Source organism: Pinus tabuliformis, chromosome Q (genome assembly GCF_031772625.1).
Source record: "Pinus tabuliformis cultivar Carrire ecotype Pingquan chromosome Q, CPIR1, whole genome shotgun sequence".
Taxonomy (NCBI): domain Eukaryota; kingdom Viridiplantae; phylum Streptophyta; class Pinopsida; order Pinales; family Pinaceae; genus Pinus; species Pinus tabuliformis.
In genome coordinates this window covers 18,102,142-18,174,230 of record NC_142296.1, presented here as the reverse complement: position 1 = coordinate 18,174,230, position 72,089 = coordinate 18,102,142, and the positions used below count along the sequence as shown (strand labels likewise).

Sequence of the window (72,089 nt, the reverse complement as noted above, 5' to 3'; positions counted from 1 at the left end):
GCAACCAAAAAGACTGTATAGAGAAACACTAATGAAGTACATGGTCAGCAGCGAAGAAAAACCTCAAAATTTTCCTATATATGCTGTCCATTCAGACATAGACTCATACATTCTCTTCAATGATACAACCACTCCCTCAAAAGGTGAAGTTGAAACCAAGATATTCATACAGGAGGAAGATGCAAATGAGAGTAGTATCACTCATGAAACAACAGTCAATCAAACATTTGATAGTGCTGCTGCCTTAATTGTCAAGAACATCCAATTAAATGATGAGACTGTCCTAGAAGACAAGCTAGAGAAAAAACCACAATTGCTACTTACATTACCAGCCCATGAACAGATCATAAAACCTCCTCCCCAACAAGATATTCTATGGTTCCTTGAATTTGATGGCTCGGTCAACAAATTAGGGGCAGGAGCTGGAGTTTGGGTACACAATAAAGAAAATAGTCATGCAGAAGGCAGAGCCTATAGATTGAATTTCAGATGTACTAATAACATGGCAGAATATGAAGCTCTTTTACTAGGACTCAAGTTGGCAAAATTCTTACAAGCTGCCAGGGTTTCAATCATGGGAGATTCAGATTTAGTTATCCAACAAGTGAAAGGAAACTTTATCACCAATGACAAAAGACTAAGGACTTATAGGTCTGCTGTTGCTGAGATACTAAACTTTTTCTCTGAATTCCAAATTACGAAAATTCCCAGAACCCAAAATCTACATGCTCATAGTTTAGCCACCTTTGCAAGTACCTGCAAGTTGCCCTTTGAGCCCCACCATTGTTTCACAGCTGAAGTAAAACACAGACCCTCTATTCCAAACAACATCAATGATTGGCAAGTATTTGAGGATGACAAGCAAATAAACCAGTTTTTAACTCTGCAGCAAGAATTTGCAGGATTAAATATTGACAATGAGACAGCAAGTCAATCACAAATACTTGAGACAGCAAGTCAATCACAAATACTTGAGACAGCAAGTCAATCACAAATACTTGATGGAGCAAGTCCATCACAAATACAGTTTCAACAGACTGCTCAGCCAATATCACCTAGGACTGCAAAGCAAATGCTGAATCCAACTATTTTCAATATAGAAAACATCCAGCAAATTCAACAAGTTGACTGGGAAGAGGGAGTGTCCAATGCTGAAACTGAAATCATTGAGCTAAAAGACAATTTTTTACCAACAAGCCTAACCCCACTAGAAGACATTTTTGATTCAAATGATATTCCCAGAAAACCAAAAATGCAGCCCCTGAATGCAGCCATTGAAGAGTGCAACATAGGTACAATTGACAAACCCAAGATAATTAAATTATCTGCTTCCTTACCTCCTGACCAAAAGCCAAAATACATTGACCTCTTCAAAGAGTTCCAGGATGTTTTTGCATGGAGCTATGAGGACCTAAAGTCCTATGACACCTCTGTAATCCAACACACCATCCCTCTCAAACCTGATCAAAAGCCCTTTAAACAAAAACTGAGGAGAATCAATCCTATGCTTCTCCCAGCAATGGAACAAGAGGTACATAAAATGTTCAAAGCAGGCATCATAGCACCAATCAGATTCTCTGAATGGATTTCCAACTTAGTCCCTACAAGAAAGAAGACTGGTGAGATCAGGCTGTGTGTGGACTTAAGGAATCTAAACCAAGTATCCTTAAAGGACAACTACCCCTTACCCAAGATGGATCACATTCTTCAAAGGGTGGTGGGAGCCTCAAGGATCTCATTACTGGATGGATTTTCAGGTTTTAACCAGATCTTAGTTCACCCTGATGATCAAGACAAAACAGCATTTACAACCCCATGGGGAACTTTCAAATATGTAAAGATGCCTTTTGGATTGAAGAATGCAGGGGCAACATTTCAAAGAGCAATGGATATTGCCTTTGCCAATTCATGACTTTTTAGTCATTTATCTAGATGACCTAACGCCTTTCTCAAAATCAGACCAAGAACACATAAAACATTTGAGACAGATCTTCCTAAAATGCAGAAAATATGGAATCTCCTTGAATCCTAAGAAGTCCCTCTTTGGTTTAAAAGAAGGCAAGATCTTAGGACACATCATCTCAAAAGATGGCATTAGAATTGACCCAGATAGGATACAAGCTATCCTGCAAATGCCTCACCCAAGGAATGTCAAAGAATTACAAGGATTCTTGGGAAAAATCAATTTCTTGAGAAGGTTTATCCCAAACCTAGCAGAGCTAACCAGGTTATTAAATAACATGCTGAAAAAGGATTCAAAAGTGAAGTGGACTGTTGAAGCCAATCAAGCATTTGAAGGTATAAAATTGGCCCTTACCCAGACCCCAGTCTTGACCAATCCTAAGTTTGACAGAGAATTTATCATTTTCTCTTTTGCTTCCCAACATACTATTGCTGTTGTCTTATTACAAAAGGATGACCAAGGAAATGAGAAGTCAATTGCTTTCTTTAGCAAAGCTCTCAGAGATGCACCTTTGAAGTATCAAATCATGGAAAAACAAGCTTATGCTTTAGTCAAAGCAATCAAAGACTTTAGGATTTATATCCTTTATTCCCATGTCAAAGCATATGTGCCAAGTCCTATTGTCAAAGACATTCTCACCCAAGAAAATTTAGAAGGCAGAAGAGGAAAATGGATTGCCAGCATCTTGGAATTTGACATTGAGATAAAACCTACAAAACTAATAAAAGGGCAAGGCTTGGCCAAATTAATGACAGAAACAAATTTTCAAGCCTTAGACATCAATCAGCTGGACAGTGAAACAGAGCTGGCGACTCCAAAGATCAATGTAGCCTTTGAACAATCCCCCTGGTACTCTGATATCTGTTATGTGTTACAAAACCTGTGTGCTCCCCCAGGACTGTCCAAAACTAAGTGTAGGTTCCTAAAAATGAAAACATCAAGATTTTGTGTGATGGATGGCAATTTACTTTGGAAAAACCATGAAGGGATATTGCTGCACTGTTTAATTGAAAATGAAACTAACAATATCATGCAAGAGTTTCATGCAGGAGACTGTGGTGGACACTTGTACTGGAAGTCCACTGTGGATAAAATACTAAGGGCTGGATACTACTGGCCCACCATGTTCTCTGATGTCAAGAAATTTATCACATCATGTCATAAATGCCAAGTGTTTGAGGGAAAGAGACAACTGCTGCCACTTCCTTTAAGGCCTATTGCAACAGAGAGACCTTTTCAACAATGGGGATTGGACTTCATTGGAGAAATTCATCCCTCATCTTCAGGCCAACATAGATGGATCTTAACAGCCACAGACTACTTCACTAAGTGGATTGAAGCTGCCCCATGCAGACAAGCAAATGATTCAGTAATCATTCAGTTCTTGGAGAACAACATACTGGCTAGATTTGGCTGTCCTGACAAAATTATAACAGACAATGCTGCTGCTTTCAGATCCAAGAAAATGGTGAATTTTTGTCACAAATTTCATATTACTTTGGGCCATTCTACTGCATACTATCCCCAAGGAAATGGCCTTGCTGAATCATCAAACAAAAGCCTTGTAAACATTATAAAGAAGGTACTTGAAGAGAACAAAAAGAACTGGCACAAGAAACTAGTCAATGCCTTATGGGCAGATAGACTAACAACCAAGAGATCAATTGGGACCAGCCCATATGAATTGGTTTATGGATTAGAGGCCAAATTCCCCTCATCACTAGGAGTGCCTGTTATGAAGCTTCTTCAAGAAAGCCAAGCTGAACCAAATAATATGCAAAGAAGGATAAATCAAATCATATGTCTGCATCAAACCAGAGATCAAGTTTTCAGCAGAGTTCAGGTATTACAAGAAAAACTAAAGAAAGCCTTTGACAGAAGAACCAAAGCAGAAGATTTTAATGTTGGTGATAAAGTCCTCAAGTGGGATGCAAGGAGAGAAGACAAAGGAAAACATGGAAAGTTTGATTCCTTATGGAGAGGACCATTTGCTGTCCAAGCAGTGCAAGGAAACAATACTTACTTCCTCAAAAGTCTTAGTGAAACTGACTTGGATGAAGGTCCTGTGAATGGCAGGATGCTGAAGCACTATTTTGAATACCACCCCTAAGTGCAGCATGAGCTTCCATTGTACATACCCAAATGTATATATTACTTTCTGTTTAAAATTGTAAAATGCAGTTTCTCAAGTGTTATTAGTTGGTCAGCAAAAGGAGAAAAGAATCAGAGGTTTACCAAGAAGAAAAGCACACAATTTGGGCACTTCAAGGCAGCAAAACTACAAGATGGATAAGCAGTAAAAGGCCAAGGCATTCTGACCTGCTGTTCTTGGTATTTCAAATGAAAAACCATCCCCATGTGGAGCCACTGTTAGCTACCTATACCAATAGGTTTCATATTTCATGATTGGCTATGAAAGGACCAAATATGCTTTGCTTTGATAACTCAAAGATCACATATTTCCAAGAGAATCCAATCTATGTATATAGCTTGGTATGGACTTAAGATTTTGATGGATGGTCCAACAGTCTAATCTGGATCATTCCATGGTTTAAATTTGCAGTTGTAGATTAGAGAAGAAAGTCTGTCCAAACTGTTTAATCTTGGCAGACAAGTAGTTCAGGTAGAGAAGAAAAGGCTCCCAACAGCTTAATCTGGGACCTTGGAAGAGATAAGGGTAGAAGTAGATAGAAATAACAAAGGAAAAGCCAAAGAAAAGAAAAGGCAAGTAAGGGTCTGCAAGTCCAAGTGCACCCTCCAAGAAGAAATAAAAAATGTTAGGCAAATACTGGGGTAAGTAGTTGGGGGTTGCAGAAAGGTTATCTTTACCATTACAGATGTGTGAACTGTGTTTTCCAAGGCAAAATCTATCAATGGACAAGGTGTTCATCTTCATCAAGTTACAGCAAGGAGCATGACTAACCTCCCTCTCCCCCTTCATTTCATTGCTAACATCCCCTCTTCAGCTAAGATCCATGGAAGAAGATCATGGTTTCATGGTGGTTCTTGTTCATTCAAAAGCCACATTTCTTGTGTAAAAATCTTTTCATTTTGATCTACTCTTTAAACCAAGTGTTTTGCAAACAAATTCAGTGTTTTCCCCCTTCATTTACCCCCATCCATATTAACTTTAACTTTACTATGTAAATCCCTATATCACCTTTCCCCTACTAGTATTAAACACCATGGTGTATAAACCCCAAAATTTGTATAAATATCCCTCCTTTTGGCATTATAGCCAATAAGTTCTCTATCAGGGATCAAAGTGACATCTGGCCACTTGGATGAACCTACACCTCATCTACCCTCCCTTTCCTCAAGTCATTCCACTCACTAAACTGCTATTTGCCAAGAAAAACCTTATAAAACCCCTTTACCCATGAAAACCCTTTGAAACTACCAAAAATCCCGAAAAAACCCACTTTCTGTTGCCTAACCAAAGTTTGCGCATATATTCGATTTTCGAAATATATTGAAAAAACATTAAAAATATGTATTTATGCCTCCGCCCGCTGCCTTATCCACCTATCACGTCATCGCCCCGACAGCCGCCCGATCTGATTCAGAGCATCCAACGGCTCTTATCACATCGGAGCGGCTCCGACGTCCGTTGTTTACCCGCCGTATATACCGGTCACGTGACTTCCCCAATGGCCGTTGGATCGAGCCCTCCAGATCCGACGGTCAGCATCGATATCGGAGCGGGCCTCACGTCCGACGGATATCGTCCGATATCCATAAAATGGTTACGTCACTCGGCTGCCACGCGTCCTCGCCACAGCTCGTCGGAGGTACGTCTGACAGATTCCCCCCCGTACCATAAGCGGTGCGATATGAAACCGCTGGCTGTTTCCGGTTTCGGCTTTTTTCCGCCTATGCTACGTCACCTCCGCGTCATCCCACGTCACTGCCACCATGCCGACACGTCAACCCTTGCGCCCGACCACCTGCCGACCTGGCATGCCACTTCACCATCCCCGTGGACCAATCAGAGCCCGCCACCTCACCTATGACGTCAGCCGGCCCTGACCCCACCAATGACGTCATGCTGACGTCATCACAGAAAAGGCGCCAAATTGTCAAAAAGTCTATATTATGGCCGAAAAACATGTTTTTACGTTCTTTTCGCTCATTTTTATTCTCTCTGCTGCATGCTGTTCACGTCCGACTTACCGCCAACCTGCTAAATCAACCAGGAGACCTCCAGAGCACCAATCCTGCCTGCTCACACAACCTCTGCTCGTTGTTTTACCAGGTATTTTTCATCATTTATCCTCCGTACGCCTGGAATTCTCTATAAATCACTCAAAAAGCTTAAAAGACGGTAAAACTTATAAATTCACCGGTGAATTCCTCTACAGAGCCTCTAATTTTCAACTACCACCTCGAAAACTACTAGCCAAGCCTTGTTTTACCTACACTTTATTGAAAAACTAAGTTCTGTCTGCGCAATCGCGGTAGACTCATTCAAACCAAATTTAACCACTGAGAGAGACAAGGAAAGGTCAAACATTGGTCCTAGTTGCACTATAAATAGTATTTCAACTGCTATTTCCTAGAACCACTCTCTGTTCCTGATAATCTCACCTCCCTGGTACAGAGGCATTCCTCTGTACTTTCCTGCTCAATCAAAATCACTTTGCACTTGACTCAAAATCCTCCCGTGCAATGGAGACACCTGTAGTACTAAATGTTCAACCTCTGAATGCCCCTCAAAAGAACTTGAAATGGCAAACCTTGGCAGATATGGATTACCAAATTACAGAAGAGAAGCTTATGAGCAGCAAATTCCACATTCATCTGTTGAATGAGTTGAAAGCCAAGCATGAAAATGGGACAGATATATTGGGCTTATGGGACTCTTTCCTCCCTATTTTTAAGCTCCCTCAGGTCAACCAGTTCCCTGAACTAATCCACCTCTGTGCTGAACAATATGATGTTTTTCAGAGAGCTGTTGTTGACCCATCTGGTTCAGTACTTTTCTATGTTACCCCTCAAGCTATCAGAGACATGCTTTGCTTCAACCCTCAGAAGAAGTTGGTTCCTTTATCACTGGTAAACCTGATAAAACAAGGGGATAAACTCACAGATGCTCAAATTGTCAAATTTAATCAATTATACATCAAAACTAACATTGTGATGGGCCCTCCAATTCTTCATGTACACCTCAATGAGCTGGGCAGAGACCTTGCAGATATGATTTCTCCCATCTTGGGATATAGTTCAATTGAGCATATTGATGCAACTGTGTTGGTAATGATGCTTATGTTTGCTCCTGGCAAGTCACCAATCTGCTATGACTATGCCACCTACATATCAGACAAGATTCATGAGCAATTGATGAATTTAAGGAGAGATAGGATGTTCAGATACACCTCCTACATTTACCATTTGATCTTGTACCATCAACATGAGAAGTTTCACTTTTCAATCAAAAGAATGGATGCCCAAGGCAATCCCAGATCAGTGGTCTACTGGTCATCTGTCTTCCACATCAGACCTGAGTCTCCATACACTTACTGTGAATTCATGGATCTGTTCATCCATCCAACTATGGCAATGCTGATGAGCTCACCTCCTCCGAGACTCACTGATGACATGCAGAGAATTCTTCAGCTGTCCAAAGCTTATAGCATTGGGGATTGGTACTTCTACCAAAACCACACTGTCATCAGGATATATGGGTGTGATCGACCTCCTTTCAAATTACCCAAGTATGTGCCTATGAGGCTATTTGCCCTAGAGTACTTTAGGCAATTTGGCAGAGTTGATGTGCTTCATTTTTCAGGAAAAGGCAAAAAGGCACAGTTGAAGGTCAAAAGCCAACTTGGCCATTTTATCTATAATGAGAGGGAGCAAGGATGGAGGGAAGCAGAGAGAATGCTTGAGGCCCTTGGCCTGCAAACCAGTTTCATATGGGTACCCTATGACCCTAATCATTTCATATCCATGAGGAGGCTCAAATATAAGTTATCTGCCTATGATCACCATAGCATCCCTCACATTGAAAAATATGCAAACCAAGACAAATGGAGGAGAGGGACCTTAGAAGAGCCCTTGTCACAAGAAGAGCTGAACAAGAGGGCACTAAGGAATCTAAAGAAGTTGGCTGACCTTGAGCTTTGTTCACAGGTATTCACACTTCCAAGCACACAAACGGGAGCAGCTGAATCCTCCTCAACTGCCAAGCAGCAAACTACCAAGGCCACTGAGAATATATCCAGCAGAGGCAAAGAAAAGGAAATGGAGACAGAGCAGACACATCAAGAGAAGGAGCAGTCACCTCCAGTGACTCAAGAGCAGACAGATAAAGAAGAGCAGCAGCAGGCAGAGCAACAACAGCAACAAGATCTACAGCAAGAAGAAGGGCAACATGACAGATAGCAGCCCTTAGAGCAGGAGAGAGTAATTGATACTCCAACTTCCACTGAGCAACAGGCTCAGAACATAGTGCCTCCTAGGCCAGAAGTCACCACCGATGCCTCGGTCCTCCAAACTCCTCAAAAGGAGGACTTAAGCAGAAAAAGGGATAGAGAAACTCCCCTCACTTCATCTATCAACCAGGGAGAAAAGAGACAAAGATTAAATGATTTTTCAGAGGAGGACATAGCAATAAGACAGGCATTGGGCATGGGCCCACCCAGCAGAGAAGCTTCAGCAAGTTCCTTCCAGCAGGAACAGGACAGGACTATGGGAGGGGAGGTCAGCTCCTCCAGCCAGCAAAAAGAAGGACAAGTAAGCATCAAACAGCAATTCATAGACATCAAAAGGAGGAATGAGCCTATCAAAATACAGCTGTACAATCATCTGCTAAACATGGCTCCTACTAATCAGCAGAGACTTATGTCTGCCTTTGATGTAGGTGAAGGCAAAATGATTATGAGCCATTTTTTGCCCACAGCACTGCAGCCCCAATCTGCCTCAGATTACCTCAGGACCAACCTGGAGGTCATGGCCAAAGACATACACCCAATGGACAAAATTGAACTGCACAAACAAACTGGTGAGATGGTGTATGCCTCCTTAGCAGATGAAACATTGGAAAATTATAAGCTAAAGAGCAGCCTCAATGCCACAGCCTCTCAACTGGAATTGGAGAAGGCATCATCCCAGGCAAAGGACAACAGAATAAGGTCCCTGGAAGACATAATCATTGAAATTGGGCATGATCCCAAAGATATTTCAGGGATACAGGAAATCTTGAAGTTGAGGGATGCTGACATGGCTGCCATGAGAAAGAAAATCAAGATCCCAGCTACCATTCACCCTCAGACAGATGAGGTAGCCCAACAAAGGCATGAGAAGGACACCACAGATTTGTTGATCTCCATTTATAAACAGCTGGTTCAAGCACAAGAGAAGTTGGGAGAATCAGAGGCTGCAAAGGCAGCATTACAGGCATCTCTGAAACAAAGAGAAGAAGGGCAGACTTCTCAGCCTCCTCCTCAGATCATCAATCTTGAGGAAACTGCTCCTATCACTGCCCCTCCTCCTCAACAGACCGAACAAACAGCAACATCTACTTCAGCAGCGCCAACAACTACAGAGCAGGCCCAAAGCCTAGATATGCAAAAGCTGAAGAACGAAATCCAAGTCCTGGAAGCTCAAATGTTGGAGCTCAATTCAGCCAAAGAATCTTTGGTTAAAATCAATGATAGATATGATAAATCCAAACAAACTGTGGCAGAGAAGGACAGGGAGGTGAAAGCCCTCAAAAACAAAATAAAAGAGCTAGAGAATGAGCTCAAGTTAGATAAAGTGGTGGCCGAACTGAAAATAGTGCTATGGGCTAACATTGGTCAATCTATCAATGAGCAGTGGCCATATATTGAAACTATCCATGAGCAACTAGAGCTCATCCCAAAGGCACAGAGGGAGATTCACAGATCAAGAGCTCAATTGAGCAATATGCCTGAAGTGGCCACTAGAATGATCAATGTACTTAACCACAGAACAAGTTCTCAGTTAGCTACCATGGGAATTACAAACAGAACTGACACTATCCAAATGGTCAAAAGGGTTCTCACACTGAGAAACTTTGTGCAGACCTTGGAGAGAAGAACCCAGGATATGCAGACTGAGGTGAACAAATTTTTAGAAAAGTTTCAAGTGTTAGAAAGCAGAGGACTCCCTGGCTTACTGAACAGCGCAGGGAGATTGTTCACACATGACCAGTATGCTAAAAGGGTCAATACATTTGCCACTAGCCAGATCAGTGATAAGCCCAGCACCTCAGAGGAAACAGGGCCAGCCACAGGACAGTCTCTTTACAACAGAGTCGAGAATCTGTTTTTTATAATGAATGAGATCAATCACCTGTTTGGGGTGGCTCCCAATTTCTTCAAGTACACAGAGGCAGAGGAGACAATGGATGCTATTCTCAGGCATCAACTCCCTACGCAAGAATGGTGGACAAACGCAATACAGAAGATTTTGTAAACAGGGAGTCACTTAACAATTTTGTTTCTTAAAAATATCAGTTGTCATGCAAAGCAAAGTTTAACAAAATCAGCATGCACGGCGGATTAAAGCTGAGCCAACTCAGCAGATGGATCGGCCAACAAAGCAGAAATAGAAGACTACAGGTGGCAGGGCCGAGAGAATACAGCACAGCAAGAAATAAAGACGCATTATTCAGCGTTAAAGCAAAACGGCTCAACCGACTCAATGACCTCCAAAGGTCAAATTACCCTCTGACAGACATAAAGAGCATTTATGCTGCATTCAAAGTTGCAATAACTTCTTTTCCTACTTTCTGTACGCATTTATGAAGATATTTTCTCTCTCAGATGACTCAATACCTGAGATATTTTGTATAAGCATTGCTATAAAGTCCCCTTCACCTGAGCTTGCAAGTTTTGTTGTTGATTTCTCCTAAAGAAATTCTTATGCTGTAATCCTTTCAGAAGTTTAATAAAGAAAGTGATGGAATTTCTCGGATTTCTGAAGTGTTGAATGCGTTCTGGTGTCTGTTGATAACTGCTGGATTCCTGTGTATTTCACCATACAATAAGTCTCTGTAACTCTCTCTGTCAATTAGTTGTTTTGTTAAAATCCATATATGTTATCTGATTTTCAATACTAAGCAACAAGGAAAAAGAATAACTTTCAGGATTTATTCACTGAGTACCCTGAGTTCAATCTGTGTTGTTTATGAATGTTTTCTTCAGCTGTAATCTAGATAAGTGTAATTCTTAATTGCTGCACTTTCAGAATACACCTTTCACAGTGGCCTTTGTCACAGGAATTCAAGTTTTGCTCCTGTGCAGTGTGTTCACCTTCACCTCACCAACTTAATAGAAAATTCTTAATTGCTTTCTGTTGGTTGACATACATCACCATTTAAGCTAATTTTGTTTGTCTAAAATACACAATAGGCCCTGCAGTTTGAACACCACCAATCCAGCGTATCAAATCATTTCACAACTCCAGACTCCATTGCCCAATGGTATTTCACTATCCAAACACTATATCATAAGACCTGAAAGAAATCCTTCAACCAAAACATAAACCAAAACCTGAGCATAATAGCTAGCCTAAAAACACCATCATAACATAGACAAATCATAAAGAGAGAGCCCTCTCTGATCACAGTTTGGCTAGAAACTGTGATCCAAAGATTGGTTAGTGGTTACCCCGGCCATATTCCCTTGGGAGTCATAGGGAACAACCTGGGTGTTAACACTATCGTACCCAAAGATTGTAGCCATTGGACTCCTAGTACAACATCAACACCACCCATTGGAATGGAATCATTGGACTATTCAACACATATTCTCCCATGGATAGTTTGATATTATGGCACTTTCCTGAGAAATTTATGGTTCTTCCATTTTCAACCATCACTTGACACTCTGGTGTTGTAGTCCTTGGATAGATCTTTCCAACGAGGTATCATACGCATCAAACGGAGATAATATGACCATGTTATGACCTCGGGAAGTTGACTGCCCAACTAACCCTAACGGGCCCCATAAACTCTTTGTGTTACATCTCGTCGAGTTAGAGTTTTGGTTGTTTAGGGTTTTCTCTCATTGTTCAATATTAAAAATTCCCTTGAGCCTCATTGTAACTCAATTCAAAGGCATGTAGCCACCACATCTCTTCTCAGAGATAAGCTACCATCACCTGAGCTAGTCTTATTTCCATTTTGTTTGTAAGCATACTTAATAATTTTTCTATTAATGAAATGAAGTGTTATTTCTGTTGCATCTTTGTATTTATGGTTATATCTGTGATTTGTTGCGTTCCTGTTTAAATCTGGATTAGTGGTATCAGAGCGGTCTGCTCTTTCTCTATTTTTCTTTGCATGTCCCCAATGAGGTCGGGATATAAGGAGTTAGGGCTCGATCTGGTTGAACCTTTGCAAGATCAGCCTTGCAAATCCCAATTACCTCCCATGGCGGATGAAAAGAAAGATGAAGGGGCAGGAGATCCTATCAAAATCTTGCTCGAAGAAGCCCTCGAGCGACAAAGGAACGCGATGATGGACAACTTTCCTCAAAGCCTTTAGTGGCTACCCAGGGGCAATGCATCTACTTCCAGCGTCTACTCTTGAAGCGCCACACCATTTAAGGTACAAGTTAATTTAGACATTTCCATATTTGAGGGTCAAATAGATGTGGATGTCGTAGATAAATGGTTAAATCTGCTAGAAGGATATTTTTATGTTCATGATTTTTCCAGCTGGGAAAATATCACTTTTACACTTCTCAAAACCACCCCCCACGTCAAGGTCTAGTGGGAAACCTACTGCAAGGAAAATGATGAAAGTACGACTGCACCCACTTGGAATTCATTATGGGATGCCATCAAGGAGCAGTACCACCCTGTCGGAAGCTATGAGGATAAAGACATAAAGTGGACCATGCTGCGGCAAGGAAGGGACCAAGACATGTCAGAGTTTACCAATATTTTTCATACCCTTTGCACAAAGTTGGGTATCAAGAATTCTGAGTGGCATTTGGTACTCAAATAACGCAGGTGCATACACATGTACATCCAGGACGAGATGGTGTTCCTAGACATCTCCTCGCTTGAAACGTTGTGCGGATACGCTGTAAAGATCGACCAAGAGTTTAAACAAAAGAAGCGAGACTTTGGATCTGCGAATCCGAAGAACAAAGGACAAAGCCAAGGCAGGGTGACCCAAGACAACCCGTTGAAGATACAAGAAAATAACACCACCACGAAGTCAAAGAAGGACACAAGAAAGTGGCGTGAGTTGCATAAGAGCCCCACTCAAAACACAAGTGAGTGTCAGACCAAGCAATCGCTCGTGGCCGAGTTGAAGGCTTCAGAATCAGATGCATGTTCCGACCCTGAGTCAGAACCCAACAAGAGGAATGAGAAAGGGAAGCAGATTATTGATGCAGAACCTAGCACCATTGTTGCCACCGCCAAGATCCAGAAGAATGAGCCCGAAGATCTAGAGGAGGGGGGGCGTCTTTTCCATTCACAAATGTGGGTGAAGGGTTCAGCACTGTAATTCATTGTCGACAGTGGCCGCCAAAAGAGCCTCATTTCAACAGAGGTCGTGAAGCAGTTGGGCCTACTGACCATACCACACCCACAACCGTACATCATCGGGTGGCTTCATCAAGGATGAGATCTCCAAATCAACTAGTAGTGTCGCCTTCCCTACAACATCAAGCCTTTCACAGATGAGGTATTGTCTGATGTTTCTCCTCTCGATGTTTGTGATGTATTATTAGGACAACCATACTTGTGGAAGTGACATGCTATATATGAGTCTAGACCTCGCTCTGTGATGATTTCTTTGGGTAATACGTTATACAAGATACCAGAGGTAGCCCCACCTACCGCCACTTCTTTGATCTTTGCCAAGAAATGCAGTAAGATCATCTCCCAGACTAGGAAATTTATTTTCTTTCTCGTTTTCTCTCAAAGTAAAGGGAAGATCGTAGCCACATCCATGGTCCCCAGAAAGGGTTCCTCCACGAAGCAGAAGTAGGTGGATACAGTCATGAAAGAATAGAGGGACATCTTTTCCTCACCCACAGGGGTACTGCTGCACTGTCAGGTCAAGCATTCATTTGATTTGACTCTCGAAGCACCTCTATGCAACGGATCAATATATCACTGCTAAATTGTGGAAAATTCCAAGTACAAGTAGCGACATGATCAACTCAACGCAATGGAAACCATTGATTCCTAAGGGGGGAGGAATGATCTAGGTGGATGTTGGTGGCCACCCACCTATTCCACTTAGACCCCCACCATTGCCTCTTTCAGTTTTTCATTTTCCTTAATTGTAGCACAATTTACTATTTTTTGCAGTTTTTCGGGTCCTGAACTTGCGAAGCCGTTTTGAGGCCATAAACGACGTTTTTTTGGCAAAATTATTTGATGATTGTTAAAGAAATCACAAGTTTGGTTGTAGTCCTCGAAGAGATATTTCCAACGAGGTATCATACATGTCAAATGAAGATAATATGACCATGTTACGACCTCGGGAAGTTGGTTGCCCAACTAATCGTAACGGGACCCATAAACTCTTGGTGTTACATCTCCTCGGGTTAGGGTTTGTACTTGTCATAATAGGTCAATTTTATACTTGTTTTTCACGGTTTTTCGAAGGGATCCTAATAGTGGAATCAGATTTGACATCTGAGCAACGATTTTCAACTCATCCCTGAAACAAAATCTTTGAGGAATCCCAAGGGAATCTAAAATATTCTTTGAGCTCCGAATTTTCAAATTCTCAGAATTCGGATTTTGGACAGTGGTTTCAGCACTACTCAACGCCACAAATCTATTGGTGTATTCAGATTTGTCTTTCTCTCATTCCTTCTTTCAGTAACTTTTCTAAGTGCCAGTGCAGATGTTCATCTTCATGTGCGAACAGTGTTCTTCTTGCGATCGATGATGTGAGATCGATGTTTCAGTGAGATTCAACACTTTGACAGCCTTTACTTCAGATGGCCTTTGGTTGTGAGGTATATGATTCATCATGTTCATGTAATTCTTCTTTTTGCATTATGTTGTACAGATCCATGATTGATGATTGATGCAGGATCTTGTTATTTCATGTTGTCATGATTCTTTGTTTTATGTTATGCGGAATCTTTCTATGTGATGTACTTTCTGTCATAACTATTTATGTTATGCTTTGAGATCCCTTGTTGTATGTTTTTGGGATACTCTTGTTGTCATCATGCATGTGTTTTGCTTTGACATCCCTTTTGTGCCATGTTGGCGGGATGCGCACCATGCTTGTTTTTGTGTCATACTGGTAGGAGTTTGATTAAGAGTTATAGCTGTGGAGCATCTCTTAGAGCCACTCCTGCGTGAGGGCATTCTTCCTTGTATGATCAAGACATCATCTATGTGTACGTCATCTATGCGACAAAGGAACGCGATGATGGACAACTTTGCTCAAAGCCTTTAGTGGCTACCCAGGGGTAATGCATCTACTTCCAGCGTCTACTCTTGAAGCGCCACACCATTTAAGGTACAAGTTAATTTTGACATTTCCATATTTGAGGGTCAAATAGATGTGGATGTCGTAGATAAATGGTTAAATCTGTTAGAAGGATATTTTTATGTTCATGATTTTTCCAACTAGGAAAATATCACTTTTACACTTCTCAAAACCACCCCCCACGTCAAGGTCTAGTGGGAAACCTACTGCAAGCAAAACGATGAAAGTACGACTGCACCCACTTGGAATTCATTATGGGATGCCATCAAGGAGGAGTACTACCCTATCGGAAGCTATGAGGATAAAGACATAAAGTGGACCATGCTGCGGCAAGGAAGGGACCAAGACATGTCAGAGTTTACCAATATTTTTCATACTCTTTGCACAAATTTGGGTATCAAGGATTCTGAGAGGCATTTGGTACTCAAATAACACAGGTGCATACACATGTAAATCCAAGATGAGATGGTGTTCCTGAACATCTCCTCGCTTGACACGGTGTGCCGATACGTTGTAAAGATTGACCAAGAGTTTAAACAAAAGAAGCGAGACTTTGGATCTGCGAATCCGAAGAACAAAGGACAAAGCCAAGGCGGGGTGACCCAAGACAACCCGTCGAAGATATAAGAAAATAACACCACCACGAAGTCAAAGAAGGACACAAGAAAGTGGTGTGAGTTCCATAAGAGCCCCACTCAAAACACAAGTGAGTGTTAGACCAATCAATCACTCGTGGTCGAGTTGAAGGCTTCAGAATCAGATGCATGTTCTGACCCTGAGTCGGAACCCGACAAGAGGAATGAGAAAGGGAAGCAGATTATTGATGCAGAACCTAACACCATTGTTGCCACTGCCAAGATCCAGAAGAATGAGCCCGAAGATCCAGAGGAGGGGGAGCGTCTTTTCCATTCACAAATATGGGTGAAGGGTTCACCACTGCAATTCATTGTCGACAGTGGCAGCCAAAAGAGCCTCATTTCAGCAGAGGTCATGAAGCAGTTGGGCCTACTGACCATACCACACCCACATCCATACATCATCGGGTGGCTTCAACAAGGATGAGATCTCCAAATCAACTAGTAGTGTCAACTTCCCTACAACATCAAGCCTTTCACAGATGAGGTATTGTCTGTTGTTTCTCCTCTCGATGTTTGTGATGTATTATTAGGACAACCATACTTGTCAAAGCGACATGCTATATATGAGTCTAGACCTTGCTCTGTGATTATTTCTTTCGGTAATATGTTATACATGATACCAGAGGTAGCCCCACCTACCGCCACCTCTTTGATCTTTGCCAAGAAATGCAGTAAGATCATCTCCCAGACTAGGAAATTTATTTTATTTCTCGTTTTCTCTCAAAGTAAAGGCAAGATCGTAGCCACATCCATGGCCCCTAAAATGGATTCCTCCATGAAGTAGAAGCAGGTGGATACAGTCATGAAAGAATATAGGGACATCTTCTCCTCACCCACAGGGGTACTGTTGCACTATCAGGTCAAGCATTCATTCGATTTGACTCTTGAAGCACCTCTACCCAACGGGTCAATATATCACCGCTAAATTGTGGAAAATTCCAAGTACAAGTAGCAACATGATCAAATTGCTTCCTAAGGGGGGAGGAATGATCCAGGTGGATGTTGGTGGCCACCCGCCTATTCCACTTGGACCCCCACCATTGCCTCTTTCAATTTTTCAGTTTCCTTAATTGTAGCACAATTTACTATTTTTTGTAGTTTTTTGGGTCGTGAACTTGCGGAGCCATTTTGAGGCAATAAACGACATTTTTTTTGGCAAAATTATTTGATTATTGCTAAAGAAATCATAATTTTGGTTGTAGTCCTCGAAGAGATATTTCCAACGAGGTATCATACGTGTCAAACAAAGATAATATGACCATGTTACGACCTCGAGAAGTTAGCTGCCCAACTAACTGTAACGGGGCCCATAAACTCTTGGTGTTACATCTCCTCGAGTTAGGGTTTTGGTTGTTTAGGGTTTTCTCTTATTGTTCAATAATAAAAAGGCCCTTGAGCCTCATTATAACTAAGTTCAGAGGCATGTATCCACCACATCTCTTCTTAGAATTCAAAATGGAAAAAAGGAAAAGTTGTTGGCATCAGTTAAGAGGGCTCGTCTTCCGAATCGCAATGGTGCGAACGGTTTATCAATCCGAGCTAGTATGCAAAAGATAAAGCTCTTCAAATATTGGTATGGCAGAGGAAAAGTGGGGCCCAGAATGCGCCACATGGCATCCCAGTGAGCACATAAGACCCACATGGCAGTCCATCAAACACTGACACATGACAGCCCTTTATTAACCTCCTAAACCTGCACGAGAGACATTTTGGTTATAACTACTAACTATATCAAAAAATCAAATCAAAAAAATATATAATAATCAAAACAATATCATAATATAGTAAACGTTATAACCATAAATCAAAATATGGGAAAACAATATAGATATATTGAGCCAACGTAACCAATACTTGGCATATATATATAAATTAGGGTGGTTGTAACAACAAAGTTATAACATATACCATATAAAAAGGGAGTAGTCTACGGAGGCGGTAGAATGGCCCCTTTTCCGGCACCGGCCGGAAAATCGTCCGGCTCCGGCTGCCGGAAATCTCTCCTTCCTCCGCTACCCTCTCTCCGCCTCTCCGCCCGTTCTCCGCCACCCTCCCGCTCCGCCCTGACATTCCTTCCTGACCGATCGCCTGACATTCCCTGACATTCCTTCCTGACCGATCGCCTGCGGGGAGTAATGAGCTGGATGCTGGATGAGCTGGCGAAGTAATTCCCTCCATTCGAATTCAACACTCGCGCCCATTCACTCCGTTTCGCTGTGCTCCCCTACCATTACTCTGGTTTCGCTCTCACCTCTGCGAACTCTTTCCGCACTGCAACTCGGAGGCCTGTGCTCTGATACTCGCTACCTCTGCGAACTCCTTCCGCACTGCAGCTCGGAGGCCAGGTACTCTCATCCTTCCAAATTTCGATCGGGGTTTGTTGCTCCACCGCTCTCTTCTCCGCCAAATTACAAATTATAGCTCGATCCAAACGCTGTTAATTCGTTTCGCTTACAAATTATAGCTCGATTCAGGGAATGTTAATCACAATAGCTACGGAAATTTGTATTAGATATTGTGCCAGAAATACACTGTACAATTGAGCAATCCTTTATCTCATTGGTGTGATCTCGCGATGAATGCTCAATCACTGGTTTATTGCTAAGTTTGGATACACAGTTAAGTTGGTCTTATTGTCTTGCTTAATTGTCTAAGCAACTCGATATCAGCACACTCTGTTTCACGATGTTTACTCTGCAATTGTAAAATACACTCCTCACCTCGATAACAATAAGCTTATTTATTGTCTTGCTTAATTGTCCAAGCAACTCGATATCAGCACACTCTGTTTCACGATGTTTACTCTGCAATTGTAAAATACACTCCTCACCTCGATAACAATAAGCTTATCCGGATATGAATACCACATCCACATCGACTCCGGAAGAGACCCCATCAGAAAATCCAACCGAGAACTTGTCCTTCAAGTCTAAAAACGAAACTGACCGGAAATGAGACCTAGAAGACCAGAGAGCAATCTCCAAGAAATAAGAATGTCAGGTCACCTGCCCTAAAAACGAATATGTTGCCTTTCGTCTGTGCCTAATATCACAGCATTTGGATGGAACTTCCCGGTATAGTAAGTTTGAACGAATCTTTAAAGATATTGAGGGAAATTAAGCAAATTTGAGTCAATGTCTATTGATTTGCTTGCTTATGCTTAAATGTATGGTTTTAAAGCCCTAACTTGGGGCAAGAAAATGAGTAATTCGCGGAAGCGTTAATGATAAAACCTTTCTGAGAGTGACAATATAATTTGACAGTTTACCTAAATGAACCGTATTCTTTAAATTTGCAAGGAAAAGTGAGTCGCTTCAGTGTATGCCAAATTTGATAGCATTCTGCTGAAATTTACAGTAAATCTGACGAAACCCCCAAAAAGAGAGCAAGTTAAGCAAAGTTTGAACGTTAATGCATATTAATGTGGTTGCTTCAACTTACGTAAGCAAAATGAGCGATCACATTTGCAAGGAAAAGTGAGTCACTTCAGTGTATGCCAAATTTGATAGCATTCTGCTGAAATTTACAGTACACACAATGAAAACTTTAACAGCAAACAAAACTTGCTCACATTTCAGCATAAACAATATGGCACCAAAGCAGGAGTATTTTATTGTTTTAGTTGAACAAATTGGTTAAGGTCCTGAAAGGTCTTCCCACCCTGTAAGGGTTGGTCCCAACCGAAAGGTTATACCTGAGCATAGCTCACTTCAGCTTCTAACATGGAACAGGGACATGATCTTAACTTAGGTAGAAAATTATCGCAGCCCTTCCAAATTCCATGGAAGCCAATCAAATTCATATACAAAAATTAATTTCAAGAAAGTAACTCTGCTCAGTATAGTCTCAAGATTTGCAGCCTTTGGCAAGTTAGACCTGTGCGTTCAGTGCATCTACCAATCACATAAGAGAAATCACAAGGAGTTTTGAGAAAACCACCACAAGAGAGGAGTCTATAGGATGAGAACTCGTTTAACCATATGGTTGCACAGCCAACCAATTTGGCAATCAAAGTTAATGACACCAATGAGGGAAATGCAACTAATTAGTTCTGCCAGAGTGAACACACTCTCAAGTGCCCTGATTTCCAGAGATGAGACAATGATCATCCAATTTGCACAAAGGTAACCATTCAGGACCACCTCCATTGATATTTGATCTTGTATAAATATGTATATTTGTACTTGTAGATCATCTTCAGCATCATCGAGAGATCAGATTGTTGTCTTGTGGGATCTAGCTGCACAATTGTTTCCTTCAAATGACTCAAGCCATATTGCTGCAAAAATGGACTTCATCGTCCTTAATATATATGACTATGATTTGGCTTGACACAAGCAACAGCTCTATCATCCGTATACTACTCCTTAGCAATTTCACTCCATACAAACATCTGTAATGAAATCAAACAGTCACTAGCTTCCTTTTACTGAAGAAGCCTTTTACAAGCATTGAGCAGTTTCTAAATGTTGAACTTCAGAAAAAGAAAGATTCAGTGAATTGCACCTGTTTTCCTTCAAAGTGTACCAGAAAGACTCCTTCAAACTTGCAGGTAAATTAAAACAGCATCCATCAACATAACTTCACTTCTCATAAAAAGTACATTTATCCCAATGACTAGTGATAGGGACTTTCTTACGTTCACAGAGCATTCAACAAGATCAGAGGTGCCATAGCTGCTGGAAGTCAAGTGATTTCATTGATATTCAAAGCAGAGAAGAAAGTGATGAACAAAAACATTGACTTGCAAAAGAATCGGGACCTTCCAGTAAATTCATATATAAATGATATGCAAGAGAAATGCACCAACACACATATGCCTGATTTCCAGTAAACTATTTTCAATATTATATAGCTCCATATCCCCGGTCTCAAGAGCTGAAGCCACCTTTGAATTAATAACAGCAGCATCTGTTACCCATATTCTAATATCTTCATATGTAATCTTATTTTTGCTATAATATTCTTTTCCAAAATTCTCCTTGATTTTAATAACCTCATTATTAAAGTCATTACTACTTCGTAACTTCCCTTCATGCATCAGCACTGGGCCGTCCAGATTTTGGACACTCTCATCAAGCTTGGATACCAAACCAAACCCTGTTTTGTTCTAATTTATTACAATCAGTTACTAATTGAATCAGTAATCTGATTCTGTAGCTCCAACCTCTTCGAATCTCAATCAATTGAATATCATTAGGCCACTGTTCGGCCTCTCTGATAGTATAATCAACTTTTGCCACTGCATTCAAATAGGGCCTAACGCAATGTTCTTCAAAAGCATTATCATTTTGCAGCTCCAATTCCAGTTGTCCTCTTATCACTGATATACTTATGTTCAATAATTGGGCCCTGTTGGCCAATTCCCATGCATTTTTCAACAATCTTTCTTTATTGGCTAAGTTATCTACAATGACCTTTCTCATGCTCCTAAGAGCTGTTTTTGCTAGTTCGGTTTTGTTGTCAATCTCAGTTTCTGGTGACAGGGTAGCAGGCTCTACAGGAGACCTGGTTGTTGGAGGACCTGCATATAAAGGTTCAGCACACAAAGCATTTTTGTATTCCTTTATTTCTGCATCCTTTTCATCAATTTGTCTCCTCATTCTCTCAAGAAGAGTTGTTTGCTCGTCAACCTTAGCTTGTATAACTTGTGATGTTGCTCGATTTAATTTGACAGCATCAGAGGCTGCCATATCAGACATATCGAATGTGGCTGAATGAAATTCCATCTTTTTTTTCTCCCTACCTGTATATTTTTCTGACTCCATTACCAAAGTTATATTTTTATCAGCATATTTGAAGTCGTGAGGCACAAGCCATCAGCCTCCGTAGACTACTCCAACATGTAATTGATAATTCAAATTAAACCACTAGTGCGTCTTTCTATTGTTTGTGTGGTGATTGCTTTTTCAGCGAGCTCTGCTTCTTTTGTGTAGTGATACAGCGGCTGCTAAATAAATAATTGTATCCACTGCACTGCTGCTCTGGTTGCTTACTTTTATGAGTTGCAGCTTACTTTATGTTGCAGTTGATGTATAGCAGATACCTATGCCCCCTCACTTATACCTTAGCCAAGAGGAGAGTATAATTATATGTAAATGAACTTTTAATGAAAATTGAAGTTTCATTCTATTCATTCTATTATATTGTCTCTGTAATGGAGTAATTGTTGAATTACAGACAGATTGTGTGTATGCCTGGAATTATTGATTGATTAGATGAATCTGCAATATGAGGAAGGTTTAAGACAATTCGAAACAAATATGAAATTGGTTGAAAAAGACAAATAGAAAGGGAATGTTTGTTTGAGGCAGAGTAGATGGCAAATTCATAATTGGGAATTCAAAAGGATCATTGAATGCTAAATCCCCAATCTAGTATTAGTTACAGGTAATGGTAAACTCAATTTATTTCTGGATAGTGTGGCAATTGTGATCCAACGTTGACAGATTTGAAATTGTGATGGTATCATTTAGTATGGCTCTGTGTTTAGCCAGATAATTGAAATCTTTGTTTCAGCCAATTGTATGTGTTTAATATACTAAATACATGAGTTGGATCTGTGTCTTGTGTAAGATCTGGGCCTATTTTTTTTGGGAATGGATGGAAAACAATTGCTGAAGTGTAGCATATAATCCAGTTGGGATTGATGGCAATGAAATCGTGGTTGTAATATGAATCATATCTAAACTTTTAAATTAGTTTGATTTCAAAAAGGAATTACGCTTCAAAATGTGTAGTTTTTCCTTCATAAACTTGCTGTCCATTGCCAAGATTTTAAGTCGATGGAAATTCAAATTTTAAGTCGATGGAAATTCAAATTCATTGAAGATATGTTGAAACATATGTAGGAAAAGTCATGAAAAGAAGAGATATACTGAGTGGGTTATATTTTATTTTATATATTTGATTTAGCTTCATAAATTTGCTTTGTATGGTATAAATGAGTGAAGCCATTCATTATGATATTTAGGAAAAGTCTTGACCTTTTGGAACCTTGGTGCTCTTCATCTCCACCATCGTCACCAGTACCTCCACAGGATTGCATTGTTGACTTTAAGGGAAATTCTATTGTTAGTACACCTTTCCCTGTAGAAGTGGTTGAAGTAGTTCCAGCTTTACTATTCTCTATAGATCTAACAAAATGGACGAATGTTTTGCATCCTTTCGTGCTATTTATTTTTGTCATTATTGAGTGATTGATATTTTAGACCTCAAAAAAAGCATAAAAGAGGTTTTATATTTAAATATATGTTGAATAACTTGCTAAGATCAAAATTTTGGTTTTGATGTCCTTGCATGTTGTTTGACCAGATTAGTTCAAAATGGGCAAGCGAAAGAAATGGCAATATATCATGGATCTTGAGGTGCAAGACCTCAAAGACAAAATTACTTTCTCTAATAAAGACTTGGTTTGGACAGAAATAAATACAAAAAACAATGGTATTGATCGTGTTGCTGTAATCCCGTTACGACGAGTTGCTGACTTTATAAAAGGAGAGGAAGAAAATCCTATTGCTCCATGTAAATTCGTACGAAAAACAAAGGGTAAACCAAAAGAAAGATCTACTGCTGCATTGCAATATGATATGTGAGTATTTAAAATATATATTGTTTAGATCTTTTGAAACCACGGTTATCTTTCTTTGTATGTACTAACAATTTAAATTTTTGGTTTAGCTATTATTGTTCATTTGGCCCAGAGGACAAAAGAGGAAATCTTTCAGCTAAACGAAGGACTTCATTTGTGCAGAAGAGGGGTTGCCAATGCCACTTTATTGTGAAAGTTATGCATGAAATTCCTGATAGAGCAATAATAACTTTCAATATGTATGAACATGTAGATGGGGAAGGTTGGGCTTGTCATGGTCAATGTGACACTTCAGGTGAGACCAGGGCCTTGCTTAGGCCAAGGCTTTCGAGGGACATTGTTGCATATGTAGAGAGTTGTTTCTTTTTGGGAGTGCCTATTGATGTAGTGTATAGAACCCACGTTAAGAGACATGTTGACATCGATGTGGCAACTCGAGATAGAGATTTCTTCTTATGCAGGAAAGATATTGTAAACATTTATAATAGGTTGGCGAAGGGAAATTATCAACTTCACAAAAAGGATGAAATGAGTGTAAACCTTTGGTATCAAAAGCATCGGGAAGATTTTTTCTTTTACCAAAAGCCCAATGGTGTGGAGGTCCCTTTTATAATAGGGATTCAAACAAAGTGGATGTTGGAGACAATGGTCAAGCTATCGCACAATAGCTTAATAGCCATGGATTCAACATTTAACACAAACAAATATGGGGTAAGTCAGATGCCAATGATTTATTGAATATATTTATTTAAGTTGTATCCATTCAAAATGACTAATAACTTGTATTTGAATTTATGTAATGTTGAAAATGACAGTATCAGTTGTATACACTCGTGGCATTTGATGAACAACAAAGCGGGGTGCCTGTTGCATGGGTCGTGGCATCACGAAACACATCAGATGATATTGCAATATGGCTGGAGCAGCTCATGCGCAAGTGTTTCCAAACCCGTCCTGATTGGAAAGTCAATGCTTTCATGGTTGATGATGCACTGGCTGAAATCAATGCCTTGAGGTAACTTTAACATTGTCATGATATAACCAAACTTGCATTTTTTCTAAAAATATCACACTAAAATGCATTGAATATGGCAGGAGGATCACAGGTTGTGATGTGATCTTATGCGTTTGGCATGTACGGAGGGCTTGGTTGAAAAATGTCAATCGATTGGCCACTAGTTCCATAAAAGCCAAAGAGATGTTCAGTGAGTTAGGTTTCATCATGAAACACACTCTCAATTATGAAGTGGAAGATGCAATCAATCAATTTTTTATCAAGTTTGCAGCTGAAGAGAAGTTCTTAGACTATTTCAACAAGAATTGGGTCACTGGAGATAAGATTCGTAAGTAAACATTTTTTTCATATTATATGTATTTTTTCTTTTATAAAGGTGATAGAGTGAGACTGACATCGTTCTATTTGCAATTAGGTATGTGGGTGAAAGGTTGTCGGGAGTTTCCTCATGCAAATCAGGAGACCAATAATGCTGTTGAGTCATACCATTGTTACCTAAAAACAACATTTCTATCTGATAGAAGGAAAAAATGTGCCCGGAGGATGGATTGGTTATTGCATATGCTACTAACAACAGTTGAACCTTGTTATCGGTTCAAGGAAATCTTAAAAGAAGAAGGATTCCTAAACAACTACAAGAGAGAAAAGCAGCTAGAATCATTAGTGGAACGAGCTAGAAAAATTATGGATACTGATTGTTGTCCTCATGAGAACATAACACGTGCTTATTGGGTGAGAAGTCAGACAGATCGAGATAAAAAATACCTTGTCACCTGGTATCGTAAGGATTTTATAACGTGTGAATGTCCATGGTCTATCCGTGGAAACATTTGCAAGCATGCCATAAAGGTTAATTGGTTGTATTTCCAATCGGATAATTCAAATCCATTGCTTCATCAGCATGCAGAGGATAACATATGCAATGACCCACCTGAGATCAATATAGAGCCTCAAAACCATGATGAAGATGTCGATGCTACTCTTATGGCCACAAATGTTGTTGACGCAGATGCCGAGGCACTTCATTTGGCAAGGGAGGAGTTGTTTAGCTATATCCATCTCATTTTAGATAACCCTCCTACTACTTTGGCAAAGACAATCCAATGGACTGATATGCTTAAAAAAATGTTGGATGAAGCCAATAATGTGCACGTTACTGATTTTGACTTCACACCTGGATTGGAATCTCTTGATCCATCTTTGAAGAGGAAGAAGAGTTTCCTTAGCCCCACAAAGAAAAGAAGAAGCAGCAGAAAAAACAATGGTTTGGAAATTGATTTAAATGTTGATCCATCAGAATATGAACCATTTGAGTTTCGATACCTCAATAAGCGAGGACGTCATCGATCAAATAATGCCGTCTCTATGGTTCCAGGTTAGTTTCATGTGTTGAATAGAGTCATGATTTTAGATTTAAGTATTTAATCATCACTATTCTTTAACATGTGGTATGTTTATTTTTACAGCAATGCAACAATCCCCAACCATGGTGATAACCCAAGACCAAAGGGAGATGCAAGACCATCCAACCTTACTTTCCATGCCAGGTACATTTGACACTCTTTCATTGTGTGTGCACATATACCTTGATGCTCTAGAAAATTTCTTTGCGATAACGTTTGACATTTTTCTAGGTAACTATAGAATAAGTGGAGAAGCATCATCTTCAACCATGACTGATCATCTACAGAAGGACTTCAACTCTAGTGGGAATCAATGAGGTATGCACAAATAATAGATAAGCTAGGTTATTATGGCGTCGCCAGGTGGCCCTTTATCATATGATAAGTATATTTATGTTTTTCCATTGTTATGTTGTTATAAAAATACCTTTTTCATAATCTGTTCTCTGAAAGTTCATGAAACTTTGTGTTTTGACATGGAATGTTGTGTTGTTTCAGAAGGCTCTAGGTACATTGAGAACATGGGTGCCTGCAAAATTTGAGGAAAGTTTGAGCCTTTATCAGTGCAATATTAAAAATATGGGTGCCTGATGAGCACCGAGGAATGTTTGAGCTCTCATCAACGCAATGAGCAGGTTCTCTATTTTATTTTCAGCCATGTTTACAGAGAGCACAACATGCAGGTGGGCAGGCTTTCAAAGCAAGGAATTGAAGCTCCTGAAGAAGTCCTGGTGCTGGTGCAAAATGGAGGGATCATCCTCAACATACCAGACCTTTCCTCATCTAGTCCTTATTTCCTTGTTTTCTGATGTGATTTCTGATTATAGGCACTCTGTGTTTCCACGTGATGGTCTGGGTTATATTCCAGATGTAATAGACAGTTTCCTCTTAATGGTTCTAAGGTTTTTTTGAACTTATGGACTTCTACAGAGCCTCTTGTTAGGCATTTAGTTTTTGATGTCATGAAGTTATATGCTCTTTGACAGTAGACAGCGCAGTGATGACAGTTATGATAGGCCTTCTTCACTGTTTATGTTCCTGCAGGCACTAGGAAAATGTAACTTCCTTTCTTCTTATAATATAATGTTACAATTTTTTCCATGGAAAAAAAATAATAGCAATCATACAAGTAGGCAGAAAAATCAAAAGTAAAACACAAACTGGTTACTGAACCATCAAAAGGATTTAGATCAGGCTCTTATATTGGCAGAACTAAACAGTGAAAACAATTGCTTTAGCACAACCATAAGATGCAATAGTACCATTCAATTACATACGGAGCTATTTTGTTTTGAGTCTTTGATCATGTATGACAGTTGACTATGTATTGCCATTGGGTACCATTTATCAACAACTATGATCACCAAACTTTCCTTGAACAAAGGACAATTGACTTACTTACTGATGTAGCGCTCCACAATTCTTTCAGTGCATGCACCTTGAACACACCTGGGGGTTACTTTACCTTCCCTTCTGCTGATCACTGCAACTTCTGCCGCTTCAGAAAGCTTGCATCTCCAGCTCAACAAAAACTTCTATCAATCACTCTTTGCTGCTCCAAGATGACTAAACATAGGCTAACTTCTAGCACTACTTTGCCACTTCAAAGCTTGCATCTCCAGCTCAACAAAATCTTCTATCAATCACTCTTTGCTGCTCCAAGATGACTAAACATAGGCTAACTTCTAGCACTACTTTGCCACTTCAAAGAACGCTGCTCATAAGGTCTTCTTCCCTCTAGATGTCATTTGCTCCTCAAAGACACCAGTACATAGGGTCTGCACTGCTACCCTCTTATCACTGAAGTCTACCCACCTGCAACTCACTGAACTAGGGCACACAGACAACCCTCAAGACTGCTCTTTTGCTCCTCCAAAAGTCAATCCTTAGGGCACTAAAATTCTGCCTTCACACTGTCATTATGCTACTCCAATAATGAAAAACTTAGTGCCTCTAAGACTGCCCTCTTAACTGTCACAGGCCTGCTCCTTGTTGATAGTACTAGGGCTTCACAAAACTGCTGTTCAAACACACTAGAACAGCCCTACCATACCTAGCAATCAGCCAACATGAAAGACAAATACATACTTCTAAAAGACAGCTCCAACAGTCCTGTAATTCTTGGTTCTGTGCACAGGATTCACTGAAGTTTTCAGCCCTCTTTAGGGCTTCTGTCACATCCACAGAACAGCCTAACTCGGCCTACAAACATACGTCCAAATCAGCAACAAATCTCACCATAAGACCCTGAACTCCTGCACTATTACTCAAGGAAACTCGACCCTTTTTATCACTGTTATTCCTTTTAGATCAGGCTCTTATATTGGCAGAACTAAACAGTGAAAACAATTGCTTTAGCACAACCATAAGATGCAATAGTACCATTCAATTACATACGGAGCTATTTTGTTTTGAGTCTTTGATCATGTATGACAGTTGACTATGCATTGCCATTGGGTACCATTTATCAACAACTATGATCACCAAACTTTCCTTGAACAAAGGACAATTGACTTACTTACTGATGTAGCGCTCCACAATTCTTTCAGTGCATGCACCTTGAACACACCTGGGGGGTACTTTACCTTCCCTTCTGCTGATCACTGCAACTTCTGCCGCTTCAGAAAGCTTGCATCTCTAGCTCAACAAAAACTTCTATCAATCACTCTTTGCTGCTCCAAGATGACTAAACATAGGCTAACTTCTAGCACTACTTTGCCACTTCAAAGCTTGCATCTCCAGCTCAACAAAAACTTCTATCAATCACTCTTTGCTGCTCCAAGATGACTAAACATTGGCTAACTTCTAGCACTACTTTGCCACTTCAAAGAACGCTGCTCATAAGGTCTTCTTCCCTCTAGATGTCATTTGCTCCTCAAAGACACCAGTACATAGGGTCTGCACTGCTACCCTCTTATCACTGAAGTCTACCCACCTGCAACTCACTGAACTAGGGCACACAGACAACCCTCAAGACTGCTCTTTTGCTCCTCCAAAAGTCAATCCTTAGGGCACTAAAATTCTGCATTCACACTGTCATTATGCTACTCCAATAATGACAAACTTAGTGCCTCTAAGACTGCCCTCTTAACTGTCACAGGCCTGCTCCTTGTTGATAGTACTAGGGCTTCACAAAACTGCTGTTCAAACACACTAGGACAGCCCTACCATCCCTAGCAATCAGCCAACATGAAAGACAAATACATACTTCTAAAAGACAGCTCCAACAGTCCTGTAATTCTTGGTTCTGTGCACAGGATTCACTGAAGTTTTCAGCCCTCTTTAGGGCTTCTGTCACATCCACAGAACAGCCTAACTCGGCCTACAAACATACGTCCAAATCAGCAACAAATCTCACCATAAGACCCTAAACTCCTGCACTATTACTCAAGGAAACTCGACCCTTTTTATCACTGTTTTTCCAGGGTTATACTATGGTTTGATATAATGGATTGGTTCATGAGCCTACTTTGATCATATGTTGTCTTCCATCTATATTATAATGCTATGTGTTTGGAAACATGAATGAAAATCTTTAAAATTATGTTTAAAATATTTAAAATTATGTTTTTTTATAAAAAAAATAAATATTTAATGTATTTTTTACAACGACCGAGTCATTGAAATCGACTAGGCCGAGTCATTACCGAATCCTGGTCGAAGTCGGAGTCGATCCTCGGCCTGGTCAGAGTCCTGGTCCTGGTTGTAAAACACTGCCCAAGAGCTCAAGTGTTCATTCCTCCAACAACCATTTCAATTGGGAAGGGTTTCTTTAAATAAGAGAAGAGCCAATCTCTGATGAAATAAAATAACAATATTTTTTCTAACTAAAGATAAATTAATAAAATGTTGATGGCGGTGGCACAGAGATAACAGCTAATTTCTAAAAGCTAGATGAGTGGATTGAATGGCTCAAGAGATGCCTAAGAGATTTGATGATTATACAAGTTGGCATACTTGCTTAAGGGTGATGTACCCTAAATGAAGTAAGACTCCTAAATGATGTACCCTAAATTGCACAACGTATATAATTTCAAGGTAAAACTCCAGCAATAACAAACATTTATCCATGCACAAATCTGTCTCTTACAAGTTGTTCCAGAAAGGTTGGTGTAACAGATTTATACATCAATATGTAGTCTGGCATATTTGATCTCAAATGAGGCATGTCCGACTGTAAAATTTGTGTGAATTCTGCAAGTGATTGGCAAGGTGGTTGGAGATGACTGAGAAGCAATGCCCAGGATTTACCATGCCAATTTGTTTCTTTTCCTATTAACCTTGTAACCCAAACTGCTCATGAGTTTATCCAAACACTTGATTTTTAGCATGCATATTGTATTGAAGAACATGTTATATATGATGGTCACTTCATACTAGTTATGTCTCAGCCATTGCAGGGAATATTGGCCCTACCTGCTGTCGAGGAACAACCCACAATCCAATCATTGGATCAACTCCCAAAGATGATTACATTACCAGTAGAGGATGGAAATGTATTGCAGCCATTGCAAGGAATATTGGCCCTACCTGCTGTCGAGGGACAACCCAGTATCAAATCATTGGATGAACTCCCAGAGATGATTACATTACCAGTAGAGGATGGAACTGTATTACAGATTAACAAAGCTATGTATGCAGAAATTTATCACAAGAAATCTATGCCTTGTGAAGTGTTGTAGCTAGGAAATTGATATTTTTGACATATTTGTTTATATACCCATGGTAGCCTACATGTTTTATAGTAGAGATTGCTATCCAATGGTACTTTTACATATTCACTGCAATGGTCATCATTTGACATTTAAAACTCCATATGTATATGCGTATATATATAATGGATGCTTGGTTTTTTCAATTATGTTTACAGTTTCAAGTGATGTAAAGAGGCCAATAATCACTGAATCAAATAATATTATTTAAAATATAAACCTGAGGGAAAAGTGCACACTTGTGAGTCGAGACCTTAGTCAGCCCAGGGACCCCAAATTTGGCCTTATGTGTTCTCAAGTATTTGCTTTAAAAATATTAAAATTAAAATATTCTACAAATTAAGTCTTGAAACTAGACCAGAACATAGAAAAGAGTTGCTGGCCACCATAAGCAAGTAACCAGAAGGGTAATGCATCACACAAGCACAACAAACCTCTAAGCAATCAACTAGATACTCATTACAGTGAAAAATAAATCAGTATGTTGATGTAAGGTTTAGTTTCATTAAGTTATTGATTCAAATCTTATGAAAAGAAGTAGAGCCTTAAGTATGTAAATTGTTTATTTGTGGATATGTTAATTGGGGTATCTCTAGCTGTTGGATGGAATGACCACTGTCTTTCTAACTCAGGATTTATTTTCCCTACCCAAGTTCAAATCTGAGCTAGTGACATCATAATGAACTATAATATCTTGCTAAATATTCTTGTATTAGCTTCTAGCTTTGACATAACTTGATCCTGCAACTTCACTCTAATCTTTCCAGTGGAAAAAACTGATCTTCCCCCCTCATTCAAGCAAATTGGAAGTAAATCCCTTTTACGCATTTGGCTTAGTAAATCCCTAATTCACTTCTAGAAAAGTGCGCCCAAGGTGCTTTCAGAAGTTTCCTAGAATAGAGAGCCTCACTCCTAGACTAATGCACACTAGTCTAAAACTGGTTACCTCATTTACCATGCACTTTTCCTATAAATTGATAACAACAATTAAAGGATAGAAACAGTGCCTAAAACAAGGATGTCTATATTTTCACTATAAGAGATGAGACAAATTGAAGAGGGGGCATGCATAAACCTCATTGACATACCATTCAAGATTTCCCAACCCAAGTAGACAACTATCTATTATCTATTGGATGAGGAGGACACATACGTAAAGAAACCTTTCATCACTGATCAACAACCAACTAACAAATCACATAGCATATCAATATCTCTCCAGAAACAAAGATCTGAGAAGGTGTTTGGGAGGATCAGACAACATCATAATGTATTGATGATAATCAGAAAATCATGAACCAGTTACTTTTCTCAAAATACATTTGTCCATGTACATGGAATATATTACATTTGTCCATAAATTTGTCTCCCATACAAAAAACTGTAATGATTGCATGTTGGGGAAAAATAAAATATTAATAGGTTCTTCTTTAGTGAAAGAACCATGCGATGATAGACCCCAGAAAAATGATAACAACAACCCATTCACACAATGGGGATTTATATTGATGGTGATCAATGATTTCTGTTGCAGTGGATGGTGATCCTATGTCATATTTGGCATCTACATATGTGCTTAAAAATGCTCTGGACATTATATCAGTGGACATCTTTTCAATATCTGCAGAGTGATTGATGGTAAAATGTTGAAATTGACAACTCCAATTTATTGCTTCCTTATGAAGAGGTTTTAAATTGTCCTTCCGAACCCGATAGATGCCTTTCATCTGATTACATATCAACTCCGAGTTGGTGAAGACTTCAATATCATTGACATCATGTTGTTTTGCCTCTTTTAACCCTTCAACAAGGGCAATGTAATATGCCTCATTGTTTGTCGTCATTCCAGGCACTTCTCTCTTTCCATGAAATAAATGATTTGTTGCCATATTGTAAAGGACGAATTTAATAACTGCTCGACCTGGATTTGGAAAGCAAGACACTTCAATGCATAAATGCCACTTTTGCACCATTTTTTACACTTCAAAAACCTGAAAAACAAATAACAATAAATTCATGTTAAACAAGTAGACAATTATCTTTTTCCTAATACTCAACATGTTTTTCAATCATATATAATTAAAAAAAGCAGATAACTTAGCCAATAAAGAAAGATTGTTGAAAAAAGCATGGGAATTGGCCAACAGGGCCCAATTATTGAACATAAGTATATCAGTGATAAGAGGACAACTGGAATTGGAGCTGCAAAATGATAATGCTTTTGAAGAACATTGCGTTAGGCCCTATTTGAATGCAGTGGCAAAAGTTGATTATACTATCAGAGAGGCCGAACAGTGGCCTAATGATATTCAATTGATTGAGATTCGAAGAGGTTGGAGCTACAGAATCAGATTACTGATTCAATTAGTAACTGATTGTAATAAATTAGAACAAAACAGGGTTTGGTTTGGTATCCAAGCTTGATGAGAGTGTCCAAAATCTGGACGGCCCAGTGCTGATGCATGAAGGGAAGTTACGAAGTAGTAATGACTTTAATAATGAGGTTATTAAAATCAAGGAGAATTTTGGAAAAGAATATTATAGCAAAAATAAGATTACATATGAAGATATTAGAATATGGGTAACAGATGCTGCTGTTATTAATTCAAAGGTGGCTTCAGCTCTTGAGACCGGGGATATGGAGCTATATAATATTGAAAATAGTTTACTGGAAATCAGGCATATGTGTGTTGGTGCATTTCTCTTGCATATCATTTATATATGAATTTACTGGAAGGTCCCGATTCTTTTGCAAGTCAATGTTTTTGTTCATCACTTTCTTCTCTGCTTTGAATATCAATGAAATCACTTGACTTCCAGCAGCTATGGCACCTCTGATCTTGTTGAATGCTCTGTGAACGTAAGAAAGTCCCTATCACTAGTCATTGGGATAAATGTACTTTTTATGAGAAGTGAAGTTATGTTGATGGATGCTGTTTTAATTTACCTGCAAGTTTGAAGGAGTCTTTCTGGTACACTTTGAAGGAAAACAGGTGCAATTCACTGAATCTTTCTTTTTCTGAAGTTCAACATTTAGAAACTGCTCAATGCTTGTAAAAGGCTTCTTCAGTAAAAGGAAGCTAGTGACTGTTTGATTTCATTACAGATGTTTGTATGGAGTGAAATTGCTAAGGAGTAGTATACGGATGATAGAGCTGTTGCTTGTGTCAAGCCAAATCATAGTCATATATATTAAGGACGATAAAGTCCATTTTTGCAGCAATATGGCTTGAGTCATTTGAAGGAAACAATTGTGCAGCTAGATCCCACAAGACAACAATCTGATCTCTCGATGATGTTGAAGATGATCTACAAGTACAAATATACATATTTATACAAGATCAAATATCAATGGAGGTGGTCCTGAATGGTTACCTTTGTGCAAATTGGATGATCATTGTCTCATCTCTGGAAATCAAGGCACTTGAGAGTGTGTTCACTCTGGCAGAACTAATTAGTTGCATTTCCCTCATTGGTGTCATTAACTTTGATTGCCAAATTGGTTGGCTGTGCAACCATATGGTTAAACGAGTTCTCATCCTATAGACTCCTCTCTTGTGGTGGTTTTCTCAAAACTCCTTGTGATTTCTCTTATGTGATTGGTAGATGCACTGAACGCACAGGTCTAACTTGCCAAAGGCTGCAAATCTTGAGACTATACTGAGCAGAGTTACTTTCTTGAAATTAATTTTTGTATATGAATTTGATTGGCTTCCATGGAATTTGGAAGGGCTGCAATAATTTTCTACCTAAGTTAAGATCATGTCCCTGTTCCATGTTAGAAGCTGAAGTGAGCTATGCTCAGGTATAACCTTTCGGTTGGGACCAACCCTTACAGGGTGGGAAGACCTTTCAGGACCTTAACCAATTTGTTCAACTAAAACAATAAAATACTCCTGCTTTGGTGCCATATTGTTTATGCTGAAATGTGAGCAAGTTTTGTTTGCTGTTAAAGTTTTCATTGTGTGTACTGTAAATTTCAGCAGAATGCTATCAAATTTGGCATACACTGAAGTGACTCACTTTTCCTTGCAAATGTGATCGCTCATTTTGCTTACGTAAGTTGAAGCAACCACATTAATATGCATTAACGTTCAAACTTTGCTTAACTTGCTCTCTTTTTGGGGGTTTCGTCAGATTTACTGTAAATTTCAGCAGAATGCTATCAAATTTGGCATACACTGAAGCGACTCACTTTTCCTTGCAAATTTAAAGAATACGGTTCATTTAGGTAAACTGTCAAATTATATTGTCACTCTCAGAAAGGTTTTATCATTAACGCTTCCGCGAATTACTCATTTTCTTGCCCCAAGTTAGGGCTTTAAAACCATACATTTAAGCATAAGCAAGCAAATCAATAGACATTGACTCAAATTTTCTTAATTTCCCTCAATATCTTTAAAGATTCGTTCAAACTTACTATACCGGGAAGTTCCATCCAAATGCTGTGATATTAGGCACAGACGAAAGGCAACATATTCGTTTTTAGGGCAGGTGACCTGACATTCTTATTTCTTGGAGATTGCTCTCTGGTCTTCTAGGTCTCATTTCCGGTCAGTTTCGTTTTTAGACTTGAAGGACAAGTTCTCGGTTGGATTTTCTGATGGGGTCTCTTCCGGAGTCGATGTGGATGTGGTATTCATATCCGGATAAGCTTATTGTTATCGAGGTGAGGAGTGTATTTTACAATTGCAGAGTAAACATCGTGAAACAGAGTGTGCTGATATCGAGTTGCTTGGACAATTAAGCAAGACAATAAATAAGCTTATTGTTATCGAGGTGAGGAGTGTATTTTACAATTGCAGAGTAAACATCGTGAAACAGAGTGTGCTGATATCGAGTTGCTTAGACAATTAAGCAAGACAATAAGACCAACTTAACTGTGTATCCAAACTTAGCAATAAACCAGTGATTGAGCATTCATCGCGAGATCACACCAATGAGATAAAGGATTGCTCAATTGTACAGTGTATTTCTGGCACAATATCTAATACAAATTTCCGTAGCTATTGTGATTAACATTCCCTGAATCGAGCTATAATTTGTAAGCGAAACGAATTAACAGCGTTTGGATCGAGCTATAATTTGTAATTTGGCGGAGAAGAGAGCGGTGGAGCAACAAACCCCGATCGAAATTTGGAAGGATGAGAGTACCTGGCCTCCGAGCTGCAGTGCAGAAGGAGTTCGCAGAGGTAGCGAGTATCAGAGCACAGGCCTCCGAGTTGCAGTGCGGAAAGAGTTCGCAGAGGTGAGAGCGAAACCAGAGTAATGGTAGGGGAGCACAGCGAAACGGAGTGAATGGGCGCGAGTGTTGAATTCGAATGGAGGGAATTACTTTGCCAGCTCATCCAGCATCCAGCTCATTACTCCCCGCAGGCGATCGGTCAGGAAGGAATGTCAGGGAATGTCAGGCGATCGGTCAGGAAGGAATGTCAGGGCGGAGCGGGAGGGTGGCGGAGAACGGGCGGAGAGGCGGAGAGAGGGTAGCGGAGGAAGGAGAGATTTCCGGCAGCCGGAGCCGGACGATTTTCCGGCCGGTGCCGGAAAAGGGGCCATTCTACCGCCTCCGTAGACTACTCCTATAAAAAGGTTATATATGAACCATGTTAAACCAACCCACGTGGCACACTCCAAACAAAAGTCAACATAACGTTGTATCCACTCCAAACGAAAACGTATGTTCCAAGCAAAGGTTAATTCAGCGTGTAAATATGTTGTATCCACTCCAAACGAAAACGTATGTTCCAAGCAAAGGTTAATTCAGCGTGTAAATATGGTCGTTGTCAGTTCAATGCATGCACAAACAGTCCAAAGGTTAATGTAACGGTCCAAAGGTTAATAACAAATAACGAAGGTTCCAAAAAATTTCAACCACCGAGTTTCAGATGCCATCAAACTGCAACGTACAGCAGGTTCCACGGATTTTGGGGATTTGTGAGTATGGTTCCCGTGAAGTACGGGCCCACTCCCCAATTAACAGTTAAAAAAAAATGTTCTTATATATATCCATGGAATGCAGTTTTTAATATGGTTATGTAAATATGGGTGGGGTAAAAATAAAACATAACCTCTTCATGAAATAATCCGCCTATGTTTATTTAAACTCATTTTTTTACCATTTTATGGGAGAGAGATGAACGGGCACGGATTTCGAAGCAGAAGGCTGCAGTCATGTTTTTCAAGGCATGTTTAATAATTTTTTAATGTAGGGATCATGAATTTTTGTAGGAAGGCAAAATTTTCAACTTCTTAGAAGTTGACAAATTTTATATGGTTTAGACACTTCTCGTCGCCACGAACACAATGGCGCTATTCGTTTCTTCATGAGAGGTCTGTGTCTTCCAGTGATTTCTAGAATGCACGCGGAACCATGATTTCAGCAAAAACAGAGAGTGGAACCATGAGCCATGAAATTTTCCCACGGAGGTAAAATTTCACTTTGTTAGAATATGGTCAAGTTTATACTTGTTTTTCATGGTTTTTCGCAGGGATCCTAATAGTAGAATCAGATTTGACATATGAGCAATGATTTTCAACTCATCCCTGAAACAGAATCTTTGAGGAATCCCAAGGGAATCTAAAAGATTCCTTGAGCTTCGAATTTTCAAATTCTCAGAATTTGGATTTTGGATAGTTGTTTCAGCACTACTCGACGCCAAAAATCTGATGGTGTATTCGGATTTGTCTTTCTCTCGTTCCTTCTTTCAGTAACTTTTCTAAGTGATAGTGCAAATGTTCATCTTCATGTGTGAACAATCTTCTTCTTGCGATCAATGATGTGAGATCAATGTTTCAGTGAGATTCAACACTTTGACAGCCTTTGCTTCAGATGACCCTTGGTTGTGAGGTATATGATTCATCATGTTCATGTACTTCTTCTTTCTGCATTATGTTGTACAGATTCATGATTCATGATTGATGATTGATACAGGATCTTGTTATTTCATGTTGTCATGATTCCTTGCTTTATGTTATGCGGAATCTTTCTATGTGATGTGCTTTGTCATAACTCTTTATGTTATGCTTTGAGATCCCTTGTTGTATGTTGTTGGGATACTCTTGTTGTCGTCATGCATGTGTTTTGCTTTGACATCCCTTTTGTGCCATGTTGGCGGGATGCGCACCATGCTTGTGTTTTGTGTCATACTGGTAGGAGTTTGATTGAGAGCTCTAGTTGTGGAACATCTCTTAAAGCCACTCCTGCATGAGGGCATTCTTCCTTGTATGATCAAGACATCATCTATGTGTACATCATCTTTCTTGACAACACATAATGCAATGGCCTACACCATCTTAACATCGAGGCCCGGAGACGTAGTCCCTCCTGGACGAACTCCGTTATCAACGGCTTATGTTTTCATGTGCTGATGATTGTTATGTTACTCTTCTTTATAGCATGCAGATGTATTCATTAATGTTCCTTTAATTGCAATTTTAACATATCACGAAAGTAAAAGGTCTTGGAAAGGTCCTTCTTCACACCCGAACCTGGATCAAATAAGCTACCATCACTCGAGCTAGTCTTATTTCCATTCGGTTCGTAAGCATACTTCAGTATTTTTCTATTAATGAAATGAAGTGTTATTTCTGTTGTATCTCTGTATTTATGATTATATCTATAATTTGTTGTGTTCCTGTTTAAATCTGGATCAGGAAGGGATCCATCCAGCCACCCAACTTCTAAATTGTTACTTAGAGCTTCAGACATCATTATATAAAGAAGAGGTGATAATGGGCATCCTTGGTGAAGACCACTTGAAGCTGCAAAGAAGGGAGCAGGACGCCCATTGATAAGAGGGGCGATCCAGGGAGAACCAATACAAGCTTTAATCCAAGAGATGAATTCATTACTAAAACCTAACTTTTCCATGACAAGGAAGAGGAAGGAGTGATTTACCCGATCAAACGCATTTGCCATATCCAATTTGATGATCATTCCAGCTTCTCCCTCTTCTTTGCTTGAGTGAATTGCTTCATGTACCAAGATGATATTATCCAAAATGTTTCGATGTTGCATGAACCCTCCTTGGTTCTCAGAGATAATGGATGGAAGCAAGGGTTTAATTGTATTGGCAATGATTTTTGTCAAGATTTTATAGGTGGAGTTACAAAGTGAAATAGGGTGAAATCTGTAAAAGGAGGTGGGATTGGCATCTTTTGGTATCAAGGTGATCGTTGGGCCTAAGAATTATCCTTAAAATACATCCACTTTCACTCCATTCACACATTTTCTCACCTCTATTCCACCACCATGTCACCACATCAGCTTCACTTTCATCGTTAAATGGGTTACCATTGTGTTTTCCAAAACATTATTAATTCTTAGTATTTTTAAGTAATTTGTGGTTAAAATTTAGAAAATAATATCCATATACTTATATTTAACAATTAGAATGAGTTTGTTGACATGTGTAGGTACAAAGGAAGCTCCCAAGGCATTTTTATGTGGCACTCTATGTTCAAATTCGAATTTGAGGAGATCATGGACCTCATGGAGAAGATCATGGACCTCAGAGGATAGAGTTATGTGTCACCATTGGTTGAGAAATATGTGGATCAAAGGAGGGAATAGTGGGTCTACATTTATGAGTTTGTTATCATAACTTTTGTATAAATAGGAGTGTTATCTCCATCATTTGTAATCTTCATTTTTTTGTAATCTTAATTTTTAGAATTTTAGAACCTAGTAGATGTTGAGAATGCAACAAGATGATGGAGCTTAGTGAAAAGAAGTCGCCTTCACTAAGTGGGCCCGCAGGCTATTTTTGGCGCAAAGTCTATTTTTAGACTATGTCTATTTTTAGACATATGGGTGGAGTCTATTTTTAGACTGCCAGACTAAAAATAGAACAATCGAATATTATTAGCTCATAATAATATTTGGACTATAAACATTATCTTATCCTCTTGGAGCACTTCAGTTCGAGCTACAGATGTGGCACATGCAGTTGTCAGAAGGAAATACACTTTTCTTATGAGTCAGTTGAGCTATTGCATGGAGGACTTCAGTTAGAACTCAAGTGGTTGAGTTTGGTGGAGTTGATTGAGGAGTTGATGGAGTTGTGTTCAGTTTGACTTGGTTGAACTAGTTGTATTTAGTTTAACTGCAAATACACTAGTGATGAGTGATGTGAATTAATTGTTAATTAATTCACTAATTATTAACTCATAAAGAAACTAAAGAATACATCAATTAACTCAGTGCATGGACGGTTTAGTGGAGATAGGTGTTAGAGGTTGAGATTGCTATCAGTTGTGACTATAGTTGTGCATGAGATTTGCACAATCAATGGATTGAGTATTGCCAATGAGGATTGCGTAGTTCAGCCAAGGGAAATACGAGTTTGGATCAGCCACACTCATTCTATTCTCATGCAGGATTCCGCAATGGAGGCAGGCAAGCAGCGGAGGAGATTTGAACCTGTGATTGATTCAGATCTGAGCTAGTTTGTGTGTAGCAGGTGGAGATAGTACTGAGTACTTGTGAGGAGTATTGTACTATGTATTGTTACATGTTCTCAATCATTATAATATACAAATAGTGTGGGGTTTTCAGCTGTATGCTTTCCCCAGGTTACATACTGTGTTAATGTGTGCATGCGATTGATGTTTCATTATTTTTAATCCTGCAAAATTGATGATCAACGTAGAGGAGGTTATGTATTATGCATGCATTCCGCAATAGTGTATAATCAGGATAATCTCTGTGAATAAGTTTCATATTATTCAAAATTTCTACATGGTATCGGAGCAGAGTTGATCATCAGATCTATTATTCAGAAAGTGATTACATTTTATTTCTTCAGGCAGAGTCTGTAATCGGGCCAGGTAGCCTCTGGATTCATCCTTCCTTTGGAAGGTGAGATATCCGGTAAAAGCCCATACAGTCAATCTCTGTACGAGAAATACTTTGTTCTCACGTATTTTAGATCAAAAGCAGTTGAGTTTTGAGCTGGTGGAATTCGAATTTGCAGCAGTGTTTTATTGGTGTCAAAGTTGAAATGTCTTTCAACGGATTGCGATTGGAGTATGCTCTTGAGGGCAGCTCGAATTATATTGCATGGAAAGATAGGATGGAGGCGGTGTTAGATGATAATGGGCTGAAGGAGTTCATAGAGGCTGAGGTCCCAAAGCCTACTGATACTGCTCAAGTTGAGGCTTGGCAAAAGAAGACAGCAAAGTGTCGAAGGATTCTGTTGGAGGGCGTGAAGGATCACATTGTGTCCAGCCTGCATGGAAAGGCTTCTCCATACTTGATGTGGAAAGCGTTGACAGATCTATTCCAAAGCAAGAGCGACCAGAGGAAGTTGGCACTCAAGGATAAACTCAGAAACATTAAGTGTGAGAAGGGAGACAGTATGCCCAAGTATCTCACGAAGTTCACTCAATGCAGGGATGAGCTTGGAAGTGTGGGGGTGACTGTCGATGATGAGGACATGGTGAGCTTGGCTCTCCTTGGTCTTCCGAAGAGTTGGCATTGCTATCAGGACTTTGTTAATGGTCGGGAGAAATTCCCAAGATGGGAGAGACTTTGGTCAGATCTTGTGCAGGAGGAGATCAGGCGGAATACCAGGGATGGATCTTCATCAAAGGCACCTGATGAAGAAAATTGTGCTTTGGTTGCCAAAGCAAAGAAGGGGAAGAACAAGAAAGCTTCTTGTTCCGGTGTGAAAGGCAAGAAGCAGGACATGTCCAAGGTGAAGTGCTTTCACTGTCACCAACACGGACACTATGCCACAAATTGTCCGCAGAAGAAGAAAAATAAGCAAGCTGCTAGATCTGCAACAGGAGAGGCCTTAGCCTTGCTGTTTGAACTTGATTTTTTGTTGATCGCATGATTGGTATCAAGTGTGATGGGATCGGTATGGTTCTTGGACAGTGGTGCATCTTTTCACATGACAGGAGATCGAGATTTGTTTTCTGATTTGGAGGAGAAAGATCTTGGAGTGCACATCGAGATGGGCGATGATGGTAGATACAGTGTGACCGGTATCGGTACCATTTCCTTTGAAAGGGAGTCTGGTAAACCCTTTGTATTGAAGGAAGTGATGCATGTTCCAGGATTGAAGAAGAATCTTATCTCTGTGGCGATGTTAGAAGACAAGGGATATGATGTTGTTTTCAGCGAGGGAAAGGCTTTCCTGCGCAGTAAGACAACTGGAGAAACCCGGAAGATAGGGGTTCGAGTCAGGAACCTTTATCAGTTACATGTAGATGGCTGCGTAGCAATGGCATGCAAGGCAGAAGGATTGGTGAGCCGGGATGATGGCGAGCTGTGGCACAGGAGATTGGACCACCTTCACCATGGAGCCTTGAAGATACTGCAGCAGATTACTACTGGGCTTCCTAGAGGCACTCTTGCGCAGTCAGATCAGTGCAAGGGGTGTACTTTGGGAAAATTTGTGAAAGCCACCTTTCACGAGAAGGATAGTCGTGCCACGATGATCCTTGAGAGAATTCACATAGACTTGTGTGGACCTTTCTTAGTAGCTTTGACAACAAAGCACAGGTACTATGTGATCTTTGTTGATGATTTCTCTCGAAAGTGTTGGATCTTCTTCATGCAGAAGAAGAGCGAGACATACTCAAAGTTTTGTGAGTTCAAAGCACTGGTCGAGAAGGAGCCGGGGAAGAAGGTGAAGGCTCTTAGGAGCGACAATGGTGGTGAATTCATCTCTGGCGAGTTCAAGGACTTCTGCAGCGCAGAAGGGATTCGAAGAGAGCTCATAGCTCCCCATAACCCACAGCAGAACGGGGTTGCTGAGCGGAAGAATAGAATGATCGTGGGTGTTGCATGGGCGATGTTGCATGATCAGGGCCTACCCCTTTACTTGTGGGCAGAAGCATGCAATACTGCAGTATATGTGCAGAACCGTTGTCCTCTCAGGATACTTGGCATGAGTACACCCGAGGAGGCTTATTCTAGTAAGAGGCCTGATATTTCTCATTTGAGGATTCTTCGTTCTAACGTTTACATGCATGTGACGAAGGATGCCAGGAAGAAGCTGGAGCCGACCGCAGAGGTTGGGATATTTGTGGGGTACACTGATACGCCCCACAACTATCATGTGTATTTGCTAGACAGTCGCAAGACTGTTGTGCGACGGGATATAAAATTTCAGGAGGAGAAAGCCATGAAGTGTTCGCTTAAGAGGGAGCCACACTTGCATGCAGATGAGGAGCTATTAGTTCCTAAGGATGAGCTTCATGACGTGGATCAGCCACAAGACAAAGTTCATGGAGTGGAAGAGACCACTCATGCAGCGCCAACCATCAGAGGGTGAAAGCGCATTACAGAAGCTGAGCGACTGGCTCAAGATGCAGAGAAGGTTGCAGGACCACCTACAGCTCAACATAGACAGAGACAGTCACCTGATCGGTACACTGGATACATGGCTCTTGTGAGCAAGTGTGTCGTGACTGAGCCATCCTCTTTCGAGGAAGCTGTGGAGGACCCCGCATGGGTAGATGCCATGGTGGAAGAGTATGATTCAATTGTCAGAAACAGTGCATGGGAGATTGTCCCAAGACCGGAAGGGAAATCAGTGGTGGGTTCAAGATGGATCTACAAAGTGAAGCAGGCAGCTGACGGGAGTGTGGAGAAGTACAAGGCAAGATTTGTTGCCTGAGGCTTCTCACAGATAGAGGGGATCGATTATGAGGAGACCTTTGCACCTGTCGCAAGGTATTCTTCCATACGGACGATTCTTTCTCTCTCAACGCAGATGGGGTGGCACATTCATCAGATGGATGTGAAGACTGCGTTCCTCAACGGAGTCATTGAGGAGGAGGTGTACATAGAGCAACCCGAAGGTTTCGAGATTTTCGGCAGCGAGTCGCATGTGTGCAGGCTCAAGAGAGCGTTGTATGGGTTGAAACAAGCACCACGTGCTTGGTACACATAGATAGACAGTTATTTCACCGGACTTGGATTCTCCAAGAGTGAGGCGGATCCTAACCTATACCAGATTGTGGTGGAGGGTAAGTTGCTTATCATTGTACTTTATGTAGATGATTTGATTCCAACATGTGATGAGCTGTTGATACTTTCATGCAAGGATGATCTTGCTAAGGAGTTTGAGATGAAGGACTTGGGCCTCCTTCATTATTTCCTGGGATTGGAAATTTGGCAGCGCAATGATGGACTATTCGTTTCTCAGGGTAAGTATGCTCGGGAGATATTGGAGAAGTTCAACATGCATGGCTGCAAGCCTGTTGTTGGGTCCCTATAATACTAGTGATTACCCCATTACTATTGTAGTTATACCCCTTATTTATATTGATGTACCCATGTAGTGCCCATATTGTTACTATTGTGCCACATAGAAGCCCACTATTGTTATTGTTGTGCCCTACAATATTATTGTTATGTAGGCTTTGATAGTATTGGGACCACTTAGACTCCTATATATAGAAAGGAGGTATTTTCATTTGTATCATCCAAGAATTGTTCATTTATGTAATGTAAAGGAGGTTGCCCCCTCGAAGAGGCTGAATTCTAAGGCGTGGATCTCTCTTTTCTATCTTTTTGTGAGCTGGTTTCATAACATTTGGTATCAGAGCTTTGGATTCTAGGGTTTCGCTGCTCCAAACAGGTCATCGTGGAATTTTCGCTATAACTTTTTTTCTGTGACGTTTCAGAAGTCGCAAAAAAAACCCATTTGAGAAGAATTGGTGCTGAACCTTGGGTCCAAATTTCAGATCTTTTCGCGCAATATTTTTGGAGATATTATCTGTGGAAGTTGGTCTTTTTGCAGACTCCTGAATTACACTCAAAACAGGTGACCTGGGGAAAATCGTCATAACTTTCTTTCTGAGCATCGGATTGAAATTTCGTAAGAAGTTACAGAAAGAGGACGAACTGTAGTTTTCGTTTATATATTTTTCAGAGTCAAGGGTTGAAACAGTGACACGTGGCACTTCATACAAGTTCGCTCTACTGAAACAGTCTATAATCAGGTCACTGCGGGAGATTGTGCATAACTCTTTCTTGGAGAATCCAATTTGGTTCAGACTAGTGGCATTGGAAAGAGGACACAGAAAGCTACTACAGATCACAATTTCAGAATTGGATGATTCGAAATTACAGAGGTACATCAGATTCAATATCAGGCTTCTACAAAGTAAAAAAAGGTGTGTAGTTTTTATTTTTTATTTTTGCATAAGCTTGGTTTGAAGGAATTCAAAGGGCCTAGTAAATAATTATTATCGGTAACTGATGCCCCGAGGAAAGAAAATGCAAACGCCTAGTAAGGAACCTGAAAGCTCTAGCATGACTCATGAAGAAGAGGAAGAAATGCTACATGATATATCAAAATTACAAGAACAAGTGCAACAAATGTCACGCTCACAAAAGCTAACAGATGCTAAGATAAAGGGCATGGAAGCTAAGATGGATGATTTGAAGAGTGATTTGAAGACAAATTTGAAGAAAGACATGGCAAGTTTGAAGACAGATTTGAAGACAGACATGGTAGATTTGAAGACAGATTTGACAAATTTTCTACAAGAGATACTTACTAATGGTGAAAAGGTTGTAAAGGAAACTCATGATGTGAACAAAAGTAATGTTAATCATGATTCCATAGATTCTAATGTTGGATCGAAGACCCACCATATTCCAAAAATCGATATGAGGAAGTTTGATGGGAAGGATCCCGCCACATGGATATTACAGATGGAGCAGTTCTTTGATCTCAATAATGTGCAAAACACACAAAAGGTACGTATGGCAACTTTATATTTGGAACCAAATCAATTTGTATGGTATCAATGGCTTTGCTCTCGTAAACAATTTATCACTTGGGCAATTTTTACGGAAGAATTGATAGCACATTATGAGGATACAAAAAACAACACTTTTTTTAGCCAATTGATAAGTCTCAAACAAAAGGGTTCAATAATGGAGCACATTGAGGAGTTCCAAAAATTGAACATAAGGGTAAAAGATATTCCAGAGCAGCATAGGATTGATGTGTTCATAGGGTCTTTAAAGGATAATATCCAACATGATGTTCGCCTTTGGGAACCTGATTCATTAGAGAAGGCATTCAGGTTAGCAAGAAAAATGGAAAGCAAAATTATGGCAACTAGGAAGCATACCATTCACAACTATAAAGATGGAGGCGTTGTTGCCCATAGTCTTCCACAACCTACAAGGTTGACACCACAACAATTGGAAGAAAAAAGAGCAAAAGGGCTTTGTTACAATTGTGATAGCAAATACACAAAGGGTCATAAGTGTGGTGAGAAGAAATTATTCTACATAGATTGTGAAGAGGAAGAAGAAAAGGAGCAAGAAAGGTCAAAAGAAGAAGATATACTCCAGGAACAAAGCCTAGATGAAGAACAAATAAATCCAACCATATCTTGTAATGCATTGGCGGGAATTACCACTCCTCAAACCATCAAGATAGAAGGACAAATCAAGAAGAAAAAGGTGATAGTGTTGATTGATTCAGGAAGCACCCACAATTTTATTCATTGTAGGGTAGCAAAAGAATTGAATTGCTTCCTATATCCAGCACCAGAGTGTCAAGTGATGATTGCAAATGGAGGAACAATAAATTGCTCTGAAAAGTGCCATAATATCAAGCTATCCATGGGAGAATATGTATTGACTAGCCCAATGCTTTCCATTCCAATGGGAGGTGCTGATGTTGTACTAGGAGTCCAATGGCTACAATCCTTGGGTACAATAGCTTTTAATTTTCAAGAACTTTTCATGAAATTTTCTGTGGAAGGAAAGGAAGTTGAATTAAGGGGTATTGCAGGGAAACCAGGAAAGATAATCAGCTCTAATGGTATGACAAAGCTTCTAAAAAAGGAGCAAAGGGGTGTAATTGCACAATTATGTTCGCTAGATGTTTCCACATTAGAATCATCTATTTCTCCAGATCTCCAAAAAGTCCTGGACAATCATTCCAAGGTATTTGAGACTCCCAAAGGTCTCCCACCTATGCGTGATCATGATCATGCTATTCATCTGATTCCAGGAAGTGTTCCTCCAAACATCAGGCCGTACAGATATCCCTATGTCCAAAAAAGTGAAATTGAACGTATGGTTGCAGAAATGCTAGAGGCGGGTATAATTCAACCGAGTCAAAGTTCTTTCTCTGCTCCAGTAGTATTGGTGCACAAGAAGGATGGATCATGGCGCATGTGTCCGGATTATAGGGAGCTCAACAAGCTCACTATTAAAGATAAGTTCCCCATTCCTGTCATTGATGAATTACTGGATGAATTGCATGGATCAATTTACTTCACCAAGTTGGATCTTCGTTCAGGATATCATCAAATCAGAATGAAGATTGAAGACATTCCGAAAACGGCATTTAGAACTCATGAGGGTCATTATGAATTTTTGGTCATGCCTTTTGGCCTTACCAATGCACCTTCAACATTTCAAGGTTTGATGAATTCAATTTTCAAACCATTCCTTAGAAAATTTGTGTTAGTATTTTTTGATGATATACTTATCTACAGCAAGTCTTGGAAGGATCATGTTGAACATGTTGACAGGGTGCTACAACTATTGGAAGAGAAACAATTATATGCCAAAAGATCCAAATGTTTCTTTGGAGTCCAGGAGGTGGAATATTTGGGTCATATTGTATCTCATGAAGGAGTTAAGGTAGACCCTACCAAAATTAAAGCCATTAAGGAATGGAAAATCCCCACATCCATAAAGCATTTGCGCGGATTTCTTGGGTTGACAGGGTATTATCGCAAGTTTGTTAAGAATTATGGGAGAATAGCAGCACCTCTAACAACATTATTGAAGAAAGATGCATTTTCATGGACTCCGGAAGCAACAAAGGCCTTTGAACATCTTAAAGAGGCAATGTGCCAAGCACCGGTCTTAGCTACACCGGACTTCACAAAAACCTTTATTGTGGAATGTGATGCTTCAGGAAATGGAATTGGTGCTGTTCTAATGCAAGATGAAAGACCCATTGCTTTTGAAAGTCGTCCAATCAAGGGAAAGTTTCTAAGCAAAGCTATTTATGAGAAGGAAATGTTGGCAATACTCCATGCACTTAAGAAATGGCGACCCTACCTAATGGGAAGACACTTCAAGGTAAAAACAGATCATGATAGCCTTAAATATTTTTTAGAACAAAGATTATCCTCTGAAGAGCAACAAAAGTGGGTCACAAAGATGTTGGGTTATGACTTTGAAATCATCTACAAAAAAGGGAAGCAAAATGTGGTGGCAGATGCACTCTCAAGAAGGATGAGGATGTGGAAGCATTGTTGTGCGCTATTTCTATCATCCAACCAGATTGGATAAATGAAGCAAGGGAGGAATGGAAGAATGACGAAGAAGTGTGGGCACTTATTCGAAAGCTACAACAAGATTCCAGTACGTCTGATACATTTAGCTGGAAAAATGATTCGTTATGGTACAAAGATCGCTTATACCTCTGTAAGAATTCCCAGCTAAAACAAAAGATTCTTATGGAATTGCACACTTCTCCCTTAGGAGGGCACTCAGGATTTTTAAAAACTTACCACAGGGTTAAGAAGGAATTTTTTTGGGATGGCCTTAAATCAGATATTCAAAAGTTTGTGGCAGAATGTTTGGTTTTCCAACAAAATAAAGTTGAAACAATTAAGACACCGGGTCTATTACAACCTTTACCCATTCCAAGCCAACGTTGGGAGGAGGTATCAATGGATTTTATCACAGGTTTACCCAAGTCTGAGGGAAAGAGTGTCATCATGGTGGTAGTTGACAGACTTACCAAGTATGCACACTTTTGTGCATTATCACATCCATTTAAAGCCAGTACAGTTTCTACTGCATTTATGGAAACAATTCAAAAGCTACATGGAAACCCAAAGATTATTGTAAGTGACAGAGATCCCATTTTCACTGGAAATTTTTGGACAGAATTATTTTCTTGTCTTGGTACTCAGTTAGCTCATAGCTCATCTTATCATCCTCAATCTGATGGGCAAACTGAGATAGTAAACAAATGTTTGGAAGGATATCTTCGTTGCTTTGTATCTGATAAACAGACACAATGGGTCAAATGGTTGCCTCTGGCTGAATGGTGGTATAACACTTCCTTTCATACAGCAACAAAAATGACCCCATTTATGGCACTTTATGGGTATCAACCACCATCCATCACATCATATTTAAGAGAAAATTCTAAGGTTCAGGCAGTGGAACATCACATCGAACATCAACAACAAGTCCTCCAACTCTTAAAGGATAACCTTGTGTTGGCACAGAATAGAATGAAACAACAGGCAGATCAGCATCGCAGTGAAAGAAGTTTTGATGTAGGTGATTGGGTATTCCTACGGCTACAACCATATAAGCAAATGTCCCTCAAGCAAGCTAAGAAGGATAATAAATTATCACCAAAGTATTATGGTCCGTACAAGGTGTTGCAAAAGATTGGTACTATGGCATACAAATTGGAGCTTCCTGCAGCTTCTCGATTGCACCCAGTTTTCCATGTTTCATGCTTAAAGAAGGTTATAGGCGACAAGCTCCCAGTTCAAACAATATTGCCAGAACTTGACGAAGAAGGAAAAATTATATTGGAACCGGAAGCAGTTATAGAAACAAGAACTCGACAGCTACGAAATCGATCAATTTCAGAGTACCTTATCAAGTGGAAGAACTTATCCGCTGAAGATTCCACATGGGAGGATGATAATTTTATGCAGAAGTATCCTGAACTACTCAAGCGTTGAGGACAACACTTTTTTGAAGGAGAGGGGCATGTTGGGTCCCTATAATACTAGTGATTACCCCATTACTATTGTAGTTATACCCCTTATTTATATTGATGTACCCATGTAGTGCCCATATTGTTACTATTGTGCCACATAGAAGCCCACTATTGTTATTGTTGTGCCCTACAATATTATTGTTATGTAGGCTTTGATTGTATTGGGACCACTTAGACTCCTATATATAGAAAGGAGGTATTTTCATTTGTATCATCCAAGAATTGTTCATTTATGTAATGTAAAGGAGGTTGCCCCCTCGAAGAGGCTGAATTCTAAGGCGTGGATCTCTCTTTTCTATCTTTTTGTGAGCTGGTTTCATAACACCTGTTGATACTCCTCTTCCTGGAGGTTGGAGGAAGGAGGATGCTACTTCAGCAGAAGTAGTGGATGCCACTGTTTATCGACAGTTGGTGGGGTCGCTTATGTATCTGGTCAATACACGACCCGATATATGCTATGCTGTTAACCAGCTTTCACAAGCCATGGTTAAGCCAACCAAGCTCCTCTGGAAGGTAGGCAAGCATGTATTGCGTTATCTCAGAGGCACATCGGGATATGGATTGTGGTACAGACATGAGGATGAGGTGAAGCTATGTGGCTTCACGGATGCAGATTGGGTAGGGAGCCCAACAGACAGAAAGAGTACATCTAGAGGGATTTTCAGTATTGGGTCGACAACAGTTTCTTGGTACAGCAGGAAGCAGAGATTTGTGGCACTCAGTTCAGCAGAGGCCGAGTATATGGCAGCAAGTTTGGCTGCATGCGAGGCTATATGGATGAGGAAGATCCTGGTTGGGTTGTTCGGTTCATACTTGGAGCCTACAGTGATTTATTGTGATAACCAAAGTTGCATTAAACTCTCGGCTAATCCAGTACTTCATGATAGATCCAAGCACATTGACATCAGGTACCATCATATCAGAGATTGTGTGTAGCGGAGAATCATGTTACTTTCATACATTCCAACGAAGGATCAGGATGCTGATATCTTGACGAAGGTGCCACCAGGAGCAAATTCGAATACCACCGAGGGAGGATAGGGGTTGCTGATAATCCATATCTTGTTGAGAGGGAGTGTTGAGAATGCAACAAGATGATGGAGCTTAGTGAAAAGAAATCGCCTTCACTAAGTGGGCCCGCAGGCTATTTTTGGCGCAAAGTCTATTTTTAGACATATGCGCGGAGTCTATTTTTAGACTGCTAGGCTAAAAATAGAACAGTCGAATATTATTAGCTCATAATAATATTTGGACTATAAACATTATCTTATCCTCTTGGAGCACTTCAGTTCGAGCTACAGATGTGGCATATGCAGCTGTCAGAAGGAAATACACTTTTCTTATGAGTCAGTTGAGCTATTGCATGGAGGACTTTAGTTAGAACTCAAGTGGTTGATTTTGGTGGAGTTGATTGAGGAGTTGATGGAGTTGTGTTCAGTTTGACTTGGTTGAACTAGTTGTATTGAGTTTAACTGCAAATACACTAGTGATGAGTGATGTGAATTAATTGTTAATTAATTCACTAATTATTAACTCATAAAGCAACTAAAGAATACATCAGTTAACTCAGTGCATGGACGGTTCAGTGGAGACAGGTGTTAGAGGTTGAGATTGCTATCAGTTGTGACTATAGTTGTGCATGAGATTTGCACAATCAATGGATTGAGTATTGCCAATGAGGATTGCGTGGTTCAGCCAAGGGAAATACGAGTTTGGATCAGCCACACTCATTCTATTCTCATGTAGGATTGTGCAGTGGAGGCAGACAAGCAGTGGAAGAGATTTGAACCTGTGATTGATTCAGATCCGAGCTAGTTTGATCCGGATTTAGACAGGAACGCAATAGATTACAGAGATAACCATAAATACAGAGATGCGATAACCATATACACAAAGATGCAGCGGAAATAATACTTCATTTCATTACTGTAAATACTGAAATATGCTTACAAACATAAATGGAAAGAAACCAGCTAGGGCGATGGTAGCTTATCTCTGAGAAGAGATGTGGCGGCTACATGCCTCTGAACTGTTCCGAACTGTGTTACAATGAGGCTCGAAGGCCTATTTATTGTTGAGAAACAATGGAAAACCCTTCACATCCCGAAACCTAACCCAAGAAGATGAAACGCCAAATTGTGGGCCCCGTTTGGGTAAATTGGTACATCAATTTCCCGGGGTCGTAACTTTGGCATACGATCTCCGTTTGACGCGTACGATAGCTCGTTAGAAAGATCTATCCGAGTACTACCACTTTGGGAGGCAACATCGATTCATGGACCCATGTTGCCCCAGAATCCCAAAAAAATGTCGTTTAGGGCCTCAAAACGGCTCCGGAAGTTCAGGACCCGAAAAACTGCTAAAAATAGTAAACTGTGCTGTAATTTAGGAAACTGAAAAGACTGAAAGAGACAGTTGTGGGGGTCCAAATGGGTTGGTGGGTGGCCACCAACATCCACCTGGATCATTCCTCCCCCCTTAGGAAGCAATGGTCCCCATTGCGTTGAGTTCCTCCATCTGCTGAACTTGTCCTGCAATCTCTGATGTGTCCAGTGATGGTGGGAAGCATGGTTGACGATGGTCCACATTGAACATTTGGTGCAGGCGAAGGAATGGAGGAATGTTGTGCTCCAAAGCATTGTTCCCCATCGCCTTGGTACTGTTGTAAGGACCATGTCGGAGTGGTCTGAGCTTCTGATGGGTTCTGGTAAGGCGTTCTTTCTGTCGATGCAACCAGACTTTGTTGCCCACCTGAAACTTGTGTTGTACCCATGTGGGTGAGGAGAAGTTGTTCCTGTGTTTTGTCATGACCGTATCCCTTTGCTGCTTCTGCTGCATGGAGGAACCCTTTGCAGGGGTCATGGATGTAGCAACGATCTTCCCCTTATTTTGGGAGTGAACCAGACAGATGAATTTCCTGGTCTGTGATATGAGCTTGCTGCCTTTCTTGGTGGTGATCAAAGATGTGGCGGTAGGTGGGGGTACCTCTGGTATCCTGTATAATGAATTATTCAAAGAAATAATGACAGCACGAGGCCTGGACTCATACACAGCATGTCGCCTCCACAAGTATGGCTGGCCCAATAATACATCACAAACATCCAGAGGTGTAACATCACACAATACCTCGTCTGTGAAGGGCTTGATGCTGTAGGGAAGGCGGCACTGCTGGCGAACTTTCAGATCTCGTCCTTCATGAAGCCACCCGATACTGTACGGCTGTGGGTGTGGTGTAGTCGGTAGGCCCAACCGCTTCACGACCTCTGCTGAAATGAGGTTCTTTTGGCTGCCACTGTCGACAATGAATTGTAGCGGCGAACCCTTCACCCACATCTGTGAGTGGAAAAGACGCTCCCCTTCCTCTGGATTTTCGGGCTCATCTTTCTGGATCTTGGCGGTGGCAACAGTGGCGCTGGGATCCGCATCAATGATCTGCTTCCCTTTGCCATTCCCCTTGTCGGGTTCTGGCTCAGGGTCGGAACATGCATCTGATTCGGAAGCCTTCAACTCGGCCACCAACGACTGCTTGGTCCGACACTCACTTGTGTTATGAGTGGAACTCTTGTGGAACTCACACCACTTTCCTGTGTCCTTCTTCGGCTTCGTGGTGTTGTTCTTTTCTTGCAACTTCGGCGGGTTGTCTTGGGCTGCCCCGCCTTGGCTTTGTCCTTTGGGCTTCGGATTTGCAGATCCAAAGTCTCGCTTCTTCTGTTTGAACTTTTGCTCGATTTTGACAGCGTATCGGTATGCTGTGCCGAGTGAGGAGATGTTCAAGAACACCATCTCTTCCTGGATGTGTTTGTGCAGGCAGCCACGGTATTTGAGTACCAGATGCAGCTCAGAATCTTTGATACCCAACTGTGTGCGAAGGGTATGAAAAATGTTTGTGAACTCTGGCACATCTTAGTCTCGTCCCTGCCGCAGTGTGGTCCATTTAATGTATTTGTCCTCATAGGTTCCGACAGGGTAGTACTGCTCCTTGATGGCATCCCGGAAGTCATTCCAAGTGGGTGCGGCTGAAAATAGTGAGCTTGTACTTTCATCCTTCTGCTCGCAGTAGGTTTCCCACCAGTCCTTGACGTGGGGGGCTGCTTTGAGAAGAGCAAAAACAATCTTTTCCCGACTTGAAAATTCATGAACAGAAAAATACCCATCTAGCAGATTTAACCATTTATCTACGGCATCTGCGTCTATTTGACCCTCGAATATGGGGATTTCAAAATTAACTTGTACCTTAAACGGTGTGGCATTTCCAGAGTCGCTGTTGGAAGCCGATGCGTCGCCTCTGGGTAGCCGCTGAAGGATCTGCGCAAAGCTATCCATCATCGCGTTCCTTTGCCGCTCGAGCGCTTCTTCGAGCAAGATTTTGATAGGATCTCCTGCCCCCTCGTCTTTCTTCTCATCCGCCATGGGAGGTCGTCGGGATTTGCGAGGCTGGTCTTGCAAAGGTTCGACCAGTTCAAGCCCTAACTCCTTATATCCCGACCTCGTTGGGGACATGCAAAGAAAAACAGAGAAAAAGCAGACCGCTCTGATACCACTGATCCGGATTTAGACAGGAACGCAATAGATTACAGAGATAACCATAAATACAGAGATGCGATAACCATATACACAAAGATGCAGCGGAAATAATACTTCATTTCATTACTGTAAATACTGAAATATGCTTACAAACATAAATGGAAAGAAACCAGCTAGGGCGATGGTAGCTTATCTCTGAGAAGAGATGTGGCGGCTACATGCCTCTGAACTGTTCCGAACTGTGTTACAATGAGGCTCGAAGGCCTATTTATTGTTGAGAAACAATGGAAAACCCTTCACATCCCGAAACCTAACCCAAGAAGATGAAACGCCAAATTGTGGGCCCCGTTTGGGTAAATTGGTACATCAATTTCCCGGGGTCGTAACTTTGGCATACGATCTCCGTTTGACGCGTACGATAGCTCGTTAGAAAGATCTATCCGAGTACTACCACTTTGGGAGGCAACATCGGTCCATGGACCCATGTTGCCCCAGAATCCCAAAAAAATGTCGTTTAGGGCCTCAAAACGGCTCCGGAAGTTCAGGACCTGAAAAACTGCTAAAAATAGTAAACTGTGCTGTAATTTAGGAAACTGAAAAGACTGAAAGAGACAGTTGTGGGGGTCCAAATGGGTTGGTGGGTGGCCACCAACATCCACCTGGATCATAGTTTGTGTGTAGCAGGTGGAGATAGTACTGAGTACTTGTGAGGAGTATTGTACTATGTATTCTTACATGTTCTCAATCATTATAATATACAAATAGTGTGGGGTTTTCAGCTGTATGTTTTCCCCGGGTTACATATTGTGTTAATGTGTGCATGCAATTGATGTTCATTGTTTTTAATTCCGCAAAATTGATGATCAACATAGCGGAGGTTATGTATTATGCATGCATTCCGCAATAGTGTATAATCAGGATAATCTCTGTGAATAAGTGTCATATTATTCAAAATTTCTATAGTAGAATTTAGAATAGTTTTGGTTTGGATCATATGAGCTTATAGCCATTGTACTTTGAAAATTATGATGAATAAAATGGAGCTTCTTTGATCCTCTACATTTGAATTCTATTTTGATGTGCTTGTGAATCCTTGGAAGGATCCCCATTGCCTAGCAAGTACACTTTTGTTTTGGTAAGCTCTTATTTTATGTTTGTGAATTTCATTAGATTAAATTATGAGGTTCATATGTTTGAAATATTAATGAATGATCTTTCGTAAGAAAGTATTAATGTTTCGTTCAATGAATCTGATTTGTTATTTAATGTTTGATTTCATTAATTTAAGTTTCTAATTTATATGCTTGAGATATAAACGAATAGTCTCTTGTAAGAGAGCTTTAATATTTCATGCAATCAATTAGAACTATGTTTAAAGAGCTTTAATTTCATTAGTTTAAATAGTTGATTAGAAATATTAATGAACAATCTCCTATAAGGGAGCTTTAATATTTCTTCATCTAGTTTAGTTTAGTTTGTTTCTAAGTCCATATATATTGGATGATCCTCGAAGTTTACTTACCCGGATTGACAGTAAATGAAACTCTAATTTGCATCCACATTTTAGAGCCAATAGCAATAAAGGCAAAATTGGTGCTACCCCCCAATTTTTTTTAACTCTAAAATAGTTCAATATTTTAATAAGATCTTTTTTGATGGCATTCCAAAATAAATGATAAAAACTGATAGAGAACCTATCTGGACCTGGAGCCTTATCGCACTTCGAACTTCTTCTTCTAATATTACACCAGACAGAGACACATTAGAGAGCAGAGAGACAACATGGGGTAAATCTCGAAGGAAATCAAGGGTGTCATCTAAAGAATTGCAATCTAGATTGAGAAGAGTTTTAAAGTGATTATATGCCTCCTTTTTTATTTCTGATGAGGTGCTAATTTTTTTCCCACCCACCACCTTTATTTCCCTGATTCTATTCCGGTTTTCTCGAGTCATTACTTGTTTGTGGAAGTAGGAAGTATTAGATTCCTCAGCTTTCAACCAAAGACTGTGAGATTTAAGCCTCCACAAATTTTCCTCTTGCCTGCTTAGATTGAATATTTGAGTGGAGAGATCTTTTTTCTTTTTGAATATGTGAATCTTCAATATGAATTTTTTCCATCATATTATAATGTTCTTCTAATTCTTAGACTTTCTCTTCTTTTTTTCCCTGGATGCTGATAGTTCTCTTTAAGCCACTTCCTCAAATCTTTCTTGACATATTTTAGCTTAGACTCCCAGACAGAGTTGGGTGAGCCTTGAATTTGGCAAGTCCATGTTTGCTTTATCATATTCCTAACCTCTTCAGCTTGGCAAAAATGTGCATTAAATTTGAAGGGCAATGGCCCAAGGTTTTCTACCTTTTCCATTGAAATCATGATGGGGTGATGATCTGAATCTCCTTGAGATTCAATAGACGAAGAGTAGTGCAAACCATTGAGAAGCCAATTTCTATGCAAGAAAAACCTATCTAGACGAGTAACAATATAATGATCACCAACCCTTCTATTAGACCAAGTGCATTTCCCTATATTAGGTTTGATATCAATTAGATCCCATCGTTCCATAATTTCCTCCATTTTGTCTCTAAAAGGATCCCTGATTGCAGAACCTCCTCTTTTTTTTGTTGTATTTAGTACTGTGTTAAAGTCCCCTCCCATTATACTATTAATGTGATAATTATTTTCCTTTAACACCTCTAATGAGGCCCAAAAATATGCCTTGTCACTGTATAGCACTGGACCATAGATATTTATGAAGGGTATTCTTTCCCCTATCTCCTTATCTTCCAAAAGAGCCATTATCCAAGATTTTGTCTTAATTTCATCAACGAGAGTAAATTTCTTGTTCAACCAAAATATGCCTAGTCCTCCTGAAGCTCCCCTTGAGGACTAAGTTGGCCCCGAGTTGTCCCTCAAAAATTTTTCAGTTGCTTTCATAATTTCCACTTCTTCTAACTTTGTTTCTTGAAGAAATACTACTGATGGGGATTCTTGTTTTATTATGTCTCTGACTGCTAGGATTTTAGCAGGGTTTCCTAGCCCCCTTATGTTCCAAGATATTACTTTCATTATTTGTGGGTGGAGGGGGAACGACCACTGTCCTTTCCTTCTTTGTTTGTCTTTTTCCCTTTCAGAATTTCTAAAATGATTGTTTGATTCCCCAACTTTTTGTTTAGTTCTACTTCCCTTTCTCTCTGTGTCCTTTTGTTTGGTCTCCCAACTTTCTTGTTGGAGTCAGTTTCCTAGTTGCTGCAATCTTCAGCCCAAGATAGAGTTTGGGATAAATTCTGAGTGACAACACGATCCAAACCTTTGTGTTGGAAACTCAGAGGTGCGTCAATGACAGGTGCAGACTTAAGCAAAGTAACTTCACCCCCACCCCCCTTTGGGCTATTTTTCGCTACTAGTTCTCCTTCTTCTCTTTCTTGAGTCTCTTCCACAATTGTCAGAGATGGCGCCTCCAACTCCATATCCCTATCACTCAACACTTTGAATGGGTTTGAAGAGAATAGAACCATCTTTTTTACTAGCATTCTACGAGTTTTTAACATCGAACCTTTACCTTTCAAGGATTTTTTAGGTTTTCTCCACTACTCCTTCTGAGCAGCTAGAACATCCAAATTTTTATCATTCCCAACTTTGGTACGGTCTCTGGAAAAGTGGCCATAGTCATGATAGTGTCTGCATTTAAATGGGATTTGTTCATAGTCTAGGACTTGTCTGTGCTTCCATTCTCCCAAGTTTAGATTGATTTCAGCTGGAAGTCCCTTTTCCAAGTCTACTTCCACACAAATTTTAGCACAGGAAAATTGTGATCCTTTTGGCTTAGACTTATCTAAGTATTTCCCCACTCCATTACAGATAGCTTGAAGGCAATCGTCGCTCCGGTAGCAGATAGGAAGACAAGGAAGCTTGACCCACACTAGTGCAGGTTTTAACCCTGTACAGAAATTAACTGCATACGAATTCTAAAAATAGAAAATAAACAATAGCGAGAGAATAACACATAAAACAAATATACACAGAGATTTTCCCCTGGATCCCAAAACCGGGACTACCATCTTGATTTTTCATTATGTTCCTTTCAATGTTACAATACATATATATACATGTCGAAGCATCCAATACCACAGACCGAAAACCATTGCGCCCAAAACCATGTGCGAAAACCATGCACAAAACCATAGGTAGGTTCGCCCAACCTAATATAGGGTCCAAAAAAAATTTCCTCGGGGCACTACCCCGGACCCCATAGAGGGGGGCTACCCGCCCCCCTCAAACCCCCTGCTGCACAATTGAGCAATGAAAGGGGGGCTCTAACCCCCCGGTTAACTACGTAGGCTAGTCGTGGAAAGAATATAACACAACCCAACAACTACAATGGTTGTAGGGATGTCCTCATCAAGATTAAAATCAAGGGTTCCTTTATTTAAATACATCCCTATGGAACCAAAGAAATGTGGTCCATTACAAAAAATGACCTCCTTATCCTCCTTATTTTCAAATAAAAAGATGAAGAATCCGTTGCCAACAGCGGAGAGAGAAATTTCACCCTTCATCATGGGAGTCCATATTTTCTTCGTCCAAGCCTCCATAGATCTAGGTAAGGGCCACATACCTGTAAATTTCCCAATTAATGCTTTCTCATAATAAGCCAGGGAGGTGCGACGAGCACCATCCAACAGGGACACATCTTTCACCTCAATGTTTCGCATGACGAACTTGGAAGTTGCAGCCATAGCAGGGTGCAAATGCTTCGAGGGGGAGGCCACCAATGTATGGAAAGTGACATCAACATCCAAAGGGGGAAGGGGGGGGGGTCTCCGCAGCAGCCATCTGGAGAGTTTGCTGGAGTTGAAACCAGGCTCCTGCCTGAAAAGCCAAAGCGCCAAAATCGCCTCAACAAAGAGCCACCACATATTTATCTGGTATAATTATTATGTAATTATATATTAAAAAATAAAATTTAATGTTTATGATTGGATTCGCGCTTATAATTATCTAACCTAACAATAATAACCACCTAAAAACCACAAGGCACACAACGATAGTATCAAGAAACATGGCATATGGAAGGTAAAATGGAAATGAGTAAATAGGTTTTTTTAGTGCAACAATTAGAACAAACAAAACAAATATCAAAACCATAATATTGAGAAACATGCCACATAAAGGAAGAGGGGAAATAATTATATTAGGTTACTTACATAACAATAAAAACGTAAAAATTTATACCACATAATGTAATGATTTAGAAACTAGAGACGAAAAATAAGTAGGTTAATAAGTTTTTTTTTTTAGATTATTGAGAAATAGAAGCATGGTTATAGTTGTAACATGAGAAAACATGGCACAACTATAAGGATAAGAATAAAGTTACTAGATGGATGAAGATAAAGTTAAAAATAAGCTTTTGATTTGTTATCAAGATTGATGGACTTAGCACAACTATAAGGATAAGAATAAAGTTACTAGAGGGATGAAGATAAAGTTAAAAGTAAGCTTTTGATTTGTTATCAAGATTGATGGACATAGTATACTCATGAATGTAACAAATAGATGTTCTGCGTTAATGCAAGATATTATATCATGGTTTGAGTGTTTGAAATTGTGCCTTAGGCACTCTTCTTATTTTTATGTTTTAGTGTCAAAGCCAAGGCAAGGTGATCCAACATATTTTTTGGGGAAGGAGGGCATGAGTGATAGAAATTACTAGCATGGGATTTTAAGAATTATTATTTCTAATGGAGGAGTTGCATATGTGTTTACAATTGTGAAGCCCACAAGTTAATAACTTTTTAAATCTCAATTCTTTGTCTGAAGAAGAGGTAATTCAAGTAGTTCTTTATCAAATCGTTGTGTTGTAGGTCCTTCATTTCCTAACATATCTATTTGCCATGTTGAATTTGAAAAATTCCTATCCAAATGAAGATAATAAACTAGATGGGTTGAATTATATGAATTGGAAATTTAAGATGAAAATGTTAATAGAAGGTTACAATATTTGGTTAATTGTAGCTAGTGATGAAGTTAAACCAATAAATCCTCAAGTTAACCACATATTAGGAGAAGAGTGTAACTAAAGCTATTCTCTTATAAATTTCTGTGAAATATAATATCATTCCTCACATTAGTGATTATTAGGCATCTACTGAAGCAAGGAATGTGCTAAAGATTTTGTATGAAATGATAGATTGATTTGTAAATTTCCATGTATATTTCACTGGACAATTAGTCATAATAGCTCTGATAGAATTATACTTAAAATCCAAAATCTAGAATATGTGAGTTATTTTCCTTAGACTTCTAGATTTATTAAGTCACTATTTTCATGCATGCAACATATAAAATGTGAAAACTAGAGAATATGAAAAAATACAATAACTCACAACCATAACAACACAAGATATGATTTGGGAAACCTTTACGGCATAAAGTTGACTAAAAGGTGAGGTTGCTCTTCTCTCTCTTTCTCTGAATGGAAATGGACGCAAGTACAAATGAGTGGGACATGTTGAAATTATAGCGATGTAATTACTATAATAGTTTTTCACAATTGATAACTACTTTTATTAATGAAAATTGTTCCTTCGTTATACTTTAGTCAACAAGTAGTTATACATGAAAAACGTCAACCATTAATTCTTCAACAAGAGCAGTAAATAGAGATCACAATAGACAATGGACAATAGACAATAAGAAAGAGGCAAAAGACACCAAGATTAAGCTCACAACTAGGGCAAAACCCACAAAGGGAAAACACAAAAATTATTTCCTTATGAGAGAGACATTTTGTCCATCAATAATACATCAGAATGTTCCAACAAATCTAAATTATTCAACAATGAAATACCAAACAAAGTCTAATCATAGAAGGAGAGAGAGTCCACCTCTATCCAATGAATAAGGTCTGCACAAAGAGGCCAAAATTCTGGCCTGAGATCCCTTTCACAAGGGACCAAAAATAGTCTTGTAGATTACCCCAGAAATGTCAATAAACTATCCACAAACTCGACCCAATAATTGTAGTAAAAACCCTTGGTCAACTTCAGGTCAATGCCATATCAAGGAAGCGAGGTTACAGTAAACAAGAATCAAGGTTTTATTGAAGTCTTCAACCTCCAAATATGAACATAACAGAAGTTAAGTTGATCCCAAAAGCAGTCAAGTTAATGTAATCAACGAGCTTTGAAGGAGATAGAAATCGCAACTAAAACGAAATCCTTTATCCTCTTCGCATGTGTGAATAAGCTTTGAAATAGAAGACTAAAATTGTTGTATGATTGTGGTGGAAAAATGAGAGCCAACAAACACGCATATATATTAGGCATCATGAGTGGGCTAATTATCCCTAATGAGGTCGACATGAAGACCTTCTTGGAGGCGACTTGTAAGTCTAGTTGAGTCAACTTGTATATGACCAAAAGATTATTTCTTCTCCATGTTTGCAATGAAAAATTCCAACCTATGCCCCGTGGAATAATACAATGCCCAAAACCTCTTTGCTTTCTCTCTCTCTATCCACTCTCTGCTACTCTACTCATCTATGGAAGAAAAATGCACTTCAATAGAATGGAATCCCTTTTCCTCCTAGTGGCCTGGATGTAACACAACTTGATCACCAACTAATGGTTAAATTTGACTCCTTCAACTCCAAATAGAGTTACAATATTGACTCTTATAGAGTCTTCTTCATCATGATCACGTGGATAACTCATTTTCCATGAATAATTGGAGCTAATGTGGCATCCTCTCGAATCATGGTGGTAAAAATAGGAAGGTCAACTTTTAGGTGGCATAACTTATACATACAGACTCTATTTGAGGTCTTTCTTACACTCTTGGAAAGGTATATGAGTGTAGAAGTGTGGTGATTAAGCATACAAGTTTTACACCAAATAAATATTGTGTAACGCCATAAGCTACATATGAAGGTTTCAGACTCCAATTTGCCAAACTGGGACCACTGTTACAAATGGCCCTACAAGCTAATTCCTCCATTTTTCCCACTTTGAAATCATCAATATGGATGACAAATATGTTGAGAAATGGCAACAAGAAATTCCAGTTTAATTTGTCCTTGAATTAAACTATGAATTAAATTCGAATTCTATTCTCACAGCACTTAAAATTAGTTAATTAAGTTTATTAAACTTACTTAACTTAGGAAATTCAAGTTGGAAGTCTTTATGTCGTCATGTGTATGCTCTACCTACTTTGTAGGAGTCCAGTATGAGTTAATTGTGAGTTTTAAAATAAAAGACTCAATTTCATGAGTCAGTTCAGTTAAATTAGTTCTCAAACTGATTGAGAGAACTAATACTGATTTAACTGTCAGTGGTGTCACTAATGAACTCTACCAGTGCTACTCTAGTTAACTGAATATTTACTCATTAGAAACTCATGCATGTCGATTCTGAGAAAGACCCAATTGAGACTAGAGTGCAAGGACAGTGTACTATTTGTTTTAGATTTTTCTGAGTTGCATTGACAGTGCATGCATTTAGGAACTGATCCTTAAGGGATTGCGCAGTTTTTAGAGGCTTTATTTCCCTTTAAATACAAGCTATCCTCCATAGGAATTACGCATTGGAATAGAGACTTGGAGAGCTTGTGAAGAGGCTAAGCTTTGGCCTTGAGCTTGCTTATGAGTTGGAGATTGAATTTGCTGAGTGTTGGGATTGTTCTAGAGAGAACAAGCATTGTAATTTCATCTTGATTTTCCATATTAATACAAAACATATAGTGGCGTTTTGAGTTGTGGCTTTCCCTGAATATTTACTATGCTATGTGCCTTTGATTCTCTTCCTCTATTAATTATTGTTTTCTCGATGTTTATGGGCTTCCACTGTAAAGCGTAGAAGTAGATTCTTGTCTCTTGCTTTAGAAAATTGCATTAGCTTGTTAATCTACATGATTTTCTACAGAATATTTTACTAATCCAATCCAAATAATCAATCTGAATATAATTTTGTTTCTTAAAAGTAAGCTTCTCTTAGTTAAGATAGAACATAACGAAAGTATCAGTGCTTACTGATCTAGAATAAAGGAGTCAAGACACAAACTTGGTGGCATAGGAAAAAAAGTGTTAAGTAACGATTTGGCTATTGTTACCTTAAATCATATTTTTTCAGAATATCAAGATTTTATCACTAGTATTGCAGCGAAGGAAAAGGTATCATATATTTATCATTTGACGGGTATTCTCATGCAAGAAGAAGAAACGAAATCCCTAAAATTTGGCATTGATGACCCAAGGCAAGCAAACTTTCAAGGGAAAGCCATGGATGAAAAATAGAGGAAGGAGGCTCGAATCAAAGTCACAATAAAAAGGAGTGTCATCAAAAAGGCCAGACAACTATGTATAGATGGATAATAATTGTTTTTATTGTGGTAAACCTAGACATTATGCAAAACATTGTAAGGTAAGGAACTTTAATGAATACAAGTATAAAAGACAAAAAGAATTTTCATTCATAATGAAATAGAGGTAAAAAATGATTTGAAGTTATTCATTTCAAATGTAGCCTCATTTGCATAATTAGACAAGTGTGACACTTGGTTTATTGATTCAGGGGCCTCATCTCATACAGTGTTACCAACAATTGGTTTTATGATCTTCATGTGTAAAAAGTTTTTTAGGAGATGATAGGTTTCATGAAATAAAGGATGCAATAATGTATGTGTGCAATTACCAAATCAATGTGCAAAACAAATTGAAAATTTCATACATATGTACCTGGAATCAAGAAAAAATCTTTATTTTAGCAATTATGGATCATAGAATGAAGGTTGAATTTGTAAAAACACGTTGTTTTGCAAAGGACACGCTTGATAACAAAAAAGTGATCAGAAGAGGAGCCATAATAGGAGACATTTTCAAGCTATAACATTTTTGTAAAAGTTCAAGCAAAGACATCCACTAGTGTGTCCATAGAGGAGTTTTAGCACTTGACGCCTAATCATTTAAATTTTAGAGATCTTACTTTGTTGGAAGAAAGAATATGGTGAAGTGCCTTATTGTTTTCAAGAATGAACATATTGAATATGAAGGATGTGCTCTAGGAAAACAATATAAAAATGAATTTCTAGTAACAACATAAAGAAGAAAGAGAGACCTTTTGGGGCTAGGACATTTTTATATTTGTAGGCCTATGCAAACTATTTATTGACATTTATTGACGATAACATTCATTATATATGGGTGTACTAGGTTCCATTAGATAGAAGAGTGATGTTTTAGAATTATTACAAATAATTTAGATTCATGATTTAAAACAAACATGTAAGCATATCAAGATTCCCCCATCACATTGAGGTGGAGAGTGCAATTCAAAATAATTTGCATTGTAAAGAAAATGATATATTAAAGTAGTGCGCAATTCCATTTATTCTTCAACAAAATGCGGTAGTTGAGAGAAAGAATAAGACATTAGTTGAATGTGATAGAAGTGTATTAAAGAGTCTAACTAAGTTTTTGAAATTCAAAACTTGTTTTGAAGTTTTTTTTGTCATAACCCATTTGTAACTCATTTGAGAATACTTGGGTGTAAAGCATTGTCTCATATTCAAAAAAGGTTGCGATGAAACTTGAATCATAATCAATGGAATGTCTTTTGATTGGTCGTTGTTTTGATCATAAAGCCTATACATCTATGATTTGGCTTACTTATCAAGTGTTTGCAATTAAGGATGTGATTTTTATGGGTATACAAATGATTATCTTGAGGATGTATAAGGATATAGGAGGGTACTCAAGGAAGGTATGTGGAGCTTATATAAGAAGAAGTTGATGAAAATCATCAAATTGTTGACGTGATCAAACCAACAAAAAGACACCAAGTAAAGGAACAACTCCATCATGAATGAAACTTCCTTTTTGTCTTCTATATAAGTTACTAATAAGACTTTAATGATGTTACCATGCATTAATGTTCCATACTATCTAACTTTTAAATTTTGATCATAAACAATGGATGAATCCAATGTTGGAAGAATATGATTCCATTGTGAAAAATGATACTTTGGAACTTGCTTAGTGCTAGAAAATAAAGTTTCTTTAGGCTCCAAATGATTATTAAAGGAAAAATTTAGCTTTGATAATCATACAAACAAATTCAAAGCAAGTTTAGTTGCAAAGTATATTAGGAAGAAACCCTTGTGCTTGTAGCTAAAACGAATACCATTGTTATTAATTACACTTACAACAAAATATAGTTGAGGCATATACCAAATGGATGTTAGCTCTCTTGAATGGTGGACTAAAAGAGGAAATAATTTCCGTTATACTTAAAAGGTTTTTTAAGCAAGGATAAGAATGTACTCTATGCAAATTAAGAAAGCACTATATAGTTTTAAATAAGCTCCAATATAGTGGTATGCCAAAATTATTAGTAATAAAAAAAAATTAGGTACAGAATTTTTAAATCAAAGTAGTCTAAATCTAAGAAAAATGAGCCAAGAACATTGCGTTGATTATTTTTTATGTAAAGAATTTTGGTTATAATAAGGAGTGTTATAACCTTGTTTTGAGGATGAATTACATTAGTTAGTTCGAACTACATTAGTTGGTTCGACAATCCAAAAAACTAATCTTTAAGTTATGAATCACAAAAGTCTTAGATCTAAAAGTTATAATTTGTAGAAATATACTTTGTGAACATTTTTCAGTTAAAATATCATATTTATGAAAAATAATTAAAATATAAAAACATTATAAAACATAGCTATAAGTGTACTTATAAAAATAAGGTTAAGTGTACTTATAAAAATAAGGTTAATAGTAATAATAATAAGATTATAATCTAAATGAAAATGACATACGTGATCTCATACGAAATGTGCATTTCTATTCACAAAATTCTCCCGTGAGTTTCGAAGGGATTTTCTTTTTTTGCTGATCTTCAATGGATTGCCATTGGTAAAGAAGATTACACCAGCGTGCGATTTATTTGCGAGCTGTCAGCGTGATCTTTTGGGGATTCTCAATTATTTTGGTAAACAAAATGTAGCTTATAAAAAACAATTATGGGTTTAAATCTGGTTGGAGTCAGAAATGGCATCGCGATACAGGGACCGAGTTATGTTGGCTGCTGAGAATTTGCAGTGTCGGTCGAGAATTTCGAGCAGCGATTTAGAACTGGACAGATGGATGCACACTTGTCGATTTGCGCGATACGTGTTCAGTTCCCACACGGGGATGTACATAGGTGTTAGCAGACAGTAAACAATTTGTTACCGTGAAACCATGATCCAGAACCTGAAGAAGGTACTTGAAAGTTCTATTAATGGTGATAGCGGAATCGACCACTTGTGAGATTTCGGAGGAAGAGGCGGTGCTGTAGTATTGTTGACTGTGAAAAAACATCGAGGAATCGAAATAGGTTGAGTGGGTGACTAACTTGTGAAATTTAGAGGAAGAGCAGAGGAGAGGAGAGGAGGTGCTGGAGTACTGTTCAATGTGAAAAACATCGAGGAATCGAAATAGGTTGAGTGGGGTGAGTATCTGGTTTATGTGAAAATGATGAATTTCGTAGCTCTAGGTTTAATGTTGTCGTCGTTGGTGACAGCAGTGGTCTGGTCGCCTGAGCTGCCTCAGAAGCACCAGTCCATGGGAGTGGCGACGGTTAAGCCGGGCGAAGAACCGAGGGAGGTTTTGATGAGAGAAGGGCGTCGAATAATTGTACTGGAGTACGAAAGAGAGGGGCTCCTGGAATCAGCAGCTGGGACTGCTAATCAATATGCCCAGGCCACTGGAGAAAATGTCCGGCATGCAGCCTCTCAGGTCCTAAACAAGGTCGAGGACGCCGGGGACGAAGCGCTTCATCTCGTTAAAACAGGCGCCGACAAGACCAAAGATAGCGTCAAAGCCACCGCCGGCAAGGCCAAAGATACTGTCAAAACTGCTGCCGACAAGACTTCTCACACTGTCAAAGACGCGGCTTCTTCGGCCCTCCACGCTGCAGGTAATAATTTGATACAGGTAGAATCTTTTTATTTTTTTCACTTCCCTGTCTTTCAAGAAAGAATTTACTGTCAGAATCCTTTTTTTTTTTGTGTTTATATCTCGCTTCTCTGTGTTTCAAGATGTTTACTAGTTTAAACTCGTTAAAATCTTCTTCTTCTTTCGCTTATGTGTTTCAAGAAGTTTACCAGTATAAACTCGTCAGAATATTCTTCTTTTTTCGCTTCTCTGTGTTTCAAAGTTTACCAGTGTAAACTCGTCAGAATCTTCTTCTTTTTCCATTCTGTGTTTCAAGAAGTTTACCAGTGTAAACTCGTCAGAATCCTTTATTTCGCTCTCTGTGTGTCAAGAAGTTTACCAGTGTAAACTCGTCGGAATATTTTTTTTTTCACTTCTCTGTGTTTCAATAAGTTTACCAGTGTAAACTCGTCAGAATCCTTTATTTCGCTTTCTCTATGTTTCAAGAAGTTTCAGAATGTTTTTTTTTTTTCGCTTCTCTGTGTTTCAAGAAGTTTACCGCTGTAAACTAGTCAAATCCTTTATTTCGCTTCTCTGTGTTTCAAGAAGTTTACCACTGTAAACTCGTCAGGTTGATTAAGGTGACTCTCCTGCCATGGCTTAACAGGGACTGTGAAAGATAGAGCAGAAGAGGCCGTTAAGGATCAAGCATATCATACGTATGATAAGACTGGAGAAGTGTACGAGTCTGCGAAGGACAAGGTATCACAAACTCTGGGCTCTGTCAAAGATAGAGCAGAAGAGGCCGTGAAAAATCAAGCGCATGATACATATGATAAAACTGGACAATTGTACGAGTCGGCTAAGGACAAGGCATCTCAAACCCTAGGCTCTGTCAAAGATGCAGGCGCCGGCGTGAAAGAGGCTGTGCCTTCCCATCTTCCCGACATCCGACAAGCAGTGAAGCCAGGGGGGAATGCAGAGGATTCGAAAGATGCAAAGACTAGCGGCGTTGGAGTCGGGGAGACCTTGAAAGACGCTTGTAAAAGATTAGCAGATAAATTTACAGGTTCAAAGAAGGAAGCCGAGAATGTCGATTCATACAAGAAAAAGATAGCAGAGATCTTCGATTCTGCCAAAGAAAAAGCAAGTAAGAGCGGGGACGACTTGTTTGGTGGCGATGTCTATGGTTCTGCCAAGGGCAAAATTCCTGATGTTGAGGACAAGATGAAAGAGAAGGGAGAGCAAGCCTTGAAAACTGCAGGTGAGACATATGATTCTGCTAAAGAGTCCATGAAGAAGGCAGGAGATTATGTGCACCGTACTGCAGAGGATGCCGGGGGAAGTTCTAGGGTTAAAGAACATGAAGAAGAGCAGCACGTGGATCTGAAATTAAATGTCGGAGAGGCCGGCATCTTATACAAGTTCCGACAAGCTGTTGACGAGGTTTATCGCTTGTCTCCAGAACTGCTGGAAGCCGCCGGGAAATTGGAAAAACAAGTTCTTCCTCTGTTAAGTACCGATGACACCAAGGACGGAACCAGGGTTCGAACCGCGAACCTTGTGAACGACAGTGTTGCTAATCTCACTACAGCGACAGGTGAATTTTCCAAGGGTTTTTTTAGCATCCTGCTTTCCAGGTTCTGTCGATGGGCTTCAAAGGAGGCACTGACCGTATTACGACTGGTACATCTGTTGGCCTTTGCGACGGTGTATGGGAGTTCGATATGGGTGAATTTTATTGGGGGCCATGTGCTGGCCAGAACCATTCCCAGGCAGCAATTTGGGTTTATACAGAGCAAACTGTATCCTGTGTATTTCAACACTCTGGCATGTGGGTTGGCGATTTGCTTGTTGGCACACTCGGCGGTGCATCCATGGCGGTCTCCTTCCAAGGCGGAGAGATTCGAAGATTATAACCTCATCTTTTCTCTTCTTCTCACCCTTGTCAACATGCTCTACTTCGAACCCCAGGCGACCGAGGTATTATATAGAATATAATAGTTTATTAGACTCAATATAGGAATATTTTTATATAGGCATTCATAAATTATAAAGCTTCAATTAGAATTTAAACTTAACAGAATATTTTTATTAAAATCAACATGAATAAAACTATTTGGATTTTTCTTAGAGTCTAATAGAATGTTTTTATTAGAATCTAATCTTAATAGAATATAAATATCAGAATCGAGTTTGATGGAATATTTTTATATTAGAGTCAAATAGAATATTTTTCACTCTATGGGACCATATAAAGCATTGCAAAAATTATTGTCTTGACAACCAGTACATCCTTTTATCCTTTTAAAGATGTTTCGACCTGGAATATACATACAGACTTTGTTTACAATCTGATACTTCGTTTATACTCTCTTTTTTTAATGGTATTGTTGGTATACTATAACCATCCATGGAGATTTAACAAGCACTTGTTATTTGTTTTGCTGGAGATGCAACAAGCAACAGGCACCTATTATTTGTTTTGTTTTATTTTCCTGGGAGTTTCAAAAAGCACCTGTTATGTTTTTTTGCCTTTATTTGCCTGGGAGATTCAACAAGCATCTGTTATTTGTTTTGTTTTATTTGCCTAGGAGATTTAACAAGCACCTATTATCTATTATTTGTTTTGTTTTGTTGGGAGATTCCACATGATATGTAATTTGTCTTACTCAAATCTTGAACTTGTCATTTGTATTCAACAAATGTCAGCTACCTAAATTTTCAATGTATCATCATTTTTTCTTGTTCATATAGCCCATTATATCAGATGGGGTAAAGGTAAAAGGTAAGCTACCTAAATTTTCAATGTGTCATCATTTTTCTTATATAGCCCATTAGATCAGATGGGGTAAAGGTAAAAGGTAAGCTACTCAAAACTTTTCTGTAAGGTAGCACTCAAATCTGTACTCAAAACTTTTCTGTAAGGTAGCACTCAAATCTGTATCATTTTAAGTTTATTTGTTTATTTTTCCAATTTTTTAATATGTATATATATAGTAGTGTATTCTAGTTGTTAGGTTTTCAGAACACTTTGTTTGTACTGGCAAACTATATGTATTCATATTTTTCTGATGCATACATATTTCTCTCTTCTAGTTACTATTCTTACGTATAAGATTTCATTTTGTGTGTAAGTAATGGTTGAGATCAATGATCATTAGGTTGATCTCAACTTAATAGTGACAATTTTTAGGTACTATACAGATTTGCTCTATAGGTGGGTGGTGCTTTTCTGTATAAGATTTTCTCTTGCTTGAGGCATTGTTCCTGTGTAAATAATCATTGAGTTAGAATAGTCATTGAGTTGATCTAACGCTAATAAAATTTCCCTTTTCACCGGTGCAAGATTTTCTCTAGCTTGAGACACTGTTCTTCTGTGTAAGTAATCATTGAGTTGATTTCAAGCTATAACAGAATTTCATAGCTCACCAAGATCCTGTCACAAAAGTATTTTCTTTCCTAATGGGTAGAAGGGCAAATCTTCTACTATTTTTGGGTTTTTAATCCATTTTATCTTGCCATAATTTTTTTGGTACCTTTTTACTCAAATTTTCCATCCATGGCTAACGGTTTTCTTTGCAAATCTTTTTCCTTAATTCTTCATTTCCCATTCCCATTTTTTTTAGTTCATTTCAATCATGGCATCAACCTTTGCTCGGTACGTAATCTTTGCTGGGTGCTTTTTGTGTCTATACAATATTAATAGTGTCAGATTGTAGATTAAATCCTGATCCTGATCCGAGTTATTTCAACAATTCGTTCCTCGATGGGGCAATTATGTAGCGATTAGGCATCTCCATCTCTGCGCCCTTATAGTTAACTAGGATTACTAACGAAATAATTCGTGTGCAGGCTTTATTTGAGAGGCTGAAGATAGAGAAGGAAGAGGGGAGGGGCATAGATTTGGGAGATACGAATATTAATGCAGATAATCTCAGCATGAACACCACCACCACTACTAATGATCTGCATGTGCACAGTAGCAGCCGCTTGGTCGGCGATGATGTGAACCGCAAATTGGCGAAGGTGAACAAGAGATTGAAAGTTCTTCACTTGTATTCATCAACTTTCAATATGCTATGCCTGGCTTCTCTTACATGGCACCTTGTCTATCTCTCGTCACACCTCAAGATCTGATCTTAACCCGGCTTCTACTAGCGATATTTCCAAACAGTTTTGTAAGAAAATATGCCGCTATGTGTTGCAAAACAGTGTGGATATGGTGTATATGTATATGGTAGTTTTAATGCTTGCAGAACAGATTTATTATCTGTAACGGCTTGTAAATAGCGATCCAATGTTTTGTAATTTTGTAAGCATGTGTAAAGAAACTCTGTATCTAAATAAAGGGCTCAAAGGTTCTTGCATGGTTTACCAATTCAAAGGGTTCTTGGATGGTTTCCCAATAATTTTTAAAAGTTTGCTTCAATTCCTCCAAAGTGCATGAAATTCCTAAGACAACATTCTGAGAAGGTGGTTAAGAACAGTATAATTTCCATTGATTAGCAATAAACAATTTGTGGAGATGGTCCATTCTGAAAATGGTGGTTAAAAACAGTTTATAATTTCCATTGACTAGCACAAAGAATTTGTGGAGATAGTCCACTCTGAGGTGGTGGTTAATAACAGTTCATAATTTCCATTGATTAGCACAAAGAATTTGTGGAGATAGTCCATTCTAGTAGGGGAGTAAATTGATCTGGTGGTTAAATTGATCAACAACTCATTTTAGTACTTTTTTTTTAAGCCAAAAAATTTTAATGAAGATTTATGACGACCTAATATACAATGGAATAAACTAGGCAAATTTAATGAATCATTTACATCTAATGAATTATCTATTTTGCGATAATTATAGTGTATTTCTTTCCAATTGATAACTGCTCTATACGTTTTTAAAGTCGCTAAAGGCATAAGATCTCCAATCTTTCGATTGCAATGCTTATAATTTTTAAGATCCCTAAAGATCTCCAATCTTTCGAGTGCAATGCTTATAATCTTTAAAGTCCCTAAAGACATAAGATCTGCAATGCTTATAATTTTTAAGATCCCTAAAGATCTCCAATCTTTCGATTGCAATGCTTATAATTTTTAAAGTCCCTAAAGACATAAGATAAGATCTC

General features: G+C 39.3%; 2 protein-coding genes and 1 long non-coding RNA gene across 3 annotated transcripts; all 3 read left to right on the top strand.

Moving 5' to 3' along the window:
• The first annotated feature begins 24,925 nt into the window (after positions 1-24,925).
• LOC149218060 (uncharacterized) lies at positions 24,926-25,145 on the top strand. Its single transcript, XR_016248605.1, has 2 exons — positions 24,926-24,979; positions 25,067-25,145. It is a non-coding gene; the product is annotated as an uncharacterized LOC149218060 (long non-coding RNA).
• A 490-nt stretch (positions 25,146-25,635) lies between these two features.
• LOC149218059 (uncharacterized) lies at positions 25,636-26,661 on the top strand. The gene is made up of 4 exons (XM_089386466.1): positions 25,636-26,026; positions 26,118-26,198; positions 26,286-26,372; positions 26,553-26,661. Exons 1-3 carry the CDS (start codon positions 25,636-25,638, stop codon positions 26,369-26,371), a joined length of 558 nt encoding a protein of 185 aa, XP_089242592.1. The 3' UTR covers position 26,372; positions 26,553-26,661.
• A 39,304-nt stretch (positions 26,662-65,965) lies between these two features.
• Positions 65,966-71,224, top strand: LOC149218058 (uncharacterized). The gene is made up of 3 exons (XM_089383768.1): positions 65,966-67,006; positions 67,631-68,946; positions 70,819-71,224. Exons 1-3 carry the CDS (start codon positions 66,562-66,564, stop codon positions 71,101-71,103), a joined length of 2,046 nt encoding a protein of 681 aa, XP_089239894.1. The 5' UTR covers positions 65,966-66,561; the 3' UTR covers positions 71,104-71,224.
• Positions 71,225-72,089: the final 865 nt, after the last annotated feature.

Bases quoted from the DNA above. Each gene is read 5' to 3' on its own strand.
- LOC149218059 (XM_089386466.1), top strand. From the start codon at position 25,636: ATGGCCACAAATGTTGTTGACGCAGATGCCGAGGCACTTCATTTGGCA. The intron at 26,027-26,117 runs GTTAGTTTCATG...TTATTTTTACAG, and splicing joins TGCCGTCTCTATGGTTCCAG to CAATGCAACAATCCCCAACC. The intron at 26,199-26,285 runs GTACATTTGACA...ACATTTTTCTAG, and splicing joins AACCTTACTTTCCATGCCAG to GTAACTATAGAATAAGTGGA.
- LOC149218058 (XM_089383768.1), top strand. From the start codon at position 66,562: ATGATGAATTTCGTAGCTCTAGGTTTAATGTTGTCGTCGTTGGTGACA. The intron at 67,007-67,630 runs GTAATAATTTGA...ATGGCTTAACAG, and splicing joins TTCGGCCCTCCACGCTGCAG to GGACTGTGAAAGATAGAGCA. The intron at 68,947-70,818 runs GTATTATATAGA...ATTCGTGTGCAG, and splicing joins TCGAACCCCAGGCGACCGAG to GCTTTATTTGAGAGGCTGAA.